Below are 72,089 nucleotides of genomic sequence, written 5' to 3' on the forward strand. Positions count from 1 at the left end.
TCTTTAAGTTAAATATTTTTAAGATAAAGATTTTTATTATTTTATTATGTTATTATTTTTTTTAAGATGGATGTGTTTTTATTTTATGTGGGTTATTAAAACAAATTAAGGATATGATTTTAAGACCTCACAATATATTTTTCTCCTAAAGCCCTCAAATTTTTATTTTTAAGAAATAGCCCAATTGATTTCCACCATTAGATTGATAGGTGAAGTAAATATCTTCTTACTTTTAATCAAAGTCTTCCATTCCTAAAACTTTCAATGTAAGATTTGACCAAAAAAATGACTTGAGTTTTTATTTTCTCCCTTCCCATTTCCGTCGGTCATAAGCCAAAGAAGAAACCCATTTCCTTCTCCTCCAAGCCTAGTCGACGTCTTCTCCTTCTTCCTCTCTTCTTCTTCTTTTCATCTTCAAGCTCAAGAAAAACCAAAGCATTCTCTCCACTTCTTCAAGCCATGCGACCCCAAAAAAATATAGAAATTGTTTTCTCTTGTTTTCTCCTTCCCCAAGTCGTGTCATACTCTCCTTCCATACCCATTTTCGGGTTTGTTCATAGCTTGGAATTCAAAGTTTGTTTCAATCTTTTAAGAGGTGAAAATTGAAGGTAAGATGCTTTTGATTCATTCCCTAGTATGGTTTATATGTGGATTTCGAATTTCATAGCTTATCTCACATCTATGTTTCGGTTTTGGGTTTCCAGCTAATGGTTAGTGTTTTCTCTAATCCACTAAGCCAAAATCACCTATCCTCTTTATCATTCTCGTGTTGTGGAAAGGATTCACCAAAAGTATAAACCCTAACTCAAACTCCAGTTGATTGGAATGTTGTTTTGAGGCTAACCAAATAATGTAGAAAGCTTGTGTTCCAGATTTTGTTCCGTATCTCTTCATGTTGTGATTTTCATATATATGCCCTGTTTTGGCTTAGCAGAATACGTATGGGAGTTGTTTTGTATTGTGTTTTTATATATTTAGAAATGAATGGGGTTTTTAACAAACAAAATTGTTTTAAATCTTAGATGACTCTTGAAATAATTCTTGGTATGGGTGTTGGGGCCGTGGGTTCTCTTTTGAGGTAGTTTTATGTTTTCTGTCTTAGGATGTTAGATGTGTTCAGATTTATTATGGTTGTATGCAATCCTATAAACTTGTTTTAAAATGAGTGTTAAATGATTAAATTATAAACTTTGATGCTAAGAGTTTTTAAGTTACTTAATGGGTTATTCTTGCTATTTTCTATGTTATGCTTAATTAAATAATATATGTTAACTAGGCTATTTATTATGCTTATGTTACTAGATTTCCAACCTAAGTTGCTATTAGAAGTGAATGGTTAATTGTGTAAAAGTGCTAGAGTATGTAAGCTGTCCAATAAGCAATTTTTTTTTATAAATGCCCTATGTTGATGCCTAGAGCCATCCTTGGCTTTACTCTTTCTCAATTTATTTCCTACCAACCCAGAAGCCCATTTATGTGCAATGTAGCCCTTCTAATAAGGTACACAATTAACTATTTTAAAAAGGGGCATGATTCTTAGAATTTATTTAGCCTATTTGAGATACCTATATTTATTTTAAAGCCTTGCTAATCATTTTCCAGATTTGAACCTTTACTTCCATTAATTCCAAAGTAAACCTAAATCAACTAAACCTTGTTAAGCCCATGAGTTTTCAACTACCTTTCCGTATAAAATACCCAAGTGGCCCTTTTATGGACATCTAGCATGCTTTACTATTAATTATGTTACTCTTGTAAGGGTTAGATGAGAGTTTAGTTACTTGAGGTAACGCTAAGGGTAGAAAGAGACGTTAGATTTATAATATTTTGATTTTCTCGTTTAAAGAGAGGGTTAAAGAATATTGTATGAGTACTAACACGCTCATATTATTTATTGGAATAGGACCTATATTGACATTGAAAGTATCGATGAGAATAGAGGTAAGTAGCTATGACCATGCTTCTTACACTGTTTTCTTATGAAAGAATGTCTCTCTCTCTTCAAAGGTTCTTCTAAAGAAATTATAAATGTACATTATGTACAAGCCTTTCTTGGTAGCTCTTATTAATCACCCTATCGATTATAATTGTTTGTATGTGTATAATGTAATACATACACGTAGATTCTAAGTCATGAGATTTTCATACATGCTCTCTCAAATAACTAATGTCTTACTTATGTGTAGCATGACATGAAACACTCTTTTTCAAAAATAGATGCACTAGACTAAGAAAAGATAACGAAAACATTTGATTGCAAAGAAATGAAAGGAATAAAAAGAAGGTTAAGGTATGAAAATAGTTAACGGCATGAAAGATGATATTTAAGCTCATTCTTTTAAACGACATTTTCCATGAGTGAACTGGTAAATGAAAAGGACTGAATGAAAGAAAGAAATGACTGAAAGGAAATGAATGTTTTAATATATGAAACTACTAATGTCCATGGCTGATAAATGAATGATGGTACCAAAGGATTGGACAGATTGCAATGCCAGGTAAGTAGTACTGGCGGTGCAACCAGTGCTGTCCCCTGACGGAAGGATTCCCAACCCGCAGCCATGGACGGAATCAAGTCCAAAAGACAACTAATCCCAACACACAAGGCGTAATAGTGAGTACCGACCAAAAGAAAATGAAACATGAAAGTAAATGTTATGCATGAAAGTATTGTTTAAATGTTATGCATGAAAGTATGATTTATTTCTTAAACTGTTTATGCATAAAATCGTCAAAATCAGCAAAGGTTTATGTATGCATGATTTCAAAAGAAAAAGATTAGATAATTAGTAAGTTAACAGCATGGTGTACTGCTTACTGAGTATTAGACTCACTTTGTGTTTATGTTTTAAAAGTTCAGGTAATGACGAAGAGGCTGGGGAGCAAGGCATTATTGCAAGCTAGAGGGAGAGGCGGACGCTTGGTGTCTTCCCTATTGGTTTGACCTTACATGAATGATGAGTTATATTTATGGATGTTATTTTTATGTTGGGATGGGTCCCTTGTCGGGACGTTTTGTCGAGCTTAAATTTAAACCATGTATCTTTTGGTATGGTGTAACCGTTATGGTGGGGTGATGGTAAACCATTATACATTGACTTAGTGCCTTCTTGTATGTATAGTAGAGATGGAGTCTCTTCCTAAACAGAACAATTATGTTTTTATGAACATATGATGAACTTGAGGAGTCTCTTTTGGATGAATGTTTGAATAGAATGTCTATCATGTGTTTCTTTTATTTAAATTAGAAATTTAGAGTACATGTGTGTCATTTTCATGCTGATCGCATATTAATATATAAAAATAAAATAAAAAAGAGAGAGAAAGAAAGAAAAGAAAGAGGGACATGTATGTATATAGTGATTCCACCCTTCCTAGGGCGGGGTTGTTACAGTAGTGTAGTTTGACAAATTCTCTCGATAAAGTCATTTGATCCTTTTCTTTATTTATTTTTTAATCTTTTTTATATTCTTAAATATTTTTAAAAAAATCACAATATCATTTAAAAATACTTACTTAATCATTAAGTAAAAAAAAAAAACCTATTTGGACTCACTGTCGAGACAATCCCTCGGTGGGTTTAGTGTTTTCCTAAAGAGAGTGGATGAGATTATTTATTACTAAAAAACTTTTGTAGTTAGCACCTTAATTTATAATGTCTACTCCATTTTAGATTGTATCAAATTAATGGATTACTAATCCCACTATCTCCACCTATTCATTAATTTTTTAGTTTTCATATTAATTGAGGAGATAGGTAACAATTGCTAATTAATATGTTTTTATAAGAAATATTACTAATTAATCTTCAATTAACATAATCATTGTTAAAGATTATGTATGGTCTAAGAAAGACATTGTAAATGATCCAATAGTCTAAAATGATAATTGCATTGAATCCAAAATGAAGTTGGTTTTCTTATGGAAAGTTGGACCTTTCTCCTTTTATTCTACTAAACCAATTAACTTTAACCATTTGAATTTTTCTCTTAATAATTCATTAGATACATCCTGTTAAAAAATGAATGGACAAGATTGAAAGATCGATGAAAAACTCAATTAATGTTTTCATTAAAGCAATCTTGTCCATTCATTTTTTTCACTTAAAGCAATCTTAGCCTATTTTTAAGAGAAAATCCATCAAAGACCAAAACTAAGATAGAGAGGAATCTGGGGGCAGAGGACAGAGTAAAAGATACATTTCCTAACTAGAAACTACCAAATAATGAATGTCCATAGGGATATTTGCAAACTCAAAGTCATAACGAAAAAACAATAAGGTCATGATATGCATTTGCTCGTATTCTCAAAACTATACAGCCAACATTCTCTGCTGTAATCTCTGTTTAGCTAACATATAAGACAAAGGCAATTGAAGTATTGCTATCACGTGGAATGTTTACAGATGGTATTTCCACAAGACCTCCTGCTACCTTCACTCTCTTTGGTTGTGCTGCGCTTCAATCTGCAGAACATCCTACTTAATCATTGTAATGCCTCCTTTCAAGATCTGGCTGCTTCTCTGGTCAGATGTTTTCCTTTCTGTGGTCAAGAGGTTGAATGTGACCGGTTGATTACATGACAACGTCACCCCTCTAACATCCGAAGCACCTAAAAAGGATAATGTAAAGAGAAATATGTGAACTAGAAAGTGTAAGGTACAGCAAATAATATCTTCTTATCATCATCAAAATATATGATGAGTAGAAAAAAGTATATGTATAAAAGAGTTCTCCAATGGAATTTTGAGTCTCCAACCTGAGACATGCGAGGCCTTGAATAAGGGTCCCGCTGGATGCACAAGGAGGCACATTGCAGCATGCGATGAACCTCGTGCCCTGAGTAGTAGCTTCTTAAGCAAGGGTCTACAAGCTCATGAACAACTTGTTTTTCCAGCACTAATCTTGCCTGTTCCGGATTTGAAACGAAAGCAATGGCAAAGGAAAAAACTTTAAATTTTCTCCTGTTTATAATTACCCGCAGGGATCTAATAACCTGGGAAGAAAATTTTGCATCTTAACTAATATCTTCTCAAATATTTAAATTGATACCCATTCAGTAAGTAACTGCTGGCCTTTGGGCCGGTTTATGTCCATAGCTTTCCTCCCTGTAACAAGTTCCAGTAGTACTACCCCAAAGGAATACACATCAGCTTTTTCAGTGATTTGGCCACTTTGAGCATATTCTGGAGCCAAGTACCTGCAGAATACCATGTTTTGTTTTTGTTTTTGTTTTTTTTTTTTTTGGATCATTTTTTGCAAATAGCATAACCAAGAAGAAAATAACTGTAGCCAGGCTTTACCAAAATGTTCCAATTACTCTTGTGTCCACCCCCATGTCTCCATCTGGCTGCCACCTAGCCAGTCCAAAATCTCCCACCTAAAGTGCAGAAATAGCAGTCAGTTTTGCATGTTCTGTTGATATGCAGAAGAACTTAAAAAACACATTTTTTGGATAGCTTATAATTTGATACAGAAGAAACAGTACACATTTATAGAAGGCATGGTAATGAAGGATGGTATATAGCATTTTTTTTATAAGTGAAATTTATTAATATCAATAGGCGTAACCAAATATACTGGATGTATACAAGAGAGAACACCTAGCCCATAATAGAGTACCCCTAATGACCAGTAAGTCCATTCAATATACACCAAATCCGAATGGGACAAAACGCTCCTCAAAGCAAAGCAAATCGCTGTAACTACCCCAACCCCTTGTTTCCAAAAAACTAAGACACAACCTGAAACTCCCTTAGAAGCTACATTCAACATGCTACACCCGAAACTAATACTACACCCCTACCAAGAATCCTGCCCTCCCTCTAGTCCTCCCTCGACTTGAACTACTACCCTTAACGTTTAGCTAATTGCCCAAGTAAGACGCTTTGACTCCTTGCTCTTCTTAAATCTTGATTTTGTTTCAAGTAAGTGATTCGCCTCAATAGTAGAGTAGTGTTGTGAATTGGTCGTCAAATCTTCCACTTGTAATCTGCACACACTGTTGTATTTCATTAACCTTTTGCAAAACCCAATCCGATGATGAACGAGCTAACGGAGGAAGAGATATCAAAGGGACAACATCTTCCCCAGACTCAGCTCCCAACTGTACACCAGCCCTAAACATTCCTCCTCACAAGGCACCAACAACAAGCCCACAATTTCCTCCACACCATTCCCTGCATTCAAATGCCATACCTCCTCCACAACACCCTTGTTTCACAAGATGCCTGGAGATACCGACAAATTCAATCTCTCTATCATGAGTGGTGAGGCCAATGATTCGAAAGCATTGGTTCAACAAAACCCTTGTTACAGTATATAGCATTTTAATTTTTAAAAGCATGACATACCAATGGTTCAAAATCATGGGTGAGCAGAATGTTGTTAGGCCGCATATCGCGGTGGACAATACAACCAACTCTACATTCTTCATGAAGGTATCTCAATCCACGAGCAGCACCAATTGCAATTTTTTGTCGTGCAGACCATTCTAGTGGATTTAGTTTTCTTCCTGCAGTATTTGAACATTTAACTGAATGTTGTCAGAGAAGTGATGGCATAAATAGTTTTAAAGAACAAAAAAAAAGCAAAGAGAACTAAAGCTTTGACAAACCGAGTGTTAGACCAATTATGATTTGGTCTTCCTAGTCAGCTGGAATGCGGACACTTATAGTTCAAGTAAAGAAATATCGAGAAACAAATTTTGAAATCTTAAGATAGAGGAAAATCTCCCTTAAGACAGAGATGCTTGCTAGTCACATCCATAATAATATTACCATTACTGGACGTTAAGTTACTGGGAAAATAGGGTTAGGGTAAATTACCATATAGATGAGAATCCAAAGACCCATTGCAAATGTATTCATATACCAGCAACCTTTTTCCATCCTCCACACAAAAACCAATAAGCATCACAACATTACGATGCTGTGCACAGCTTAAGACTTCAACTTCTGAGCAAAATTCTAGATCACCTTGGGAACTAGCCAATTTGTATTGCTTGACAGCAACAACACGACTATCTGGTAAAACACCTTGGTGTACAGAGCCAAATCCACCTTCTGCCAAGAAATTTTCCTGTGAAAATCCACCTGTAGCAAATTCCAACTCAGCAAATGTGAACCATCTTGGAGGGTTCCCAAATAAAGGTGCCTTGTGCTGACAAATGGAACACAATGGAGGAGGGCTGAGGGGTGGGTTTCTGGATAATGAAATTGCTTCTCTTACACTTCTGCTTAAGTCCAAATCAAGCCTATAATTCAGCATTCCAATACAAGGATCTTCATCTAATTTAGACAATTTCTCCAACAAGGCTCTGTATGTGGAAGTCAGAACCTTCTTGTTGTGTCTTTTTGAACCTTCCACCATATGGTTTGAATATTCACCACCAGAACTGAGAATGTTTGCCATCCACGGCTGGAAATATGAACTTGTTGAACAAGAACTCAGTCTGTGACTATCTGTGTCAGAGTCACATTCATCCAGGTTTTCATTTTCTCTAGCAGTAAATTGGAGCTCTTTCTCAAGTGTCCCAACAATTCCGGAAAGGACAAATGGTGATTTCCCTGGATCCGAGCTAGATATTGATGATGTTCCAACATCAGTTGTAGTCAATGGTGACTCATGGTCTGGACTACTTGCTGGAGTCACAGTTGGCCCTCTAGTCATACTCAGCTGTTCAAACTTGCTTTTCAGATGTTCTGGAGATGTTCCTAACCTAGATGATGATGATGTTAAACTCACCTTTTGTGAATTTACCAAATTTATACGAAGAATCTTTGGTTGAGATCGCTTCATAACCACAAGATTACATTGCAACTCTTCCATGCAATGTTTCTTTTCATTTTTCAACTGTCTGTCCAAAATGTAAAAATGAGCAAACCGAAGTAGAAAGAAGCCATATATGATGGGCAAAAGCCTCAAAACCACATAAAATATTGAATCATCCATAGATTGAATCAACATCTTATGTGAATTCAACAGCCTATGTGCATACATTTTTTAGACTATAAAATTAGTATATGTGCATACATAATCAGTCAAGGCTCAAAACGAGAAACAATAAAAACTTTCATGAAAAACATCAGGTTGATATGTTTTATACTTATCCAATATAACCCAGTTTGATCCAGCACTCTTGGCTTCAGCAGCCACTACTCCACCTGTCGAGCCACAAACAATCTTTATCCTTATCTTTATCTGTAAAGAAAAATCAGATGTGAAACACTAGAAACTAGGCATGAAGTACATCAGAATAACAAGTTCACAAGAAAATCAATGCAATGGACTAACAACCTTCTCCGTATCATAAACATCATGGAGCTCAAGCACCATTTGAGAGCAAGCATTTGCAATATCATCCTTCTGATCTGAACTGGTTCCTGCAAGAGACCACCTGTGACCATTGGTGCAATCACTGGTAAATCTTTGAAAGCCCCACATCCTTTTACCTGAAAATGTATAGATTTCTAGTCAATCATCAATAGTTACATGATTACGTCCCAAAGTCAATACATCAGGGCAGAGAAAAAACAAATAGTAATCACAATGAAAGTAAATAAACAAACACTATGTAGATGGAATAGATTGTTGCAGTATAGATAGCTTAGAACTATAACTGAGCTGGGCTGAGTCAAATTGAGTATTGAATGTTTAAACTCCTTCCTTTAATTCTTAAGTTCCTACTCAATTCAAAAACAAATTGAGTACAAACTTATCCCTAAGTTACCTGTTATGTTCAAGATCACATTTATTTTTCAAACAAGCTCGAGTATGTTCACGAGTTGCTTAATTAATTTTTTATATTCTTCGAAGAAATAAATTTCCTTACTAAATCTTATACACTTTAATCAGTTCATTTAATATTTAATTACTTAATTACATCAAAATTATCTCATTTGAGCTTGGTAGGTAAGCTATCTACGAACTCATAGAAGAAACATCGATAAATCTTGTATTTATAATAAACCATTTATGACTTCCTTTTTATCATAAAACAGATTCTCTGCTTTACATCTTATGAATTTGGTAATAAATTTCAACAAATCAATTTTGAGGTTATATATCTTTACATTGTTTATACATACATATATATATATATACACCATACAAAGACTATTCACAAGAATTTAAATAACATTTGGTACATTAGAAACATAATCCTTTTTTATCATTTACATCCTTAAGATGTTCTCGTTCTAATGTAAAACTTAAACTATACAAAATTACAAATATAAATTTATACGACTTTATACAAGACGAGACAAGAGTTTAGCTTGTTTAATGAACAAACTAAATTTTGGTTCAAGGTTGATTCATTTATTGAACGAACCAAACTTGAATTAAGTTTATACAAGTCTTGACCTATTCATCGACCACTCTGTTTGTTTACAATCCTAATATTGCTCTGCTCAATATCACTACTTCAATGTGAACAACTCACTTGACAATGGATCATTTGATTCTACTGGCCTAAACTCAAGGACATCTCAAGAACAACGTTGAGCTAGCTGTACTACATAGACGTTCATTGTACTTTATAGAAGAGCTGGACAACTCAACAATTCAATCAGTCCACATGGCCGTGAGAGTAAAGCACTGTCATTGTTTCAGCCCTTGGACATTTCAGTAAGCATCACGGCATCAATTCTGCATGCTCTTGAATTTAATGCAAATGAACTGGAAAAGAAAAAATGTCCTGCCACTTTCACGTGTCAGATAATAGAAATTTTATGGACAAAAGAAAGAGCCCAATACCCAGTTGATATATATTGGAACACATCACCTAGAACAAACATTCGATACTCAACAAATGAAAGTGGATGAAGATAAAGTCTGCTACCCAACCGGATGAAGATAAAGTTCAACAACAACCAGATGAGGATAAAGCAAATCACATCAACAAATGATAACTTCTTATCTTGTTTGATAAATCAGTGTGTATACCTTATCATGTAAATAACAACTCATGTACAATTTCAGTCTATAAATAAACGTCCATGTCCACCAAATTAGTGTGCGACAATTACACTGAAACCAGTGTGTAAAAATTCTTATAATATAACTAGTATTTTCACCAAAAGAACAAATACAGAAAGGACCTCATAATTACGCAAAAGACAATAGCGGATTAAAGGTATTTATGCCTGAAAGGAACATTCAATTCTACAAGATTAAATTTTGAAAATAGGAAAAATCCCCAAAAAGCGTGTCCATGAATGAAGTACAAAGCAGGAATATCCACCTACCGGCTACCAACAATAAAATATTTTTCCAAAAAAAAAAAAAAATCAAAAAAAGAACATAATTAAGCTCACAAAATCAAACAAAAAGGAAATTTATAAATACATTTGGATTAACTCAATCAAAGGTTGAAAGACAATGAAACTTACTTGAGGAGTTAGCAGGGATGACCACCAGCAACTTAATGCAATCGCCAGGTTGAACCACATGAGTCAAAGCCCACACCAAAGCAGTCTTTGGGATTTCCTTCGATGCTTTGACAGCAACCACTACCACCTTCCCACTCACATTTGAAGAGACCTTTTCCTTCCCACCCTTCACTTCCATATTCAACCAACCAACCAAATCCTAACTCTCACCTATCTTCACCACAACCACCCTCTGGCTCAAACCCACAACCAAAAAATATTGTTCTTTTTCCTCAGGTTTCCAAATACACGAGATTTTCTCGATCAGTTGCCACAAAGTCAGCGAAAAAAATACGAACTTTAAACAGAAGAAGTTGCATAATCACTGCAATGACTAGTAAATCAGAGAGAATTGTCGCATAAACCAAGAAGCTTTCGGAATACACACATGAAAGGTTGAACAACAAAAGGTATAGAAGAAGGCGCGCAGTTCAAGGTACGTGCTTCTACCAAAGAGATTGCTCTTTCCGTTGAAAGGAAACGTGAAACCAACAGTTTTGTGGGGTTCAGGTTAATAAAAGCCAGAACAGCAATTTCTTCAAGCACGAAGGTTTTGTGTAAAACTGAAACCTACCCATCTCAAGACGGATGCATGATCTTAGAAAAAAGAACTAACATGAGGCGGTGGCTGTGGCCTAGAGATTCGTATCCAGCTTGTGCAAAACTTCAAGAAATAACCGCCAAGAAGAAAAGCCAAAACAAACAGAACGAGATAACAAAACGGCCATTGTTTAGCAACAACTTGGACCTTGGTATTAATGAGAACAATTCCGATCAATGATTGGATCTCTCTCTCGTTATTAACCCATTAACTGCTTTAAATAAAAAGTCCTCCATTCGCAACCAAAGGATTGTGACTTTGTATATTTTATTTATAAAACAGAGGGTGGAGTGTTAGGAAAAAACTTCATGCTTTATTGAAACTGAATAATAATTCCTATATTTAAAGACGATGAGATTTAAGGGGTGTTTGGAGAATGAGATTGAGATAAGAAATTTGTAAATATTAATAAAATGATTTGTAAATAGTAATGAAATAATTTGAGTTATAACATTTTATTACATTTTGAGAGAGAAGAGAAAAAAAATTAAATAAAAAATATTATAAAGTTAAAATATTGTCATAATATAATTTTTTAATTTTATGTTTGTTTTGAGATTTGAAAAATGAAATTATTCTTTGTGTTTTGTCTGAAATTTTGAAAAAGTTGTAATAATTAAATAAAAAAATTGAATATTTAAAATTAAAAAATATTTATATTTGAATAATATTTGAAAAATGATATGAGATAATGAAATGAAACATGTTCCAAACAATCCCTTAAATTTATAATGACTTTCTACTTCATGGCAACCACCGCCACCTTCCCAGTCAGGACGGGTATGTAGATTTTGAGGTATATGATAAGAGTTTTGCTATATACAAGCACAGTCGTGCACTAATCTGTGTACCAATACTGATTTATTCATATTTAAAATTTAAATTAACACTGTTTTCAATAAAATTTACTTTTTGACCAATCACATCACATTGATGTACATATTAGTGCACAATTGTGCTTACAACTATATTTTTCCATATGATAATGAATTCAAAAAGAGTTTCATCAATTCACTGGTCCGCGCACACGAAATTGGCCTGTAAAGTTGCCCAATATAATCTAGAGTTTTGTTATATATAGTAAGTTTTACGTACTTTTACTATGAGAAAAATTGATACTTGTGGCTAATATTTTATAACTAAAATGATTATTTTTGACGAAAATGTATTGTATATGTGACTAATATTTTGCAAACAAAATAACTATTTCCGACAAAGTACGTTTTTGTCAAAAATAGTCTTTTTTATTGTAAAATATTAGTTACAAAAACTTATTTTTTTGTAGTGTTTTCATATATTCTACTGATATAATTAGTTAAATAAATTATTTTATATTAAATAAAGTGACATAATCAATTATATTAATGAAATATATAAAAAGTACATAAAAATAATTATACGTAAAAATGTTTGTATAATCTATTCAAGTGTGCCAAGAGAGAGATGTAGGTTTTGGACTTTTACAAGAATTATCTTTCTTGGAGTTTGTGTAAAATACAAAGATAGTACTGACTGTTTTATTTGAGGTAAGTTTAGCCATTGGAGTTAAAGTGGACGTTTCAAGGAGATAATCCAAGTTTGAGGATCACCTGCAAATGCCAAAGGGACTCAAGGCAAGTAAGATATTCATATTGCAAAGTGTTTGAAAGAAACTTATTTGTATTTATACTCGAATAGTGGAATCGGTTTGTTTTGGCTAGGCTGCATAGGGTGATTTTACCTTTAATGAGTTTTTAATGAGTTTCCCTTCATGATTGTCTCGTAGTTTGCTTATTTTGCTTTATCATTCACATTTATATTTCTATTCAATATTGTGATTTAAGGCATGTTTGTTGATTCGATATTTACTAAATATTGCTAATATTTTATATGGATTAAAATTAGGCAAAGAATTGTGACGTACAGCTATTCACTACCCTCTAATGCTTGGTTTGGATTGCAAAATCTTCTTCTCTCAATATCTAAACACCATAAATATAAATATTTTTTTAATTTTAAATTTTTTCATCTAATCATTACCTAATCATTATAGCTTTTCAAAACGTCTAAACAAAACATAAAAAACAATTCAATTTTTTCAAATTTTAAAATAAAAATAATATACAAAAATTATATTATAATAATATTTTAACTTTATAATATTCTTATTCAGTTTTTTTTTCTTATTTCCAAAAATCTTATAAAATATATTAACTCAAATTATTTTATTACTATTCATAAATTAGTTCAATATTATTTACAGATAATCTAATCTCATCTCACTATCTAAATTAGCGTGAATGTTATTTAGAATCAATATTTCAATCTCAAGATTCATGTATAAACTTACCACTAAAATACAAGGGCTTTGTCAAACCACGCAACTGTTGGACGGTGTGGCTGGTTATTTAAATGAGAGCTGATAGGAGTTGGAGTTCAAATATTCGTGGATTCTAATATTTGTAGGTTTACAATTTCAACTAAAAACCTATACTAATTACAAGAGCCATTTGCTCAAAAAAAAAAAAAAAACCTTAATTAGCTTCTTATCTAAACAAAATAAAATATACGATTGCTTATGTTCTTTTACGTCCAGTCCATGATATCAAAACTATATATATTTATATATTTGCATAGTGTTGACATAGTTTGCGTGTTGAGAAATGTTAAGATATGTTATGAATAAAAGTGAAAAAAATAGGTGAAAAATAGTAATAGAATATTGAATAGTAGTAAAAAGTAATGAATAGTAATAAAAAATATGTAAAAAGTAATAATAAAGTAATAAATAGCAATAGAGTATGTTGGGAAGTATTAAGGTATTCTCAACACTAAAAGGTGGGTATAGGTGTTGAGAAGAGTTGTGAATAATAATAAAAAAATAGATAAAAAATAATAATAAAACAATGCATAATGATGACTTGCAAAAATTTCGTATTATAGATTTTACAAGTTAGCTCGAGCGGAGGATTTTGGCCGCTCGAGCGAATTCAGGCAGATTCAAACGCTCGACTGCCGCTTGACAGGGAGCTCGAGCGGGTTGCTGAAAAACAAAGATCGCTCGAGCGGAGACATTGGCCGCTCGAGCGAACATCATATTTTGACAGATCCAGGGTTTTCCGCCGTCAGACGATATAAAAAGGGATTTTTCACCCTATAGCCGTACTTTTTGACTGGAGAACACTTTTTGGGACAGAAAAACATAGCTAGAGGGATTCAAATCATCTGTTTTGGAGAGGGAATTCCAATTATTGCACGTACGTTGGAATCATACACGAGCACGGACGGGAGAAAAGCGTTGAATCGTTCCCTTGAGCTTTTGAAGACGAGTTGCGGCTGCAAGGAGAATTTTTCAGTGTTTATTTTCTTCCAATCTTCTCAGAACAATTATGGTGAATTCGTTTATGTTGAATTCAATTTCTAGTATGAGCTAAATTTTCTTTATTCTAGGAAAATGATGTAACCTATTTCTGAACTATGCTTGATTGTCTACGCTAATTTAATGCAATTCTCTCTTTGTTTATCTGATTTATTCTGAGTTTATTGCTTCTAATTAACTGGTCATTGATTAGATGATTTTTAATCTTGTGATTTGCTATCGAAAGAGGGAATCATATGGTAGATCTTGAATATTTCAGCATAAGTAAGTATAGAGATCGAAAGACTTGTATGAACCTATGTAGTAATTAAATCATTGGTTTTATTGCTTTCTTGCTTTATTAAATTTGCATATTCTTGTGTGAATTGATAAACAAGAGTCATTTCCAATTGACTATCGAAAGAGGCTTTTGGATGATTTAGAGATTTGCTAATAGATAAAAGAGAATTAAATTAAGTTAGCTAGATGAGAAAAGCATAGTGAAGAATTAGGTGAAATCAATTTCCTAGAAGTTTTCTTCCCCATTAAGTTGATCTTCGAACGTCAGTTTTGTTTCTCTTGCATATTTCCCTTTGAGTTGATCTTAGGTTAATTTGCAACTACAGAAAAATATTAGTGATTGCTCTAGATAAAATCAAGTTTAGTATAATTTTGGTATTTGGTAAAAGTAAGATACCAATCCCTGAGGACGATACTCTTCTTATTACTTTACTATAAAACTACGATATTGTGCACTTGTAGTTTTGCACTGGTCAAGTTTTTGGCGCCGTTGCCAGGGATTGGTTTATTCTTATTCTTTTTGTCAATATCGATACAAAGTAATCTTGGTTTTAATTTAGAATTTTGTTTTAATTTGTTCTACAGGTGTGTTTTTTACGTTGGATGCACCGTGCTAGATCTCGTGATATTATTCCTGTTGATCCGGAGATTGAAAGAACTCTTAGATCACTAAGAAGAAATAAGATACTAGTCATGGCTGAAGAAGAACGTGAGGTACTACCACGCACCTTGAAGGACTATGTACGGCCAGTTGTGAATGGAAATTACTCGAGCATAATGCGCCAGCCAATTAATGCCAACAACTTTGAGCTCAAACCAGCTTTGATTAGCATGGTGCAGCAGGCTCAATTCAGCGGATCGTCACTGGATGATCCCAATATTCATTTGGCAATGTTCTTGGAAATTTGCGACACTGTGAAGATCAATGGTGTTACTGAAGACATCATTAGACTGAGATTGTTTCCTTTTTCTTTGAGGGACAAAGCTAGAGGTTGGCTACAATCTCTACAACCGGGAAGCATCATTAGTTGGCAGGACATGGCTGAGAGGTTTCTTGCTAAATTCTTTCCTCTTGCAAAAACAGCCCAACTCAGGAGTGAGATTGGCCAGTTCAAGAAAAATGATTTTGAGTCACTCTATGAAGCGCGGGAGAGGTATAAAGACTTGGTTCGACGTTTCCCACAACATGGATTGCCAGATTGGTTGCAAGTTCAGATGTTCTATAATGGGTTAAATGGGCAAACTCGAACTATAGTTGATGTTGTTTCTGGTGGAACTTTGATGTCGAAGACAGCTGAAGGTGCTACTGCACTTTTGGAAGAAATGACCTCAAACAACTATCAATAGCCAACTGAGAGGACTTTGGCTAAGAAGGTTGCTGGAATTCATGACTTAGAGCCGATAGCAGCCCTTTCAGCTCAAGTAGCTACTCTATCTCATCAGATTTCAGCCTTGACAACACAAAGGATACCACAAAGTACAGAATATGTTGCATCTACAAGTATGATAGTTCCAAGCAATGAGGCGAGTCAAGAACAAGTTCAATATGTCAACAATCGGAACTACAACTATCGTGGTAATCCTATGCCAAATTACTATCATCCAGGATTTAGAAATCATGAGAATTTGTCATATGAAAATACAAAAAACGTGTTGCAACCTCAACATCCTCCAGGATTTGATAGCCAACCAAGCGAGAAGAAGATGTCACTTGAGGATGCAAGCGCGGGAAAAACAAGTCAAAATTAGAGTGCTTCAACTACGGAAAGATTGGCCACTTCCCTCGTGACTGCACTGAGCCGAAGAAGGTACACTCTAACTTTTCTCGCATTGTTTTTGTAACTAGCTATGTGATGGTTGCTGACTCCTATCCTTTGTGGACTGTTGATTCAGGAGCGACCGAGCACATAGAGCGAGATAGAGTCAGATTTGTGGAGTATCGCCGGATTCCAACTGGGAGCTGTGATATCAAGGTAGGGAATGGAGCTAGCATGGAGGTACTGGGACTTGGTACCTACAAGCTGGACTTGCGGGGTGACCACACTCTTTTCCTCCACAATGTGCTATACGCTCCCGAAATCTGACGAAACTTACTTTCAGTTGTTACCCTATTAAAACTTGGTTTTCAGATTGTTTTTTAAAACAATTATGTTTCCTTTCATTTGAGCTATGTGTTTTATGACAATGCTTTTCTTCAAGACGGTTTTATGATATTGGATTTGGTTTATTTTAATATAAATGAATCTATTACTTTTCTTTCTTCATCTATTGATAATTTGGATTCATACACATAGCATGCTAGGATTGGCCATATAGGGCAAGATAGAATGACTCGATTAGTTAGAGAAGGCCTGATAGGCAATCTCGCTAAGGTCATCTTGCCCACGTATGAACATTGTCTAATGGGAAAAGCTAAGAGAAAACCATTTGGAAAAGCCACTAGGGCATCTTTTCCACTGCAATTAGTCCACTCAGACATCTGTGGTCCAATGAATGTGAGGGCAAGACACGGAGGTGTCTACTTCATCACTTTTATAAATGATTTTTCACGTTACAGTCATGTCTACTTAATCTCCCATAAGTCTGAAGCATTGAAATGTTTTAGGCGATATCTAAGAATGGTCGAGAATCAGTTATATAAGAGTTTAAAAACTCTAAGAACTGACCGAGGACTAGAATATCTCTCTGAGTAATTTAAAAGGCTCTGTGATGAAAAAGGAATCAAAAGACAGTTAACGATGCCGAGTACGCCACAGCAAAATGGTGTGGCAGAAAAGAGAAATTGAACACTGCTTGAGATGGTTAGGTCAATGATAGCACAAGCAAACCTACCAATTTCTTTTTGAGGGGATGCACTTTTGACTGCTGCCTACATTCTTAATCGAGTGCCCTCCAAATCAGTAACTTTCAACCCATATGAACTATAGACCGGCGAGAAACCCAATTTGAGTAACTTGCGGCCATGGGGTTCAACGGGTTTTGTTCATGATCTTTCTCATAAGTATGAGAAATTAGGCCCTAGAGGGAAGAAGTGTATCTTTATAAGGTATTCAAAACACTCTAAAGAGTATGTGTTAATAGGTGAACAAACTGATGGAAGTGTAACTGAGATTGAATCACGAGATGTGGACTTCATTGAAAATGAATTTCCAAGTAGAGGTGAGGTTGATAGGAGTTTAGAACTTCATGAGATTGTGGAACAAGAGGAAAGTGCTCCAAGGAATTTAGTTGCGAATGAGGAAGAAATTCTTCAAACTCTTACAAATGATAAAAGGGACTTAAATTCGAGTGGGAGCACACCGATTGTCAATCAATCACAACAATCTCAGCCACGTAGAAGCACACGTGAAAGTTTTCCCCGTCGTCGTTTTGAGATTGAAAGGGAAGCTTTTATGGTAGTTCCGCATGATGATGATGAGCCTAGGACAATTCATGAGGCTCTCTCATCTTCTACTAAAGATGAGTGTATGAAAGCACTTAATGATGAAATTGAGTCTATGAAGACAAACCAGGTCTGGGATCTGGTTGATCTACTGACAGGGCGTAAGACTATTGGGAACAAATGGGTTCTTAAATTCAAACGCAAGTCGAATGGATCGATAGATAAGTACAAAGCTCGCTTAGTGGTGAAAGGATATACCCAGCAGGAGGGTATAGACTATGAGGAAACATTTTCACCAGTGGTGAGGTTTGCTTCAATTCGCCTGATTCTAGCTATAGTAGCAAACATGGATTTGGAACTCTACCAAATGGATGTTAAGACAGTATTTCTCAATGGAGAACTAGATGAGGAGATCTATATGGATCAACCAACAGGTTTTGTGGTCAGAGGTCAAGAGCGCAAAGTGTGCAAGCTCAAACGATCAATATGTGGCCTAAAACAATCATCTAGGCAATGGTACCTTAGATTCCATCGAGCCGTTCTTTCGAATGGCTTTACGATGATCACAGAGGACCATTGTATCTATGTCAAAACGTCCAAGAAGAGTTTCATTATGTTGTCATTATATGTTCACGACATACTACTAGCTGGAAATGATAAAGGGTTGATAGTCGCCACAAAAAAGTGGTTATCCTTCAATTTTGAGATGAAGGATATGGGTAAAGCAGAATACATTCTAGGAGTTAAGATCTACAGAGATCGCTCAAAGAGACTTTTGTGTTTGTCCCAACAGACTTACATAAAGAAAGTCCTCGAGCGTTTCCTAATGAATGAATGTAAACTCATTGACACCCCTGTTGCAAAAAGCGAGAACTTATCTAAAGAGTTGTATCCTAAGACTCAAATAGAAAAGAAAAAGATGACCCGTGTCCCTTATGCTAATGTTGTGGGTAGTCTGATGTACGCAATGATGTGTACTCGGCCTGACATATGCTATGCAGTTGGCTTAGTGAGTAGATTCCAATCTAACCCTGGACTGGCTCACTAGAAAGCAGTCAAGAGGATTATGCGATATCTCTAGGGAACTGCAGACTATGTGTTGTGCTATCAAGGTTCAGATTTGCAGCTAAAAGGTTACGGCGATGCCGATTGGGGCAGTGACCTAGATGAGCGTAAATCAACCACTGGGTATGCCTTTTTGCTCAATAATGGTGCCATTATATGGAGCAGCAAGAAATAACCCTGTATAGCTTTATCCACCATGGAGGCATAATACATAACTTGTTCTGCAGCGGTTCAAGAAGCTGTTTGGTTATGGAGATTCCTCAAGCATTTAGACATTGGCACAGATTCTTCAGATCTGGTGACAATATTCTGCGATAGCACGGCTGCTCTTGCATATGCTAAGGACTCTAAGTACCATGGAAGAACCAAACACATAGATATTAGATATCACTACATCAGAGACATGGTAGCGCAAAAGGAAGTGGTTCTGAAACACCTCTCTACAAGTCGCATGGTTGCTGATCCCTTAACGAAGCCCATAGCAACAGATGTCTTTGAGGCTCATGTTAGGAATCTAGGACTGCATAGACTGTAAATGTATTTTGTGTTTCAAATGACATTAAGATGTAACCTTTCCTTTGGGATATTAATACAATATGATTCAGTTATTATCTTTATCGTATTGTCTTTCTAATTCATACACAAGATATGTCAACAGGCTTAGATCGGCTCACTCACACGAGCAATCGCCTCTAGCGCTTGAGAAGCGAGTAGAGATGAGACATCGTGTTCTTACATACTTGTCCAAATGGATAAGTTAGTTGACACAAAGATATGTCGTTTTAGTAAGAGCTAAGATCAGGTCCAATGAGAGGACTATGCATGGGTTACCCCACAACCTATGTAGCCTGTGGTTAGCCAGATGTGAGATCCTCTTTGACGCCGTAGAGGCGAGCAAATATAGGAACTCGGATTAGACGCTTAAGGAGCGGTTAGACTAAGATCTGTACGGTATTGATATAGACATATGCTCTTTAAAAAAGAAAAATCCACCGTAGCATGTGTTTCATACTACATGTGCTTATTCGACCAAATGAGTAAGTAAGTATATGGTTCCCCTCTTTCTCATTGTGTGAGTCTCATTTTTTTTAAGTGTCCTTTACTTTTGACTATGTCACAAGATGGAAGTTATAATGTCTGCTACTTTGGCATGTTGTCTATGGCCATGATTAATACGGTCTAAAGAGGCATTGCTGGGAAAGCGGTTTGACCAAAATTGAATGATATGAGTGCAAAGGGAAGATTCTTCGATATCGCATCTTCGATAGTGTTTGCTGATGTCAAACTATGACGCTATATACTGGTAGCGACTAAGGTTGTGAACATATTGAAATGATTTAGAGATAGTCAAGCATTGTTCTGAGTTTTCTGAAACTCAAGAGGGTTTCGAAAATGGTTGAACTGATGCAATCGAATGAGTCTAGGACATAACCAAATACTTTAGGGATGTTACTATGCTAGTCTTCTCTGGGAGAGATTTGGTGTATGTACTCCCACCTTTCTATAGATATGCTTGGTGGTAGCACGACCTATTTACTTGTATGAATAAGATTGAGAACATTAGAGAGATGCTGACCTGGGGTCATGCCCACTGTGTGCGAGTGGGAGATGTTAATTGGAGGGGCGTCTACATGGGGCAGACCCCTCCTTTACTCTGCCTAACAAGCCATGCGTTATTTGCTTGTAACGCATGGCTTAAAGCCATGCGTTTCTGCCAAATAAATGGCAGATTAAGGCTAGCCTTTAAGGCCAGCCGTGTAGGGGCTATATATAGCCCCCCACTTTTGATTCTTGGTAATTATCAGAAAAGCAAAAGGTTCTCTCTCTTTTGTTCTCTCTTAAGATAGTATTTAGCAATGTTTTGAAAATCGTTCCGTTCCGGCCGGAATGGCCGGAATTTTTCTTGCCGGAACAGTGACCGGAATGGGATAGGTATCTATTCCGTTCCGGGTCAAATTCCGGCAGTTCCGGTCAATTCCGGCCAGAATAGTAATTCCGGTCAGAAATTAAAAAAAAAAAAAAAACTCTCTTGTAAATAAGTTGAAAAATAATGAATAAAATCGTACTTTTAGAATTCAAATACCCATTTTCGTGTACTAGAAATATTGTTACTTTTAATAATCTGTCTATTCTTTAAATTTTTTCCTTTATTTTTGTGTCTTAACTCAAGTTTGTGATTTTTTTCAATATATATTCATTTTATAAATCTTTAATTCGTCTATATATACACATATACATATCACACACTTACATATATATGTATTTTTTTTATTAATTATTAGTTTATATATACATATAAATATTTATATATAATATATAATTAATCCCGAAACGGTACACCGAAACGTACCGGTACCGAAATATTCCGTTCCAGTGCCTCAACCGGAATGGTCTCCGGAACGGATTTCAAAACTTTGGTATTTAGGCTGTGGATTGTTAAAGCGTTACTCTAGTAGTACGCTTTACCACTAAGTGAAAACTTTTGTCGATCTAGAGAAACTTGTGGAGCAACTTTATAAACTGAACTTGAAGTACTTTCCACTGTGCATTCTTACAATATATCAGGAGCATCACAGTGGCAATAGCATGGGGGTAGTGCAAAATGGTAGAGAGACATAAGGGGCAGTTCAATGGATTGATGAACGAGTTGAGGGTTAGTAAGCAGTTGGAGGGCACGTAACTCATTAAATGTAGGAATTTACATATGTAGCCTTACTTACTTAGGGTAGTTACAGAATAACGATCTCCATTGTGTATAAATACTGAAGCTTTCTTTGTAAAAGGCATTGAGAAAATTTAATAAGATTCATTCTTGGAGGACTCTTATCCCATGAAGATCATAAGTTTTTGGTTATTGAGAACAACAATGAATTCTTGGATGAGTTGTGTCGAGCAACAATTTTGTCCAAGCTAGAACTTAGATCTGGATACCATCAAATTCGTGTAAGAGAAGCTGACATTGAGAAGATTGCATTCAGAACACGCTAAAGCCATTATGAGTTCTTGGTTATGTCTTTTGACTTAACAATGCTCCTGCCACTTTTCAGGTCTTGATGAATGAGGTATTTCAGCCCTTCTTAAGAAAATTTGTTGTAGTTTTCTTTAATGACATATTGATGTATAGCAAGAGCAAGGAGGAAAATTTATAGCACTTATCATTCGGTTTGGAAGTTATAGCAAAAAACAAATTGTTTGCTAAAAGAAGTAAGTGTAAGTTTGGATGAGAGGAGATTGACTATCTTGGGCACTTAGTCTTTGCTGGAAGGGTAAGAGTAAATCCATCCAAGATTGAGGCTACGATTGAATGACCTTTACCAAGGTCCATTAAGTGATCTCTAAATGGATTCTTTGGACTAAGTGGATGTTATAGAAAAATTGTTAGAATTTATAGGTTGATTGCTGCCTCACTCACTAAATTTTGAAGAAGGATGCATTTGTTTGGGGGCCTGAAACTTCCCAAGCTTTTGCGGTATTAAAACACACAGTTACTAACCCACATGTTTTAGTCTTGCCTAATTTCTCTAGGCCCTTTTTGATCAAGTGTGATGCATCAAGAAGGGTGAATAGGGTTGTGTTAACACAAAATGGAAGGACTTAGGCATACCTTAGTCAAGCATTGAAAGGCAAGGCATTGGACTTGTCTACATACGAGAATGAATTGTTGGCATTGGTGTTGGGTGTTAAGAAGTGAAGGCCTTACATTTTAGGGACTACTTTTGTTATTAAAACTAATCAAAGAAGTTTAAAACTTTTGTTGAAGAAGAAGATAGGGACCCTATCACAACATAAATGGATATGCAAGTTACTTGGATATTGAGTTTACCATTGAGTACAAGAAAGGTAAAGAGAATGTTGCTGTAGATGCTCTTTCAAAAAGTAACGAGGTTATAGAGGAAGAAGCATGTTTGTCTACTATCATAGTTTTGGATCCAATGCGGTTAGAACAATTGAAAACTTCTTATTTGCATGATGAAGAACTTTCTAAGATTTGCACGAAGTTACAAGAAGGGTTTGCTACCAATCAAACTTTTCAATAAAAATGGGCTACTGTTTAAGAAAGGAAGATTACTTACGTCAACTTTATCTCCTTTGAAGGAACAAGTGTTGTAGTTCATACATAGCAGTGCTTTTGGGGGGCACTCGGGATATCAAAAATCTTTGCATAGAGCCAAGGATAATTTCATTTGGATTGGTATGAGAGGGGATATTAAGAAACATATTTAAAGAACGTGCAGTTTATCATAAGTGCAAGGTGAAGAATTTACAACTAGCTAACTTGTTACAACTATTGCCAATTCCCACTAGATCATGGAGTGATATCTCCACGGATTTTATTGATGTCCTTCCTATTTTGAAAGGATTTTCTATCATTTTGTTGTAGTTGATAGATTTACAAGATTTGCTCATTTTCTATCATTATCTCATCCTTATAGTGTAGCTTCAATGGCTCAGCTTTTCATTTCTTAGATCTTCAAGCATGGTATGCCAGCAACTATTTTAACAGATAGAGATGTGACTTTCACAAGTAATTTTTGGAGGGAGCTGTTTAGATTACATGGCACTAAGTTGCATTTCAACTTTGCCTATCATCCTCAATCAAATTGGAAGGCTAAAATATTTAACGAATGTGTGTAGCAATATCTTAGATGCTTTGTTTGTGAGAGACCCAAGCAGTGGATTCAAGCTTCCTTGGGCAAAATGGTGGTATAACACATCAATCCACTCATCAACTAGAATTACATCATTTGAGGTTTTGTAGGTGTTCCACCTCCTACACTGTTGCAATATGTAGCAAGCACAACACAAAATGAGGTCATGGATTCTTAGTTGAAGTCAAGGAAAGAAATTTTAGTGCTACTGAAGAAGGACCTCCTAGCTGCTCAATCTAACATAAAACACCAATATGATAGACACCACACGCAAAGGCAATTTCAAATTGGAGATGTGGTGTATTTGAAGTTATAGAAGTACAAACATCAAAGTTTGGGTTAAGTTGCTAATCCTAAGTTAGCAGCAAGTTATTGTTGCCATTTTAAAGTGCTGGAACGCATTAGGGAATTGGCCTATAAACTAGAATTGCCACAGAATTTATATGTACATCTAGTTTTCCATGTCTCCAGATTGAAGGAACATATTGGACCAACATATAATATTTCATTCACATTACCATTACTTGATTCTCATAGGGGGTTGAGGACTAAGCCAAAGACTATATTGCAAAGAAAAATGTCTACTCTTAACAACAAGCCATTGATTGAGTTGTTAGTTAAATGGCATGGGGCTCCTAAGGAATACTCATCTTGGGTTCTTGTGGACCAATTGAGAGTTCATTACCCTAACCTTGTGGGAAAGGTCTTTTGATGAGGAAAAATTGTTAGGAGCATCACATTGGTAGTGGCATGGGGGCAATGCAGTAGAAGAATGATAGAGAGACGTAAATGGGAGTTCAATAGATTGATGGAGTTCAGGGTTGGTAAGCAGCAAGAGGGCACGTGACTATTTAAATGTAGGAAGTATGTTTGGATGTTGAGATACTCTCAACACTTCTCAATTCCATTACTATTTATTATTTTATTATTACTTTTTACATATTTTTTATTACTATTCAATATTTTATTATTACTTTTTACTTATTTTTTCACTGCTATTCACAATATATCTCAACACTTCTCAACAAAAATACTCTTTCTGTATGTAACTAGAATAACGATCTCCATTGTGTATAAATACTGGAGCTTTCTTTGTAAAAGGCATCGAGAAAAGTGAATAAGATTCATTGTTGGAGGAATCTAATCACTCGAATATTAGAAGTTGTGCACTATTCTTGGAAGGGGAGGCGTGCCGTGTGTGGGATGAGAAATGAAAGCGATGAGAAACAAACATGAAAGCGATGAGAAATGACCCAAAAGCTGTGGTCGTAGATACATACCATCATAAAATAATTGACTTCCTTGCTGCAACATGACAGGAAAGAACCTATTCAAATATTGTTGAGCTCAGGTGGGACCTTCCTCAAAGGAGCTTTCATTTTACTTCTTTGTTTAACAGTGTCCGGGGACCTAAAATGTGACATGCCATAGAGGCGTCTTGACCAATACTTCCTTTTTTTTTTTTTCTTTTTTCTTTTGTCTTTGGTACATACGTCTTTACAAAGATAATAAAAAGTAGGGTTATATATGGAGCATGCTTGCCTACAACTTGGAGTTTTCTTCATGTCGTTCATGCAGACTCAGTACTTCGGTGTATATATTTCTCCAACCCATTTTACTGGATTCCATCTAATTCTGCCTGTATTTTCACTGCCAACGGTCAAGACCCAAGGCAATATACTGATCAGAAAAGGTCGGATTCAGAGAAAGAGGCTGAGTAACAACTTTATTTCCAAATTGTTACTCACATTTCCAAGACTCAGGTCTGGAAGCTAGCATTCACATTTTTATTTCCAAAAGGTAACAACTTGGAGGGAAACCAAGACGAGCATATGATAAATTAATTTACATATTACATATCATGTATGAGTAATGCTAGATTATTTAAAAAAAAAAAAAAAAGAAGAAAAAAAAAAGAAAGAAAGAAACCCTATTATGAAAAAATAATTTCTTTTTCAAGAGTACTCTGTACAAACGGAACTTGCACATTCTAGATGTGTACAAATCATTTTTCATCATTGTATATGTATGTATGTCGTATATATAATTAATATGATGAGTCCCCTTCCATTTCTATTAATTTTACCTTGTTCTATTTTCAAAAAGGGTAAGTTAATGAGACATGGCAAAAAGTAAAGGCCAAAAAGAAACAAATTAAATCGATCGAGTATTTCCAAAGTAAATGTTGAAAACTTTCGTAGTGAAAACCTTATAAATAGTGAAAATATTTAAAAAATAAATTAAAGAGGCAGTAGCCACCCATGCATATCGTGGCTGAGGCTGTTCGATCAGCCTGACCACAAGATCTAGACCACCTCGTGGTGACTAAAGTTCTAGCCCTTCCGTGGTGGCAGCTGCGACTGTGCATGGTTGCTGTGTTCTTAAAAAAAAGAGTGTTATTATTAGGCACAAGTTTTTTGATTTTTTGAATGTTCTTTAAAAAAAAAAAGGCCTCCGATATCAAAAGCCCCTCTATTTTTTAAGTGGATTTGACAGTACCCAAACGTCAAAAACTTTCAGCCTTGTGAAGCACGAAGCAGAAGATGATGACATGCTGCATGAAATATCACAATTAATTACACTGTAATTGACATGGGTTGTCAATTTGTCTGTCTGTTTATCTCTAACGAAAGTTACGAATTAAGATGCTCTTTCCCCCTTCTTCTTTCTCAATAAAAAATATTCTGAATTGGCAGGGAGTAGGTCTAGTTCACACCAATGGAGTTCAAAGCATCCATTATTATTGACTATGAAAAAAGAAATAGAGATGATCAAAGCCAAAATAAATAAATCAATAAAACATTAACCCACTTGCACTTTAGAGGTTTGCATCAACGGCTTACCATTTCAAGTAATATTAGATATAGTCGTAGAGTGTGCAAGCATCGTATAGTCATTTTAAAAAAGAGTAGAGTCTATTATTAAAAAATTAATTTCTTTTCCTGTGAATTCTGTATTTGTTTTTTTTTTTTCAAAGTGATTATATATATACTTATGATTGCAACTATCATTTCTCTCTGGATGAAAAGAGATGGGTAGATCAGACAATGAACTTGTTTAAAAGGTAACTCTCCCTCGAAGCGGCAAAGTTGGTTTTTAGTGTATGTATCTGCTGCTCCCACAAAGTAATCATTGAAGCCTCTCTTTGATTTTTATCTAATTGTGAGCTACTATTCTCTTTAAAATCACGTACTGATCAGAATCTTTTATGGCATTCGAGGTCTTACGCTCCATATCTATTTTTCTAGTGCTATCCCAAAATCTTCAGATAATTTATTTTTCAAAGCCTTATGTTGGATTCATTTCTCCCAGTACCATAAAAAATTACTGTGATATGTATGAGTTTTATTTCCTAGATCTCAAATAATCAAGAGAATTTTCTCATGCTGCAGGTGCCTGAGCACATGCTCCATTTTGTTGCTACAGATGCCTGCATACAGAGTATTTAACGCTTTAACAGGATCATCACAGTCAAATGCAGGTTACTTCTCTTTTCTCTCTTTTTATTTTTTGGTGTAAATTGCACAGGCCCATTTAAGATTCTCATAATTTAGTTTGCTCTCTTGTCTTCGTCCGAGTGTTTTCAGAATACAACGAATTTGTATACCATTTTCTATATAATAATTTATAAAGACCGGCTTCACTAATAACCAATGTGGGACTGGGATTTAGCTTTCGTGACTACTTTTATAACTTATTTAATGTGAGTTTTCCTTTCCCCAATGTGAGACTGCGGTGTTACAAACTCCCCCTCTTAAATTCAGAGTTCTCGCCAGGAGTCAGGACCATGTCATTCGGTGCTCTAGTATCACATGGCTGGCCTTACTAGGTGGCTCTGATACTAGGGACCCAAGGAGCACTAACACATCTGGACTATAACCACAGAAGTCTAGTTAATTTCAAGCTTCCCTATGATCATTTACAAAGTCAAGTTTCACCTAGTAAGTAGTCAATTCGGCACAATCATGACGAACTTCATAACTTGGCCACACTAAGTGAGTTATTTGTTTTCCCAATCTAGGACTGGGGTGTTAGTGTTACAACCAACCCCTAAAGTCCTATTCCTTCGTGCAAACTGCATCACATCACAATATTCATGCAAGCTGCCATGGCCCATGACATTAGTTCCCAACACCCCAGTGTCTTCTTCCTTTTCCATGCAAACATAGCAGTAGTCACATTTCTTTAAACATGTATTCTTCTGTGATTGCATTATCAACATATAGAAATTATGCAGGCTAAACAGGCTCATCACAAATACGAGAAAAGCTAATTCATTTTTTTGGAAGTTGTCAGCTTGTCTGAAATGGTCTTTCTCTGCTATTGACAATATTCAGAAAACCATTATATATGGAAGTACGCAGACATTCTGAGATGATGCCTCCAGGGTCGGGATTGGCACTTGCAATGGGATAAGTTAGACTGACTGGTGTTTGCCGATGTTATCCTGAATGGTAATTGTATCAATAAGGTATAGTAGGATCCTCTTCAGCTCCTCTCCAGTGCTCCACTCGTGGACTTTTGCCTTGACTAGCAGTGGTTCGCAAGAAATGCGTTTCCACAGAGGATAATTCTTCCTCGGCATCACATAATCACTTCCACCAAGCTTCAGAGTTGGGCAATAATCCCCATGTCCATCTCCAAGGTAGATGAAGTTTTTGGTGCTGTTTCCAGAAACAGAAGCTTGGATTTCGTCAATCACCTGACCCTAAAAACCGGAAGATAAAATAAACCCTTTGCTACCAACACCAAAAGAAAAGGAAACAAGAGTCTCAGTAGCAACAATGAGTCCATACGTTACATCATCAACCATAAATCTTTGCTGTGAACAGTAAACTACATAAGTTAATTAGTAGATGTCAATCAGAGATTATATGAATGACAGAAAGCTACATCATTCCATAAGCGCTGCAGCTCAGAGACAATACTTTTAGCATGGGGGAGGGGATGCTGGGCTCGATACAGATAGATGGTAGTCAGCCAGAACCAAATAGATGGTATTCATCCAACACACGAGTTGGTGCTTTCAAATGCCACTGTAAACAATATCTAACAGCCTCCAATTCCACTGTAAACAATATAGCACATGCTCCAGTACCTCTCGCTCCTCCTTCATCCCTTATTTAGGGATAAAGAAAATGCCATTTGATCCAAGGCTAATGGATCCAAAGAAAAATAAATACCAGATAAAAAGAAAAACGAACAGTCTCGGCCTTTTTTCTTTTTCTTTCTGTCAAAAATTGTGAATGGAATATCTAATATTGTGGAACAGGATATAAAAAGGGGGTGCGTTCCAGAGAGGAGAAAGTGAGCATGATTCAAACATTCACCATGTTGAAAGTATTTGTCAAGTGACTCACCTATATGGAAATGTTACAAGCTATGAGAGACCCTTTTTTCTAGTCTCTCCGCCATAAGTAAAGCAGACGCTAAATTCTTCTCTTGTTAAAGGCATAGTTCATTTATGATTTAACACAACCAAACAACCTTCAAACGGCTAAGGAACTTGGAATGTTACAAAACAACGCAATACAACTATACCTTTAACAAATGCAAAACTAATTACTCAATAATATGATGATGATTCTTCCTTCAGTAAAAACTTATTTCCTTTCTGGCCAGAAAGACATTGTTTATGGTACCTTGCACATAGTTGCATGGCATAATTTGCATCCATGAGGAGACGAATTCAAATCGTGAAAAGGAAAGATCCTAAGCCGTCCGTCTTCATCCACGAATGATGGGTTCGTGTATATCCGAGAAAAGCAACCCAACAGACCATGATGCTTCAAGATTGTTTCAATGAAAAACTGATTCGCATCGCTAATCACCCTCAAATCGCATCTAAAGCAAACAACATCAGTCGCAACATCAACCTTTTGTCATCAATCAGCACCTAGGAACAACTACCAACTCACTCTATATTAGAAAGAGGAGGTCAAGAAAATATACCCCAGAGCATGTGCTGCTTTAATAGCCGCGACAATACACGGATCCATTGGAGTCCGTTTCAGGCACTCTGTAATGTCTTCGGCAGTTTGACCTCGTGAGTGGAGCTCCTTCATCATACCATCCTACAATAGGCAACTGATCTAGATAAATAAAAAATAAAATAAAATAAAAAATGACGAAAATTTAACAAAATCCAAATGGGTATTCGTCATCTAAGAGATTGAACAACATTAGATACCATGAGAGAGTTCCAAGGCAAGGTAGAGCGGAGCTTATTGAAGAGGGAGGTGAGCCCCATCTCCGTGACCACCCAACGGTCACTATCATCATCAATGATCGTGCGGTCAAAGTCAAACAGCAGCACCACCGGTGTTCCAGCCATTTCGGGCACCGGAGCTGGGACTCTCCGGCGACCAGGGAAAAGGAAGGGAAATGGAAAAAGCGATAAATGTTTACTTTGCTAGAGGTAGAGGGGTATTCGCTGAATCGGTTTCGGCTTCATATCAGCGAGTCATACGAGCCGTTTGATTTTGATTGATCGGAGGAAAGTGTGAAAAATCCAAAACAATTTTAATGGCAAGAAAATATTATAAATTAAGGTCTGGTTTGATTACAATCTCTTATAATTATTATAATTTTTTCAGACTATCACACAAAATATAATAAAATTTTATTATTTAAATTTTTAAAATAAAATTATATTAAAAAATTATATTATAATAATATTGTATTCAATTTTTAACTTTTATCTCATCTCGTTTTATCTATGTAATTAAATCAAGTTTATGGTTAGTTTAGTTAGATGAGATGAGATAAAAAATTTATAAATAGTAATCAAATAGTTTGAATAGTAGTAAAAGGATCTAACTTAAATATTTTATAGAGTTCTAAAAAATAAGTGAAAAAAAGTTAAATAAAAATATTTTAAAATTAAATTATTGTTAAAATATTATTTTTATTTTCTAATTTAAAAAAATAAATTATTTTTTATGTTTTGCTTAAAAGTTTGAAAAAATTATAATGATGACTAGATGAAAAAGTTGAAAATTTAAAATAAAAAGTATTTGTATTTTAAAGGTGTTTTGATATTAAGATAAAATGAGATGAAATGAGATACATTGAGATCATCTGTAAAATTCTGAAAAGAATGATTTTTATATCTCAATAAATATTACAAAAAGTCTAAGGCCTCATTTTGATAGTAAAAGTATTTTATCTCATCTCATATCATCTCACTATTACAATTTTTTTAAATTAATTTTCATATAAAATATAATACACAATTCAATTTTTTTTAAATATCAAAACAATAATAATATTAAAAAATAATATTTTATTTAACTTTTAATTTTTATCTCAACTCACAATTACAACTAAAGTAAAATAGAAAAGAGACGATGAAGCTAAAGTGTTAATTAAGGAAGAGTCAATAAGACGAAAAATCAATAACCGCTATACAACGAAAATATTTCTCCATCCCTATTGAATTAGAACTCATTCATGTTAATAAACCTTTCGTCTTCAAACATTTCTTTTTTAAATCTTGATGTCAAACAATCGAGTGAGTCGATTATAGTAAGGAAAAATTTAATTACAATTATAATTACGTATTAATATATATATCAATTTAATATGATTGATCAAAAAATAAATTTTATTAAAAATAATGTTAATTTAAATTTTAAATATAAAAAAATAAATTTTAATACGCAAATTAGTATATAATTTTACTTTTAAACAACAAAACTCTTGTAGTAATAAAGACAATATAATAATAAAAGGTGTTTTTAGTATGCAATGGTCGACATAAGTCAATAAAATAAAATAAAATAAAACGGTGAGTGGCTTAATAGAGTAAAGAAGATGTTTCTGAAATTATACAAGAAATAGATAGATTCCAACTTTTTATGGTTTAAATTATATACAATATATTAAATTATTTACATATTTCACTTAAATATTTATTATCGAATAGTTGGTAAATATTACTAGGCTAGAATAAGATGATTATCTGTAAAAAATTTCGAGAGATAAATTAAGAAGAGAATTAAATACTCTTTTAATATATTCAATATCAAAATCGAAAATACTTAATATAGCTTGCTATCTCATAAATATTTATTTAGATGCTAGATTTTTCACATCTTAATCAAAGCTTATTTGGTGTATTTAAAAATCAATTCATAGTAAAAACTTTTTATTTAATATATCATCTTGAAATTTAGAAATACGCAATACAATAGTTAAAATTTCTTCTTTTAATGGTGTTGTAATTATTTTGGGCAAGATATTAGCATCCTAAAAGAAATCCCATGATTTGGTCATGGATAGAAGAAGATGATTTTTGTTTTAAAATTCTTCCGTACCCAAAGTCAGAGGTACCAGTTTCAACAATTTTAAAAATATAAAAAGATTGAAATAAACAGGGAGATATATTTGACATGAGACTTAATTTATTTTAATTTTAATTTATTTTATGATAATAGTATATTTTTCGGTACGTAGAGTTCTTTCTTAATCTTTTAAATAAAGAGTCTGATTACTAGCCTTAAAAGATATACATTGTTACTATAATATGGTACATCAAGTTCTAGTATACAAATTTCTTTATAAATTAATTGGAATCAATTATTTTAAAATTTCTTTAGGATTAATTGTATGTATAGATGACTTGTATATATAGAATTGGGGTTTAATGGAAGGTAATTTAAATAAGATTTACGACTAATATATAAATGATTGGAAGCCCTAATTTGTTTTTTATTATTATTATTACATATATGACTCTACCTAATAGTATGGAGCTTGCTCATTCATTCTTTTTTTTTTTTTTTTTTTTTTTTTTTTTTTTTTTTTTTTTAATGTCAGAGAACCTCTCTAAGGCAAAGCTTTTTGGATCAACTCCTGTAGAGTAAACTTTGGTCCCGTGCACCGCACCTTTGAAAGTTTTCCTACACGAAACTGGTTAAATCGCTGACTTTTTATCAGGAGATGTAGCTTCAAATAATTGTTTTCACCTATGAGATGTTAAACTGTGTAGGTTAAATGGAATGATATCTCAAAACCAAAACCTTCACTACTTGGACCAACCTCTTGGGGTTTGCTCATTCTTATTGAATATTAAACAAGCATCTTAAAATATGGCAAGGAACCCCAATCTATCAATGTGAAATGGACCGTGTCTATTTTGTAGGGTTTCAATATCTAAGATGACTTTGTGATCGATAAACACAAAACATTAAATTTAAGGCTGAGCTTAACAGGATCGAAATCAATTTGATATGAATCCAAATTGACTCAGTTAATAATCATGTTCTTTTTAGCATAACTCACAAGTTGACACAACCTATATTCTCATAATATACCATTCACAACTCCCTTCTACTTGTTCTTGTTTTCTTTTATTTATTTATTTAGTTTTATTTTCATATTCTTCCTCGTTGTTGTAACCTTCTATTTCACACAATGAGTAAGTCGTCAGCGTCGCTCTCTAGTTGTTGCACTCAAAGATTCACGGTTGCATGGTTGGTTGAAAATCAGTTCAATTTTCGTTGGTTAGTTGGGAGTGGAGGAGCGGCTAAATATGGGGACGGACAACTTCTCTCTGAGGTGGGGGTTGGGGCATATGGCCCCCTGTCCAAGCTGGCCGGGGGTCAAAGGGCTACGCTCCACCCATATAGGATGGGTAGCAGCTCTACCAAGAACGATGAGATGTATTTGATTGTTGAAATCAACTCAACTTATCTCAATTAATTATTAATGAGATTCACTAATTTTTCAAATTTTTATAAAAATTGCTAAACCCATCTTAACCTACTTCATACATTAAAACACATATATCAATTTATTTATATTCAAGCACATCTCAATGCGACTTATTCAACAATGCTATTTACCGATCAACTCAGATCACCTAATATCATCTAGCATCTAAACTCAGCCAAATTGACAAGTAAAATTGCTGAAGCATCTCAGATTTTATGCTAAATTATTAGTATCCAAGTCAAGTGAAATAGAGAGTATCTCGATACTCTTCCCTGCACTACCATGCCGCGAATATTAATTAGTGCTCATTGGTAGTTAAAACACTGAAGTAGAGAGAGAGAGAGAGAGAGAGAGAGAGAGAGAGAGAGAGAGAGAGAGAGAGAGAGAGAGAGAGAGAGAGAGTCCATAGATATAGGAAGCACATCTCAACCAATTGAGTTCCTCTCTGTTATTAGTTGCTCGTCATCGTGAATAAATCTCAGTTCATAATAGAATTTACAGATACAGCTCAAAGGAGTCCTTCGACTATAAATGAATGAATGCAGGTCTTTCCTCCCTATACAGAAAAATATTCTGTGATATCCTTTCCCTCTGTCTACAACACCTCCAACCTAATACTCCTTTTAATTGAATTTGACAAAAAAAAAACTGAACATCTTATGAATCAAGCTAGTCAATATAATTCCAATTCGACCTCTTAGGCTTTAAACATGAAGTGAAACACGGGTCTTTATCGGTTTTAGCTTCAAGCCCATGCTTTCAGGAGAGAGGAGTTCCGGGGAGATGTAAGAGGGACTGAGGGGGCCCCTTGGGCTGTCACTGACGTGGTATGGCTTATACAATCCGTACCCCATGAAGAAGAACTCCATGGGTATCAACATGGCATGGGGCTGCTCCTCCGTCACCATTGATCCACAAGCCTGAACCTGCACAAATAACACAACCTTCAATACAAATTGCCGTTTGCACAATCCATGTGCATGTATTCAATTTCACATATTTCCTGAATTGCACCAGAAGCAACCTGTGATATGAGCATTATATCATAGACAATGACTTGGAAGCCTGGATTTATTATGTCCACGACAAATGCAGAATAACACAGTTTCTTGGGAAGGATACCACAGAGAGTTTCATAGATTAATCAATCGGGAAAAAATTCCAACAATTGTTGCAGGCATTGAACCCTTGCTAAGACCAGAACTGGTCCACCTATAAATTATACGAACGTATATTGCACCACATACCTCGACTAAGGCACTAAATCTACGGTCCAGTTTGGAGTTCATGTGAAGTGCCTCCGAATGGAAAGGAGAGCTATCCCCAACAAAGATCAGTGAACGACATGTTAGTCTCTTCAACCCTTTGGTAATGTCTGGTCTCCTGCAAATTGGCAAAACCAAATTGCAGTGCATAAACATATACAGTTAAATCTTTGTGAAGAGTACATTGATGCAAGCAAACAAGTACACTGACAAAGCAGCCATTGCACAGTTTTTACCTGTTGATTGCTTGAAGAAAACGAAAAACATTTATGCTCTGTCTCTCATCAAGCAACTGCGGAAACAAATGTCATGGGAATCAAACAAGCATCACCTTTTGGAAATCCACCATATAAGGAGGGAGAAAAGAAAGAGAATCAAATTCCAGAGAAGGTACAATTTTTGCACAAGTGAATTTAAATAATAGCTTTAAACACTGACTCTTCGACATGCTTGAACTATATCTGACTCTGGAACCCCTGCACTACCCCGAAGTTCCTGTTAAAAATTTATAGCAACCTCATCACTCAATCAACCCAGTAAAACCATGTAGTATATAAGCAAAGGGAAACAAACATCACCACAGTTGAGGAACTAGAATACCTTACTGAAGTAGCGTTGAAGCAAGCACTCCTTCACCAAGCCACACACGCCATAGAAATAAAGGAAGTTTGACATCACCTACAGAAAATACACATCATTGGATATGGTATAAAAATTGATGCATGTTTACCAGTAAGAATAATGGCAAGGTATAAACAAGGAACCTTATTATATATCCATTCGGTCCAGGAAGGTGCTTTGCATAAAGGGGACACAAGTATCAAACCAAGAACGCGTTCCCTATTCTTCAACTGTGACAGAAACCTTGCTCAGTTGATCCAATAATAGAAGTTTTTTTAAAACATACTGATCACACTACTCCAGAAGGGTTACATACTGCAAATAGGGTAAGGATGTAGGCACCCGCTGTCACCCCCATGCACATAACTTCCCCAAGCCTGAAGAAGGATATAATTATCTAATCAGAATACGAAGTCAAAAGACAGGTTTTCATCTGAGAAAAGACCCAAGGAGACACTCCATAAATAAATCCCCTTCTACTCCGTCTTTTTAAGAAGCACAGTAAGGATTTCATGTAGCATGCTACTTAAGAACTGAAACTAAGAGTTTTTTGGGCATAAAAAATTAACATAAAAATCCAATAAAATATAGAATAGTCATTACCCGAAAAAGTTAAGAATCTCAATTATCTGATCAGCTAAATCATCAACAGAGGGCACGGGATCATCGGGAAAAATTGCAGCTGCTCCTAACTGGAAGAACTCTTATGATAGTTCCAGAAGAGAAACTATGTGAAAAATACCATTTAGTTGTATATGCATGCGATACATGTTTCAGATAGAAAAATAGCCAAATTATAAAGATGCAGTCAAATCAACCAATTACAGACCTCGTGCCCAGGTGGACTGATATGATAGATGCAGAAGTTGTGGAGCAACAAAGAAGCTGCTTCGGGACAGAAGAGCAATCCTTGGAAACAAGAGACATCTGCACAAAATATTAATAATTAAAATAATATTTGTGATAAAATTTCAAAAAAAAAGTGCAAAATCAAACATAACCCATAATCGGTAAATTATTACTGCATTTTGAAGGGTCGAGAACCAGATCTTAAAAAGAGAACAGGAAGATAAAAGGGCTAAAATTGCACAGTTATTTTTTCAATTGTGTGGCAGGCATTTGTGAAAGGAGATGGCATCAGACTCCATCACACTTACGATTTAATGCTAAATCAGGATAAGTAAGTAGTGCTGGTTTGTCTTGGTCTCCATAAACTATAACAGACACAGGACCACAGCCAGTACGAATAAGATGTTCCTGCATATGACAGATTATAATGTAAGTGCTATGAACAAAGAAATCAAGCCAGAACCACTATGCATGCGAAATAACCATGTAGATCTTAACATTCCAAGAAAGAAACGAACAGGTGCACTTTTAAAACTGTTTCACCACCATTACATCTTTAGCTTGTGTAGTAGGCATTTGTGAAAGGAGATAGCCTTCAGTATGTAACAGGAATCAAGTGTTTTGAATATGTACCCCTCAAGTAAATGAATGACGCCCAAATCATCCAGAGAATTTAATTCCCTAGAAGAGCTCCCCCATGTGCATCTACCCCTTTTCAGGCAGCCCAAAACTATCTTGCCACATCATATTGAATTAACTTTCCAAAAAGACGAAACAACTAATTAATTTCTGGTCTCAATAATTGTATTCTTTTCCTTCGAAAGAAGAAAACAAAAAAGGATGACAGTTAAAAAGAAAGGCACGGAATCTCATAGACTTAAAGAAGGCATTGACTTTAGACCGATTAAATGATCGGAAAAAATAAGGAAAGAGATTGAAAAATAAGGAAACAGCTAGACTTGTCCATGTGATAAAAAGGAATAAGATAAATAAAGGTATAGCACAGGTTTCTACATTGAATAGAAATATGATTTGATCCGGGCAAGGAATTCATTAAAAGAAAGAGATTTCTCCTACGCTAAAATGCATAATACAGGAAAAGGAATCTGATCCCTCTCAAAAGTAACAACAATATACAAACAAATCCCTTTAACCCAATTCAAAGGGAATACCAAATAAAATAAAGGAATTTTAATGATTATTTCCAAAACAATCTGCTTGTACCCAAGCATTAAGTATGCACAAAAAGTAAACAAAATTAAATGGGACCATTTGTGGAAATAAAATGTATTTTACTTTCAGAAAACTGTGTCTAGAGCTTAGCCCGGAGAATGGATTTGTGAGATCCAAAAAACTTATTAAATAAATGTAAATGGAAAGATCACTTGCTCCCATCCCAAAAAAAAAAAGATCACTTCCAATAACGGTTAGAAAAAACAAATATTTCATCAATCTAAGGGAAGAAAAAAACCAACCCATCCTTTATTGCGTTAAAAGGGAAGAAAAATCAATGATGTTGGTGTTCTCCAAGCAACGATATGAAAACACCCACAAATATGAGTTTCCATTTCTTCTTCAACTTGTTCTCAACCAAACAAGAAATCAAACACCATCAATTCATTCAACTGCAGCAAAGCAAATAACTAAAAACCAAAGTTCAAAAAATAAAAAAATAAAAAAAAGGAACCTCGCAACCGTAAAAAGCAGTCATTGGGGAAAAAAAGGAATTCGCAACTGTTGAATGTAGTCATTGGAATTTGGAACCATACGATAGAGCTGTTCGAAATTAATCCACACAAGCCAAAGAAACAGACAAACCTTTCCACCCAGATGGATCTTCTCCATATCGACGGGAACAGAGTTGTTAGAATCTGCCATGGCTGTAGTTCTTTGTATCCCAAAGTCCCACAGCCTCGCTCTGTGTCTCTCTTTGCATATAAGCCTCTAGCTTCATTGGCTTATATACGAAGCGATTGACTGTCAACTTATGACTCTCTGTCTCTCTCTACCGTCTCTCTGACTGGAAAACATAGCCTTCGGTTAACCAACACTGACGGTCTTTACCCAGTGGCACTGGTCAAACCTTGTGCTGACTTTGATTTTCAAGGAAAATATAAACGACTAGTTTTTTAAATAAAGGAATATAAACTACTTAACAATTATAATATTTATAAAAATTAATTTACATTCAATATGAGCCGTCACGTCTACTTTACGGCAGTCATATTTATTTTAAAATAAATTAATTAATTTGATAATTTAACTTATTACAAATTGAAACTAATGAAAGAAAAATATAATTACAAGTATAATTGTGTATTAATATGTGTATTAATATGATGTGATTGGTCAAAAAATAGATTTTATTAAAAATAGTGTTAATTTAAATTTTAACTATGAATGAATCAGTCTTGGTACACAGATTAGTACGCGACTGTGTTTGTATATATCAAAACTCAATCAAGAAAGCCACCAAACCGAATTTATAATTATTTTAAAATATATTTATACACCCTTTAAATATTTAAAAAAATTATAAATCTATAAAAAAAACACTTGGTTAAATAAAAATAAATAAATCGTGGACATCCTCAATACAACTAGTGTTTTCCTACATTAAATTAAGTTAGTTTATAAGTTTAATATATTGTCTTTATAAATCAAACATTTTTCTTAATTAAACTAATAGTTAGCGGAAGTTTTTTTTTATCGGTGCTATTTTGTAATTATATATGATTTATTTACTTTTAAAATGAACTTAAATAACTCGCGAATTATTTTTGTTAAGTAGTGCTACAAATTGTACTTTTTTTATTTTTTTTAAATATGTTTTAAACATCTTTAAACATTTTAAAAAAATAAAAAATACATAAATATATTAATAATTACTTCCTTAATTATTAAATAAAAAATAAATAAAATATATGAACAGTTAAATTGAAGGGACAAACTTAGACTGCACGATATCATTTTCCTTTTTTGTTATAAACAATTTGTTTCTCTCCTTTCTTATTTTTCGTTACACAACAATCTGCCCAATGGACTTGAGAAACTTTCATGATCATTTTTCTTTTAATATTACAATTTATTTACATAGTTTACAAATATATAAATACATTCATAAGAAGTGAAAATACATGTGTCATATTAGAAAATTGATTTCCTCATATCTTATAAAATATTTAAGATGTTTTCACTATAAAAAAATTAATAAAAAAAAAAGTATTCGACTTTATACAAATTGAGATAAACTAAATTTTATTCGAGTCATATTGTTTAATAATTGGTCCTAATTTTATTTTCAAAATACAAGATTAGATAACTTAATAAATGCACTTAGTAGGATTCATATCAAATTGACTTGTTTATTCACGGTCTTAGATTACATTTGGATAATGAGATGATCTCAGATACTTTGTGAATAGTAATAAAAAAGTAATGAATAGTAATATAAAATAATAAAAATAAAAATAAAATAATAAATAATAATGAAGTATAATTCACCACCCAAACCAACCCTTAATGTTTTATATTAAGGTTGATCTTTTATTTTGTTTCCATGCTGTGTGTGTATGATGTGCGCGCACACAGACACGCGTCATTGAAATGCTTCTTTGTATGGGGCCCATTTTCTTCATTTTGCGACTTAGAAGTTACAAATTGTGGGTTGCTTGCCTTTCATTTGACTCAATGATTAATCATATAAATGTGTGTATCATGTTGATGTATAATGCTCATCTCATTTTGGCAACTTAGTGGAGTAGGTTATGGTTCCTTTCTCCCTTGTGTTGTCCCCCACTTCTTTCACAACCACCAACGTGCCATTTTAGTTAAAAAAAAATGGTAGAATTCATTCATTCTTTTATGGGGGTAATGATTAATTAGATTGCATAAAAATTGCTTATAAAAGAGATTGTAAAACTACTGATTTTGTACCAAATTTCACTCATAAAATCAATAACATTTTTGACAGATGTAATTACTCCATGAAAGCAAGGTGGTAAAAGTGGGGAGGAAGATGATAACTAACTCCGGTAAACATCGATAGCATGGGCAAATGGGTGATATCATAAATATTTTAGCAAAACTGACTAGATGCTATGGAAGCTTATCACCTACTCGTTTGTATCTCCAGCAACCTGAAGCATTAGAGTGTTTCATCTGCCAAGCCAAAATATAAATGGTGATTGCACAGATTTTTATCATGAAGTTGGTTAACATCCTAACAGAGCACAACAAAAGAGTGAAGTTGCTATAAATAGCATGGTTAAGGTCTTTACCCAACGGAGAACCTTAAAACTCCTTTGTTTCTGTATCCTCATCCGAGATTGGATTCTCAACTTCACTCTCACTATCAGAACCATCGTTACGGACAAAAGTGGACCTTGCTCTGACTGAGTCTGAGTTTTGGCAAAGGTCATACTTGACAAATTTTATCTTCTGATTTTCAGCACTTCTCCCTTCTTGCCGTTTTCTTCCTCCATTTTCTGCCAGCTTCATCGTGTGGGCAGCAGCCACAAATGCAGCACTCATGGATTGTTCCATCTTATCCTCATCTGTATCTTCGTCTGCTCCATTATTATCAATGGTAAAGAGAGTATCATCATCCACTTTTTGGTCCTCCAACTTAGATGCAGGTTGCTCCAAGTCAGCTTTAAAGACATCAAGAACTAATTTGGTACGGTATTTTGAAATGCTATCATCAAATACTTTTATTCCCCGATCCTCAAGGTTTAGTAGCCACTCTGGAAAATCACATCATTGACAATAAAAATTAGATAAACAAGTCGGCCATCAACTATAGAGTGCAGTTGTTTGAGCTACTTACTGATTAGAGCTTTTGGTGAGGATCCACTTGATATATTCAGTTTTTCCTCCAAAACAATCTGGCTGCTGCCCCATTTAATAATTTGGGATGGCAGAAGTGAATTGGAAAAGGCGTCTATGTAAGAAATAGCTCTCTTCTGATCCCCACCTCCCCTGCAGCAAGCACAATAATGTATTAGACTTTGCGCTGAAGAATTCATTAGAATATCAACAATATAACTCTTCTGTAGTACCTGAAAAGTTCTATGGCCTCGTATGTAATAATCAATCTCGCCATGGCAAGACATTTCATGTGCTCAGCAGGTATGCTGATTGCCCTCTCAGGACTGAGAAAAGAATACTCAACCAATATTACAGCATCATAGAGGACATTTCTTAACAAAACTTCATCTTCAGAACTCTGCATATACATATTTCCACGGGAAGCTCTTTAGAATCGGGACCATCTTCAAAATACATAAATTGACTACTGTACACACTCGCACACACTGATAAAACCCCAAGGAAGCAAGAAACTGTACAGATAATTGGGGATACGCATTAACAAATTAAACGTTCCGAGAAAGACATACTAACCAATAGGGAAGTCACAGCCAAAACCCTCTCCAGCAGTATCCGCACAAGGGTCTCTGGATTACGAAACAATCATGATGTAAGCGTACCAAAGTTGAAATCAGAGAAACACTACTGTAATTGGAGATGTTAAAGTATTTGTATAATTTTTTTTTTTTTTATAAGTTAAAGTATTTGTATAATAAAACAGCATTTCACACAATTCCTATGATTGACGAGACAAGAACTAGATTATAATAAAATGAGTTTAAAATTTTAATTTTCTCAACAGGACAGCCGCAAAAATGCCCTGACAAGTAATTACCGAAAAAGAAGAAGCTCCGAAAGCCAGAAATTGAACCAACAGCCCAACTCCTCAGCTCCTCCCTCGCAATCCCAGCACGGAATTTTAAGCAAAGTTCCAACAGAAACACCTCGGCAATAACAACTCCAGCCAACTGTCCGACACAAAATTTTCCGTCACTGAGCCATTTAATAGTTTCACCACTTAGAAGCGGCAAGAAAGCCTCTATGCCATTATTAGAACCGATCCAAATGCGAACTAATTCTGCGAAAGACGTTGTCGAATTCGAACCAAGCGAACCCCATTCGTCAATAGAATCCTTACCACAACACACAATAATATACCCAAGAATGCCTTCCACCAATGACATAATCTCCCTCATTGCTTTCCTCTCTCTCTTCAAAGCCAAGTCCTTTCCAAACAACTTAACGACCAGCTTGTACACCTCGAACACCACCGGAGTAAGCAATGCTATGCACTTCGAAGAACCGCAAGAAACAGAACAAGAAGATAACAACTGAAACAAGTCCTTCGAGGCAGCCATCCGATCCAAAAGGTCATCTTTCAGTGGGTTTCGGCTACGAAAGGTTAATCCGGCATACACCCAGATCGATTCAAGAGGTGGGTCAAGCTTTGCTTGCATTAATTCGTAGAAAACATGAATGAAATGAGATAAGTCGAGGGTTTCTTCGTGGATTTCGGCAAAAAGATTTTGCATTGACTGGTTTAGCTTGAGCTCGTAGTTCTTGCCTACTAGGAGGTCGATACGGTTTTGTGGAGCGGAAGTTGCAGGTTCGATTGCAGCTACAGACATGGTGCTTCTTTGTGGGAATCTAATGGGGAGAGCAATGATGAATCAGAGACAGCTAATGCTAAACCCCAGAAACCCTATAAATGGGAAAGTTGAGGGAGAATGGCGATTACATTGTTTAGGGTTAAAACTTTGAAGGGCCATTTGAACGTTCCATTTATTTTTGCCACGTTAAGCATGGAATTAATTATATACCGGAATTAACCTTGGATGGTTCTGGCCTCAAGTTGCTTGCCAAGATTTGTGACTTACTAGCGTACCCGCGCATTCCGCGCTGAGGCTGGGTTTGAGAGGTGAGATACTGAGATATCATGTAAATATAAGTAATAAAAAAATTAATAATAAAATATTAAATAATAGTACAATATAATAAAAAATAAATAAATAATAATAATAAAATAATAAATAATAGTAAAGTATTTTCACAACATTTCACTACTCAAATTAGTCCTTAATTATGTAAATGACACAAGGGTCAAGGATAGATAATTTGGTAACACGTAAAAATTGTTTGTACACACTATCAACAAGTTGTATTGTTTTTTAGAAGTTGTGACACAACTATGGGTATGTTATATTTATAAAGATTGATAATTGTTTTGAGCCGTTTGGACTCGAGAGGGTTTAAGGATGTTGAACTTGATGTGACCAAATGAGTTGGGGCATAACGAGACCCTTTTTGGGATGGTGCTATACTGATCTTGTAATAGCTCGTTAAAAATTCAATGGTAGAATTTCTATTGGCTTTAGGAATCTCGTGAAAATCCCATAAATTTTCACAAATTTATTAATCGTATAGGTTTTAGTCTAACTATATAATTAGTGTTATTACTCAATATGGTATCAGAAGAGTGTTATTGATTATTGGATATAGTTAGAAAAGTTTTAATTGGACACATGGAAAGATCTTAGCCACCTCACTCTTCCAAGTCTACTCTCCACCTTTGGAAAATAGCTTGAGTTGATTTTGTGGATATTATTGGATAAAAAAAGAAATATCTTGAGCTAATTTTCATGGATATTATTGAGTAAAAATATCTTGAGTTGATTTTATGGATATTATTAAATAAAAATATCTTGAGCTGATTTTTGTAGATATCATTGGATAGAAATATCTTAAGCTGACTTTTATAGATATTATTGGGTAGGAGAGACCTACACTCAACTCTCACTCAAGTCTCATCCTCTTCCATATTTCGTCCATAAGTATCTCCAGCCACTCCCCATGAAATTATCTTCATTTACACTTTCTATTGAAAGAATACCAAACATTCTCTCTCGGACAACTTTTAGGTATTCTTTTGCACACCCATTTCGAAGCTTTTGTAAGTGTTTTATCATAAATTCTCATTCATATAAGTTGTTCATCTTTTAGTCTAGTTACGTGGATGGCTTATTTGTTCTCTTTGAAGATCATTTGGTCGATCAAATATTGTTTAAACTCTAGAAAGGTCATTCTGGGAGATAAACTGGAGAATATGTTATATTTTGGAGTTTTTGACCAAGTTAATGGATAGATCTTGGTCCGAAATTTTTATGGAGTATTGTTAACATGTGTATATGATTATTGGTTGAGGATTTGTTGCATGATTAAAGGTTGTGATGAAATATTTTCTTAGATCTAGAAACTTAGAAACTGGAAGAGGAAAAACAGTTTCTATTTTGAGAAAGTATAACTCTTTGATGGTCTAAACTTATTCCAATGGCTTTGATAATTTTATTGGAGGATCCTAAGCCTCTTATATACATGTTATAAGATTATTTTGAAAATATTTGATGTTAGTTTCAAATATATGAAATTTTATGCAAAGAGATATTCGGATAGGCCAAAGTGTGGATGTTATTGGCTCAATTTATGTTTTGGTTAATGTTTAACCATGTGATCTTGAATTAGAAGCTTATATATGTTTTAGGACATCTTTTTAAACTATTTGATGGTTTGGTTTGAAGATCACATTTTTATAAGTCATAGATCAAAAGGTTAATCAAAACAAGTTATAAACAAAAATCAATGGAAATAGTATATGAGAATTTCGGCCTTCTGGAGTTTTAATACTTGTGATTAGTTTTAAATTTTTATAAATTGATATTTGAGTTGAGGATAAAATTTACATGAGGCATGTAAATTTTGGTGACTTTTGGAGTTAGTATGCAAAATCCTTAAGTTATGGGTAAAACAGTCATTTTCCTACATGTAGAGGGTAAAATAGAAATTTTACTCTTTAAGTTAGTATTTTCCATATTTCAAATTATTAGTGATTCAGTGCTAACTTTTAGAATCACTAATTACAGTTCCTCGTGATCGCGCTTGAGGTTTTATAAGAAATGCGGAGATCGAGGTATGTTAGCTTTTAACTTACTAGCAGTCTACTGTGTATATGTGTTAAGTAAAGGAACTACAGTATATGTATGTGTGTTATCATATATGTCATGCCATGCCAAATTATCACGTAATTGTCTGTTATACAGAATTTATTCTGTCATCAGTTTTTATCTGTTACATAATATTTTGTAATGTATTGCTGTATATTACAAGTACGTTATGCTAAGTATGTCATCTATTACATGTATGTCAAGTCATGTAATATTCACTGTTGCAAGTATGTCATGTTAAATATGTTGTCTATTGTATGTTATGCCATGTTACGAAATGTTTCTATCTCAAGTTGGTCATGTCTTTCAAGTTATGTTCAAGTCACGTTATGTTACGTCAGGGTTTCAGTCTTTTCATATTCCAGTCACGTTTCATCTTGAGTTACATTCAGTTCCGTGAGGTCCACAATAATTGTGGCACACGAAGTATAGGGTCACAGCAATTGTGATGCATACACTATATGAGACACGGCAATTGTGACACGTAGAATACATGGGGCCACAACAACTGTGGAGTATGTATGTAATTGCATTGTGACGCGTAGAATTCATAGAGCCACAACAACTGTGGAGTATGTATTTAACTGCATTGTGACGTGTAAAATACATGGGGCCACAACAACTGTGAAGTATGTATTTTTCATGTTAAGTCAAGTTTCAGAACAATTTTATGTTAAGTCAAGTTTCAGATCAAGTTCATGTCAAGTCAAGTTCAATTCACGTTTCAACTTACGTTATGTCAATTATGCTATGTTATACGTCAAGCTATGCTTTAATTACTTATGAATTTGATTATACATTCATGCTTTTACTGTCATCCATGCATCATTAACCTATGTAGAAGTTTTTTGTTAACTTACTGAGATTTGTAATCAAATCTCACTGTGGTAGTCCTAACTACCATTCCTCCCGAATGGTAGATCTTGTTACAGAACCTGAAAGAGAATCAGGAGCTGACCAACTAGATACAGCTGACTGAGCGACGGTACGACGTCAATGTTAATATAGTAGTTAACGTGAATTACTACTTGTACGATGGAGTTGCATCTCCAGTACTTTTTGGATCATAACCATTTTGAACCAGTGTTGTGATCTTAGTTATTCAATGGGTCTTTATATATGAAGTATGTTTTAAGCATTTGGGATATTTCAATTTGGTGCATAGTATTGCTAAAGAAAAAAAAATTTATCCACTGCGAATATTATATAATGTTAGATGCATATTAGGAACATTGTATCTTATATGTCATGAACGGGGACAGGTAATCTTGTGTTGCATGTCTCGACGCTTCAAATATCCGTCCGATCCCAAATGGAATTTGGGGGCGTCATAGGTCTTCTCTAAGAATGATTTGGTATAGTGTTCCCCTTTTCTTTCTTTTCTTTTACAAGTGTGATCAGTAGTCGCACAATTTATTTGTCAGTATAAACAAGATTAAGAACATATTAAGATATAAAAATCTAGAATTTTGCACTATATATAAGTAAGAGATGTAATAAAGGGAGGTTCATAATAAGCACACCTTGCTCTTAGTATGCCCAACCATTAGGCTTGGCGTATGAAGTGGCTTAATGGTTGGGCATTTAACCATAGCCGGGGGTTATAATTGGAGGGCTATATATATAGCGCCCCCCCTCAAAGAGTGAGTAGTTCATGAAAGTATTGAGAATCACTTTCAAATATTATGTGTTTGTATTTAGGTAGTGGAATTTGAAAGTGTTGCTCTAGTATTAACCACGTGGCACACTCCACCATTGAAGAAGATAATTTTAGGTCAAAGATATTCATAAAATAACTGCATCTAATCCATGATTTATTGCTCAAGGTAAATGCTTCTGCTATACTCTAATCTAGAATTTCTAACAATTCTGATCAACAATGTTGACAAGGGGTTCAATCAAGGCTTATTTCTTGATGCAGCTCATGTCAAAGACATACATTACTCTAAACTGGAGAACAAAATTGGCAAGAGAAAAAATCAAGTACAAATCAACGGCATTGGATAATCCATCGGAAAAGGCAAAGCACTTGAAATTTCTAAAATAGGAATAAATGAGAGATCACAAACTTCAATGCTATTCGATTTATATATGAAAATTGTCTATGGTCTCACATTCAATTTTGTTGTCTTTGTATTCTGAATCCTTTAATGGCTGTCACGTATAGGAACGTTTTCTCAAATAGCACAGCTCCATCCTCAACCCAGATTGATGATTTTATAAAAATGTCATTTTATTTAAAATGAATTTGTAAAATAGTTGCATTCGTACCAATTAGGTTGGGTGGCGAGGCTTGGCGACTTGGCATGCTCGTCCAATCTACTCGTCTCGCTAGGGTGCCCATCAACCCGCCTCCCCCCCTTCTTCTTCTCTCCCCCCAAAAGTTTAATTTTGTTGTCTTTGTATTCTGAATCCTTTAATGGTTGTCAAGTATAGGAACGTTTTGTCAGGTAGCACAACTCCATCCTCAACCCAAATTGATGATTTTATAAAAATGTCATTTTATTTAAAATGAATTTGTAAAATAGTTGCGTTTGTACCAATTAGGTTGGGTGGCGAGGCTTAGTGACTTGACATGCTCGTCCAATCTACTCGTCTCGCTAGGGTGCCCATCAACCAGCCTCCCCCCCCACCCTTCCCTTTTTACCCTTCTTTCCCCCCAAAAGTGTTGGTGTGGGTGGGTTGCTAACAAATATATTAACATGTGGGTGATGGTACCAACCCACTCAAATTTGTACCCACCCACCCATATAATATATATATATATATAAACTTAAAAATTGTAATTTGTTTCTCTCTACTCTCACTTTCTAGCCCGATGCCCACCCTCTTCACTTCCTCTCATGTTGGCGCCCTCTCATCTTCTTCTATTCCTCTCAACCTTCTTCTTCATTGGAATCTCCACACACATGACCAAGTCGTAGTTGTGGTCACAGGTCATCGCCACATCTGTTCTACAACAATAAGAGTCATACAACCATAACTTGGCTATGGATCTCTGCAACCCAAGACCATGGCCATAGCCGCACTGCCATGGATGAGATTTCTTTATTCAATCCATAAACTTGAATACAAATATGAGATTTTTTTGTTGTTTCGTGTGCTTGGTATTGATTTGGAGCTATTATGATTGGTTTTGTCTGATTTTTTGATATATTTGCATTTATGTTGTGATTTGTGCAACTTTTTTGGTTAATTTACAGGTGGACAGGGTGGTTGGAGTTGTTGGACAGTAGTGGTGTCAATCTGCGCCCACCTATTAAGCAGGAGTTCATCTAGGCACAGACGAGTAGTGAACGAAGCCGTGTACCAATTCGATGTGGACTACTGTTGTCGGAGTCATTTTTATTTTATTTAAAAAAAAAAAGACGAGAAGAGAAGACCATCGCTTCCCAAATTCCCTCCATCCGTCTCCCCTCCCCTAAATCTCATCTTTCCACCCTAACATTTGCCGTTTGTGGGTGATACTTGTTGCCCCTTGCTACATCCCAAAACTCCTCTCTCTCTCTCTCTCTCTCTCTCTCTCTCTCTCTCTCTCTCTCTCTCTCTCTCTCTCTCTCTCTCACATATTGTGAATACAACTGTTTTTTTATTAATCTTCAACATCTACAGTTTAGAATTAGATAAAATAATGATTTTTGTGAGAGAGCAAACCAGATCCACACAAAACTAATCAGCTGCAATAGTTGAATGGAATATCCGTCTGGAAACAGAAAAATGTGAGATCTCAGACCCATTACTTCAATCATCAAGAGTAGAAGAATCCAAATAAGAAAACAAAAAAGGAAAAATGGAAAATTGGAGGTGGAGCAGTGTGAATGATATTCAGAAGCTAAAGATTTCCTTGATTCTTTTTCAATTTAAATCATTACATTGAGCCTGGAAACGGTGAAAGCAACAAAGCCCAAAAATTCTAAACCGAAAAACAAAATTAAAAAGGGGAAAATATCTATACAAATCTATGACTTTCCTCTTCCTCTTTTAGTCCTCCTCAGATGCCAAGAAAATGCTAAACTAGGATTTTTTACCCATACCCTAGAACGATCTCGTAGAATTAAAGACGATGTAAAACCTTGTCCTCTACTCCTTCACAAGCTTAGCACATTTTCTGGTTAAAGCACACCTTCTCTGTTATGGGAAAGTCTTCATGAAAGGAGCAGTCGAGGAGTGGTGGCTTTTAGATTACCCTTTTTGTCCGCATACTCGGTCAATCCTATCTTAAAATAAAACAAACCGTTTTATTTAACGTCCGGGTGGAAGGTTGGTGCCCCGTTGGTCCCCAAACTGCTTGTATTAAGAGTTTTCCGTTAAGCATATGTGTACAATCAGATATGTGGTCGGGGACGAGATACATAGGTCAATTTAGCCACCCCGCCCAGGTGAGGGCAGGGGTGAGACTGGTGGTTACCTGTATAAGAGTTTTATCAAAACTCTATGTCCCACACACCTATATCCTATTGGGTTTAGATTAGTTCAAATATTATCACTTAATTAATGAGTCATAGTGGAACCCAAATATTTATAAATTTCATGATAGCCAGGAGTCTATAAATAGCACTAAAGGGTCAAGGGTTTTCATCTACAATATTATTGTGCCTCTAACCATCGGGAGATATTTGGATGTGAAGTTACTAAGATGATCCTTCTCTCATATTCAGGTCAAATTCTTCATCAAACCATAGTGGAGAAATGTATGTATTTTAACTGTTATTTGTTACCCAAATGACTAACACAAGAGCGAGGTGAATTGAGTTATATTTTAAAAAATAACAATTATAAATCAAATATACAATATAAAATATAAACAAAATACGAAACAACAATAAATATAAAGAGTAAGGGTAAGAGAGAAGCAAACTCAGTATGTTAACGAGATTCGGCCCTATTGCCTACGTCCTCGCCTCAAACTACCCCTTGAGGATCCCCAAGTTCACTATTTAACCTCCTTCAGGTGAAGATAGAAACCTATTACACCTTTGAACAATACCGCTACAAAGGATCCATGTAGAACACCCTCTACACTTGCAATCACCTTATACGTGGTGGATCAACTATTCCATGTGTAGAACACTTTCTACACGCACAAGAGTTATACACACCTTTTTACTGATACAAGAGCTGATAGTGGATAGGTTATCAGAAAACACTCCTCAAAGAGTTAAATAAGGACAATACAGCGCAAACTATATATCTCTTAAAATGAACAAGGATTAAGACTCAATGCTTAGAGAATAGAGAATGAAAGATTTGAATGAATGTTGTATGCTTTTGATGTTGTAAATATAAAACTCTCAAATGATCTATTTATAGGCATATGAGACTTCATATTCAAATTTAAAAAGATTCATATATCAAAGATAACATCATTCACTTTTTCAAAAAATTCAAATAAAATGTTTTTCTTTTTCAATTGTCAAAAACAACATCATTCATTTTTCAAAAACTTCAAACCTAATTTTTTAATTTTGGCATATGACAAAAGGAGCACACTTTATTTTTCAAAAAATTCAAACCTGATCTTTTTACTTTTTGCATATGACAAAAGGAGTACACTTTACTTTTCAAAAAAATCAAACCTAATCTTTTTGCATTTTACATATGACAAAAGGAGCACATTTTACTTTTCAAATTTTTCAAACAAAAATATCTACCTTTTGCAGAAGTCAAAAAAAACATCAATCACTTTTGAAAATATTCAAATAAAACATGCGCATGTGAAAGATGACAATCAATCATCTTTAATACTTCAAAGTTCAAACCTTTAATCATGTTATGCACATGTGAAAGATGACAATCAATCATCTTTCAAAATTTTCAAAATATTCATGTACATGTGAAAAATGTATCTTAATGCTTTATGATAAAATATTAATTTTGAACCCTAATCCTAATTTCAAATTTTTAAAAGATTTACAACATTACTCTATGACTTTAATGTGAACTTGTTCCCTTCTTGTTCATGCTTGTTTCCTTGATGTACTTGACTCCATTATGTAGACAACTTGAGCTTGAGACTCCTTTATTCTTTGAATTCATTTGTTATCATTAAAATCCATGTGTAGATATATAATTACATAAACCTTGAAACCTTGGGTTCAACATTATTATTTTATTATCATGGATCATAAAAAATCAAAGATCTAAATATTAATGTTCATGTTAAAATATTTAACATAGGGGTGGGCAAAATTTCCGAGCTCCGAACTCCGGCCGAATTCCAACAAGGCTCCAACTCCGACGGAGTCGGAATTTTCGGAAGTCAGAGTCGGAATCGGAGTTACTCCGACTCCCTTAGTCGGAGTTGGAGTCGGAGTCCGGAGTCCATATTGGCTCCGAGCTCCGACTCTGAATTCCGACACTTAGACTTAAAATATTTAATGTTGTAACATAAATAACAAGTAGTTGAGTAGCCTAATGGTGCGATGCAGTGTTTTGCCAACTAACTGACCCGTGTTCGAGCCTCCCCATGTACAAGATGGTGTATTTTGCCAAGTTTTTTTTTTTAAAAACCCTCAAAAAGTTCAAAACAACGTCGTTTCAGCCTTCTATATATTTATCTCTTCAGCCTTCAGGAATCAGGTCGAAACCCTACGCCGTTTCTCACCTCTTCCATCATTTTCTCAGAACCAAAAGCCTCTCTTTTCTCTCTTGCCATTGTTTCTCACTTCCTCATTCATTTTCTCACAAATTCCTCCTTTGTTTTCTCACAAGTTCCCTTAGTCAACTAAAATCTTCACTTTAGTTTTGAATATGCCTAAGTTCCACTACACGTGGGTTAGGGTTTCATCCCTAACCTCTTCCCGCCGCTTCTCACCATCAGTAGCCTCCTCTTCTCCACCGCATTAAGGAGCTTCCAGGGTGGACTTGTTACACTACGCTTGTCTTCCTCTGTAGTCTGTTGCAATCCAAAACCCTAAGATGCGAAAATCTTCCATGAATCTGTGTCTATTATTTTTTATAAATTATGTTATTTTTTATAATTTCTGTTATTTGTTATTTGTTAGGATGCGAAAATCTATTCTTTGTGAAATGTTCTTTGTTCGGAGATTTTGATATTGGGTTGCAAAAGAGAAAACAAGTTGTGAATTGGGGAATGTTCTTTGTTGGGATTTTCCTTTGTTCTAATTTTTTTTTTTTTTTTGTTCTTTCATTCAACTCCAATTAGAGCTCCAACCCTCTACTTTGACTCCGACAACTCCGATCGAAGTCGGAATCTACTCTGATTCGGAGTCGGAGTCGGAGCCCAACTTGATCTCCGACTTTGGTCGAAGTCGGAGTTGGGCTTTCTGACTCCGACGGAATCGAAGCCCAACCCCAATTTAACATGTGGTATAAGAGCTTTATGTTACATACATTCTCTAGTCTCGATAAAATATATATCACCGTGTACTTCTCTCAATCATCGTGTAACTCTTCCACTTTTATGTTGATATACTTTTATAGAAGAGAAACTCGTGTGATTGTTCATGCAATTGTGCATTGATATTCATGTATATATATGGAATTATTTCGGTTTTAAACTTTGCTTGGGTTGTTTTTTTCCTCATTGTTTGTACTGTATTATGATGGAGAAAGGTGAGGAGTTGCAATATGGGTTGATAGTGCACGGTGAAAGGGGGCAGGAGTCCCCTTGCCAGTGACTCAGGACGTGTGGCGGCCTAAAGGGGCTGAGAAGCCCCGATTGGTTGATAAATATTTTTTTGTGGATTTCTATTGATTCAAAAAATAAAATTAGAGGGAAGGGTATTTGGCACCACGAGGATGCTAAGAACCTCCTTATCAGCACCTCTGTGATGGCAGTATAGAGAGCTATAAAGCCCAATGGCCACGGTAGCGTTATTTATAAAAAAAAATAAATAAATAAAAAATAAAAAAGGGAGAGAAGTAAGAAAGGGGCTGGATGTCAGCGGCGGGAGAAGGCCGGGAATGCTTTGCCAGCTTCTAGCCTGTTAAGAAACAAATGAATGAGATTATGGTGCGACAGCTTAAGGATGAAGAACAAAAGAAGAGGCGGGTATGATTTCTTCAACCTGTTAAAGGGCTTTGGACCAAATGTGGGCCATGAGTTTAGGCCCAATATGAGGTTCACAATAGGAAAAGAATGGGTATGGGCTGATATATTGGGCCAAAATTCTGAGCCTCTGACCAAAAATGAAAAAGGAAAAATGGGTCAACGGAGTCAGTCCTATACAATAGGCCCAACTAAACTGGTGTCTGGCCAGTACACTAAACTGGGTTTTGGCCCAGGTTCTTCTTTCTATCCAGTTTAGATTTGGACTAGTCAAATTATAATAATATTATATTATTATTTTAATATTATTTATTTAAAGAAATTAATTAATTAATTTTAAAAAATCTAAAATTTTATTTTCTCTTATAAACATATTCTTTCTATTCAATAAATGCATTAATTATTTAATGTTTATTTTTTATTTTTGCTCTTGTTTAAATTATTGTTATGCCATATATAATTGTATATCCAATATGGGGCAAATGATTTGCACCAAAATTAAGGAAAACATTGGTTGTCCAAAAGTACAAGATTTTTCTTAATTTTGGATGAAAAGTCAATAAACTCCATAGTAAGATGGATGATGGAGTACTAAACAATTCGTTTATCAAGATCTACCCCCAAAGGAGGATCTTGATGACACTACTAGTTTTTCCATTAAAGTAAGGTTGGAGTGAACAATTGGTGTGTCAAGACCTACTCCCAAATAAGAATTTTAATAACACTACTAGTTCATCAATTAAAATAGAGTTGAAGTGAACAATTCATGTGTCAAGACCTATTCCCAAAGAATAGTCTTGATGACACTACTAGTTCATCTATCAAAATAAGTTTCGAAAGAATAAATTATATGTCAAAGTTTATCCCTAAAGGAGAATTCTAGTGATACAGATAGTTCATCCACATAATTCAATACTGATGAGAACACTTTGTGTGTTAAAATTGACTCCCAAAGGAGAAATCTTAATGACACTACTAGCTCATCCATAATTATTTAAATTCTGATTATTGTTTATAAGTGTCAAACTCAAAGCATTATGTGACCAAAATTTTATTTCTTGTAGTAAGTATACCAACATCATTGCATTCACATACTTCATTTGTTCCTATTTTGAATGGCTCTAATTTTTATGAGTGAGCTAAGCAATCCGGTTCACATTAGGAGTTCTTGACCTGGACTCATCCCTTTTGAGTCCAAAACCCCCACCCATCACTAAGAGTAGTAATAGGGATTAGAGAGAATCATTTAAACAGTGTGAGAGATCAAACAGGTTGAGTCTGATGTTCATAAGAATGACAATATCTGAAAATATACAAAATTCACTCCCTAGTACTAAGGATGCCCATATATTTTTGAAAATGCTGAGCGAAGGTTTCAGCATGCAGATAAATATTTAGCAGTAATACTGATGGCTAGACTTACCATCATGAAATATAATGGAGCTAAAAGAATGCAAAAGCATATCCTTGAAATAATAAATATTGCTGCCATATTACAAACCCTAGGAATGAAAGTAAAGGAGTCTTTTATTATATAGTTTATTTTGAACTCATTGCCACCTCAGTATGGTCCATTCCAAATGTACTATAATTTTATTAAAGATAAATAGAATGTGAATGGGTTGGCAAATATGGTAGTTTAGGTAGAAGTAAAACTGAAATAACAAGGGCATTTCTCTACCAATTTTTTGACTAAAGAAGTTAAAAAGAAAAAGCATCTTCATGGAAAAATAAAATGAACTGGACTACCAAAAGGAAAAGAGCTTGAAAAATTCAATCAAGTTCAACATAGCAGTAGCAAATGCTACTTTAATGGGAAAGTTGGACACATGAAAGCTGGGTATCAGAAAAGTAAGACTTGGTTTGAAAAGAAGGGTAAGTTTTTTACCTTTGTATGTTTTGAATCAAATCTTGTAAATGTTCCTACTAACTCTTGGTGGCTAGATTCAGGTGTTAAAGTTTATATTTCCTTTACTATGTAGGGATACCATACAAGCCGCACACCAAAACCCAGATTTATTTTTATAGAAAACAAGAATAAGGCTAAACCCGGTTTGAATATAAAGTGTTTCGTCTCATCATTCCAACTTTTGCAAAGTTTCACACAAAATATAATAAACAATTTTACATTTTCAAATTTTAAAACAATAATAATATTAAAAAATAATATTCTAATAATATTTTATTCAATTTTTAACTTTTATCTCAACTTATCTCATCTCAAACTCACTATCCAAACGGCACCTAAAGTTTTAACCATAGGAACCTTTCGATTAGTTTTGAGTATCGTTCATTGTTCAGACCTTCATGACGCAGTTTTTGTACATTCTATGAGGCTTAATTAAATTTCCCTATCCAAACTTGACACTGATTCTTATTCTTTTACATTCCATAATAGTAGTTTCAATTTGTTCAGAAACAGTTTATCTATTGGCTATGGGTTTCTTTCTTATAGTCTTTATTGATTTTGCCTTGATAATACATTTGTTAAAAACATCTATGCCTAGAACCATGAAACATGTATTGGAACTAAAAGAAACAACATGGATGAGCACTCTTTTGACTTGTGGTATCAAAGATTGTGGCAAATTTCTAAAGAAAGGTTGCAGAGATTAGCATAATAAAGGATAATTTCACATTTAGATTTTACTAATCTTCAAGTGTGTGTGGATTGTATTAAAGGAAAACCGACCAAACATACTAAGAAAGATGTTGCAAGAAGTAAGGAGCTTCTTGAAATAATACACAAAGATATCTGTAGACCATTCTCCACTGAATGTTTTGGTAGAGAGAAGTATTTTATCACCTTTATAAATGATTTCTCAGTTTGGATATATCTATCTGCTATATAAGAAATCTCAAGTTATTTTGGTACTTAAGATATTTCTTATAGAGGTGGAAGACAGTTAGATAGAAAGATGAAAATCATTAGATCGGATTGAGCTGGAGATAATGTGGAAAGTATGACAAATCAGGTCATAACCCTAGCCCATTCGCCAAACTTCTTGAACAGCATCACATTATTTCACAGTACACGATGCTAGGAATGCCATAGCAGAATGGCAATGCTGAAAGGCATAATCGGACCTTATTGTATATGTTTAGAAGTGTAGTAAGCAATTCTACCTTACCCAGATCATTGTAGGTGAAGCTATTAAGGCAGCAATGTATATCTTAAATCGAGTTCCTAGTAAGTTAGTTTCAAAAACTCCATTCGAGCTATGTACTGGTCGGACACCAAGTTTAAGGCACATGCATGTTTGGAGTTGTCCAGCTGAAGTGAGACTTTACAATCCACATGAAATGAAATTGGATCCTAGAATAGGGATTGGGTATTTTATTGGCTATCTAGACTCCAAAGAAATCCAAAGTGTATAGGTTCTATTGTCCTAATCACAATCCAAGAACAGTACAAATAGAAAATGCCAAATTTATTGAACTTGACGAGATTAGTGGGAGCATGGAGTATAGAGATGTGCCCATTGAGGAAGTACGGGTACATGTCCCTATACCTACATCCTCATAAAAGATAGTGGTTCCTCTAATTGATCATCACTAGGACACATTGGAATAAGTAAATGACCACTCATCTCAAAATGATAATACCACTGATGAACTAAGTACAAAGACACCAAAACAAGCAGTCTTACATAGATCTCAGAGAGAACAAACACTTTCTATTTTGATAGACTACGTGGTGTATCTCCATGAATTTGAATTTGACATCGAGACAAGTGAAGATCCACTAATGTTATCACAAGCTATAGAAAGGAGTGATTCTAGTAAATGGATTGATGTCATGAAAGAAGAGTTGAAATCCTTAGATCGAAATCAAGTCTGGGATCTCATTGAATTGCCTTAAGGGCATAAAAGAATAAGATGTAAATGGGTCTTTAAGATAAAATATGACTCAAAAGGCAACGTTGAAAGATATAAGGTCAGACTTGTTGCCAAGAGTTTCACTCAGAATGAAGGCATTGATTACAAAGAGGTCTACATGGAGCAGAGAGAAAGCTACTCAAAACAGGGTAGAGGTCACCTAGTATGTTGGCTCAAGAAATCGATCTATGGGCTTAAACAAGCCTCCCAATAATGGTACTTAAAGTTTAATGATATCATTGCTGCTTTCGAATTTAAGGAAAACATTATTGATCATATATATATATGAAGGTCAGTGGGAGTAAGTTTATATTTTTGATCCTATATGTTGATGATAACTTGTTGGCTAGTAGTATTTTGGTCTACCTTATGAAACCAAGGGTTTTCTCTTCAAAAACTTTGAAATGAAATATATAGGTGAGGCATCCTTCATGATTGGATTCAAAATTTTTTGGGATAAAAAACAAGAACTATTGGGATTTGGCATAGAAAGATTATTCATCACTGGATACTCCAATATCCAAAGGTGATAAATTTAGTCTATCACAATGTCCTAAAATCAAGTGGGAGCGTAAAGAGATGGCAAAAATCCCCTTTACTTTGGTTGTGGGAAGCTTGATATATACACAAATTTGCACGAAGCCAGACATTTGTTTTGTAATCAGCATGCCTAGGCACTACCAAGGTAATCTAAGGATGTTTAATTGGAAAGCAGCGAAGAGGGTATTACGATATCTACAACGAACTAAGGATTACCGGCTTACATTTAGAAGAACTAATAGTTTGGAGGTAATCGGATACTCAAACTCTGATTTTGCTAGTTGCTCTGATAATAGGAAATCTACTTTAGGTTATGTTTTCCTGTTGACTGGTGGAGCAATCTCATGGAGAAGTTTGAAGCAAACAATCACTACTTTATCTACAATGGAGGTTCAGTTTATAGCATGCTCTGAGGCCACAATACATGGTTTATGGCTGAGGAACTTTATCTCAAGACTTAGAGTTGTAGAGTATTTCGAGGCCCCTGTGAATTTATTGTGACAATTCATTTGCAGTATTTTTCTCTAAAAATGATAGGTATTCTAATGTTGTCAAGCACATGGAACTCAAATACCTAAGCGTCAAGTACAGAAACAAATAGTGTCCATAGAACATATTAGTACTATGTTTATGATAGCAGACCCTTTGACAAAAGGCCTAGTAGCGAAGCAGTTTGAAGAACATGTTGATAGAATGCGCCTTATGTCTCTATCCATGATATGGACATGTTAATGAGCTTGTTGATGTATTAGATTTTTTTTTTTTGAATACTTAACGATATCTATTATGATTGTTTTGTTTATGTTTTCTTATCTTTCCACTTTGTATGTACATTAAATAATGTGTATGAATGATGACAAGATAATGTCTGCAATAGACATGAAATGGAACCCAAGGCATTACAATATTCGTCTTAATTGTCTCAATTAAAGATTGTGTTAAATTAAGTTACTAGTATCGTAGTACATGGAAGGAAATTTGTTGGTTATATAACATATGACCGCCATGACTCACATTGGTAATTGATTTGATATTAATATTGCAGAACTCATACAATGTATTTTGAGCTATGAACATTTTTTGGAAATGAATGTGCGTAGTATGGTTAATTTCTTGTAATAAACTCATAAACAGAAAATGTTATTTTATGGATGTATAGGCCAAGTGCAAGAATGTAAGAGTCTTATTAAAACTATGTCCCACACACCCATGTCCTAATAGGTTTAGACTAGTTCAAATATTATCACTTAATTAATGAGTTATAGTGAAACAAAAATACCTCGATATTTCATGATGGCTAAGAGTCTATAGATAGCACTGAGAGGTTAAGGGTTGTCTCCTATAACATTATTGTACCTCTAGTCACCGAGAGACACTTGGAAGTAAAGTTGTTAGGGTGATTTCTCTCAAATTCAATTCAAACTCTTCATCAAAACATGATGGAGAAATGTACATCTTTTAACAGTTATTGTAACAGCCTGCTAGAAATTCAATTGTGAAATTTCTATTAACTTAGGAGCCTCGTGAAAACCCCATAAGTTTTCATGAATCCATTAATCGTATAGGTTTTTGTCTAACTACATAGTTAGTGTTATTATTTACTATGGTATCAGAAGTGTGCTTTTGATTATTGGAGATAGTTAGAAGTGTCAAAATGTATTATGGTTTGTGCCATTAGACTCGGAGGGTTATTTAAAGTCTTATGGCGCAATAACATTTTTTCATATTTTCGGACAAAACGTCTGTTCAAAACTGTAGATATTATTGGATACAAAGAAATATCTTGAGGTAATTTTCATGAATATTATTGGGTAAAAATATTTTGAGTTGATTTTATAGATATTATTAGATAAAAATATCTTAAGTTGATTTTTTGTAGATACTATTGGATAGAATATTATGAGATAATCTTTTATAGATATTTTGGGTAGGAGAAAACTACACTCAACTCTCAACTCCAGCCACATCTCTTCCATATCTCATCCATAAGTATCTCCAGCCACCTCTTCCTACGAAATTATCTTCATTTACACTTTCCATTGAAAGAATATCAAACACTCTCTCTCGGACAGCTTTTAGGAGGTCTTTTGTACACCCATTTCGAAGCTTTTGTAAGTGTTTTATCATAAAGTCTCCTTCATATAAGTTGTTCATTTTTTAGTCTAGTTTACATGGATATCTTATTTGCCCCATTTGAAGATCATTGGTCAGTAAAATATTGTGTAAACTATAGAAAGGTCATTCTGGGAGATAAATTGGAGAATATGTTATAGTTTGAAGTTTTTGACCAAGTTAATGGATAGATATTGGTCCAAAATTTTTATGGAGTATTGTTAACATCTATATGTGACTATTGGTTGAGGATTTTTGCATGATTAAAGGTTTTGATGAAATATTTTCTTAGATTTAGAAACTTAGAAACTGGAAGAAGAAAAATAGTTTCTGTTTTGAAAAAGTTTAACTCTTTGGTGGTCTAAAACTATTCTAATGACTTTAATAATTTTATTGGAGGATCCTAAGTATCTTATATACATGTTATATTATTATTTTGAAGATATTTGATGTTATTTTCAAAGATATGAAATTTTATGCAAAGAGATATTCAAATAAACCAAAGTGTGGATATTCTTGGCTAAATTTATGTTTTGGTTAATTTCTAATCATGTGATCTTGAATTAGAAGTTTATATATGTTTTAGGACATCTTTTTAAACCATGTGATGGTTTGGTTTGAAGATCATATATTTATAAGTCATAGATAAAGAGATTTATCAAAACTAGTTGAGGAAAAAGTTTCTGTTTTTGGACTAAGTGTAAAACCAAAAACTCCAAATGTTATTTTGTGATTTTGGTGACTTTAGTTTGATGATTTAAAGAATGGTTGATGTTAGGATGATATTATGAATATGTTAGAAGTAAGATTTGATTTTTGAAATTCTTGGAGATGTTTTGATTTAAGGTCAAAACTTGTGATTCAAGTGCTTTGATCTTTTTACAAAAAAGTTTGGTGTTAATTATTAGCTTTTTCTAAATGTATGTTTTAAGTATGGTTTTGAACTTAGGATTGGAAGATGTTTGTTGCAAAATTTTGGTTTAAGCATGAGTTTTGAAGTTGGAAGGAATTGCAACAAAAATCAAGGGAAATGGCCTATGGATGTTTCGGTCATAGTGTGTCATTCATAGTTATGTTTTGTTTTAAATTTTTCTGAGTTGATATTTAAGTTTAGGACAAAATTTACATGAGGAATGTAAATTTTGGAAACTTTTGGAGTTAGTATGCAAAATCCTTAAGTTATGGGTAAAACGATCATTTTTCCACATATAGAGAGTAAAATGAAAATTTTACTCTTTAAGTTAGTATTTTTCATATTTCAAATTATTAGTGATTTAGTTCTAACTTTTAGAATCACTAATTACAGTTCCTCGTGGTTGCACTTGAAGTTTTATAAGAAATGCGGAGATCGAGGTAAGTTAGCTTTTAACTTACTAGCAGTCTACTGTGTATTTGTGCTAAGTAAAGGAACTATAGTGTATGTATGTGTGTTATCATATATGTCATGCCATGCCAAGTTATCACGTAATTGTCTATTATACAGAATTTATTCTGTCATCAATTTTTATCTATTATATAATATATTCTGTCATGTATTACTGTACCTTACAAGTACGTCATGCTAAGTATGCCATCTATTACATGTATGTCAAGTCATGTAATATTCACTGTTGCAAGTATGTTATGTTAAATATGTTGTCTATTATATGTTATGCCATGTTACGAAATGTTTCTATCTCAAGTTGGTCATGTATTTCAAGTTATGTTCAAGTCACGTTATGTTACGTCAGAGCTTCAGTCATTTCGTATTCCAGTCACGTTTCATCTTGATTACTTATGTATGGGGTCACAGCAATTGTGGCGCATACACTACGTGAGACACAGCAATTGTGACACGTAGAATACATGGGGCCACAACAACTGTGGAATATGTATTTAAGCAGTTAAAGAATAAGTTTCCGTAGAATACATGGGGCCACAACAATTGTGGAGTATGTATTTACACGTAGAATACATGGGGCCACAACAACTGTGGAGTATGTATTTTTCATGTTAAGTCAAGTTTGTGTAGAATACATGGGGCCATAACAACTGTGAAGTATGTATTTACACGTAGAATATATGGGGCCACAACAACTGTGGAATATGTATTTTTCATGTTAATTCAAGTTTCAAAGCAAGTTCATGCTAAGTCAAGTTTCAGATCAAGTTCATATCAAGTCAAGTTCAGTTCATGTTTCAATTTAAGTTATGTCAATTATGCTATGTTGTACTCCAAGTTATGCTTTAATTACTTATGAATTTGATTATGCATTTATGCTTTCACTGTCATCCATGCATCATTAGCTTGTGTGGAAGTTTTTTTGTTAACTTACTGAGATTTGTAATCAAATCTCACTTTAGTAGTCTCAACTACCATTTCCCCCGAATGGTAGATCTTGTTACAGGACCTGAAGGAGAATCAGGAGCTGGTCAACTAGACACAGTTGACTAAGTGACGGTGCGACATAAATATTGATATAGTAATTAACGTAAATTACTACTTGTACGATTGAGTTGCATCTCTACTACTTTTTGGATCATAATCATTTTGGACTAGTGTTGTGATCTTAGTTGTTCAATGGATTTTTATGTATGAAGTATGTTTTAAGCATTTGGGATATTTTCAATTTGGTGCATAGTATTGCTAAAGAAAAAATTTATCCGCTGCGAATATTGCATATTGTTAGATGCATGTTAGGAATATTGCATCTTATATGTCATGAATGGAGGCAAGTAACCTTGTGTTGCATGTCTCGACGCTTCAAATGTTCGTCCGATCCCAAACGGAATTTGGGGGCGTCACAGTTATTATTTTATTATCATGGATCATAAAAAATCAAATATCCAAATATTAATCTTCATGTTAAACTACTTAACAATCTGCCCACCCTTACATACCAGTATGCTTTTGTCGTAAAGGGATGGAGTTCTTGAAGTGCATTTTCGAGTGTTTTATCAAGTTAAAGAGAGATAAAGGGATGGAGTTCTTGATGTTTAGCGTATTAATAAATCAAAAAAGCTATACAAAGTTAGATTATGCAAGCGCGGGGCAAACAACGCTGATGTGGAAAACTCAAAACGGCATCGTTTCAGTTTTTAGATGTTTCCCCTAATTTTTCTGAGTCAGATGACTCTCCCTCCTTCACTCTGTGTTCCAAAGACCCTCTCTGTGTCAATCTCCCTTGAAGCCCCCTCCTTCCTTCCTTCCTTTCAGTTTGTAACAACCTTAAGCTGGAGAACTTTTGGAAACTTGAGAAAAATTTTGAGGGCAAATACAAAAGAAAGAAATTGTGGAAATAGATTTGAGAGAAACCTGTTAAACATGTAATCGTCCTTTTCCTCTTCCTCTTTTTTTTTTTTTCCTTACATAATCTATGCTTTGACGAGAAAGTGGAATTTGAGGAAAAGAAAGCGAAGAGAAGATACGAAGTGTGATCCGTGGCCAGTGTTCTTCAAGAGAGAATGGAATCAGAACTAGTCTTTCCTACTGGGTTTCGCCATTACTTGAATCACCATCACCAAGTTCTCTCTTGGTCTCACTGAGGAACGACTCTTGCCAATTGGTCTATGGCCTCTCCTTCATCCATCAGATGAACTTTGCACCCTGGGATCCGTAAAAGGACCTATTGTCTGGGATTTTTGGGTTGTTGAGCACTTTCAGAGAAGGAAGTTTGCATGGGAGTAGGGGTTTTGGAGCTGCAGAAATCAAAACATCCCATCTCTGCTGTTGTGATTGCTTTCTTTGGCTTGAAGGTAATTGTATTTGTCACATTACTGCATTTATTTCTGTTTTTCTTAACAGTTGATGTGGCATGCCGACTGCACGGCAATTGTACAGCGCGACTATATATTAATATATAAGAATTGTTAAAATAAATAGGCTTGTAAAGAACGAATATTGCCCTGTAGCATAAGATCATCGACTTTTAGCTGATAAAAAGGGTATGATATATGTACCCTCTAAGCAGTTGGATAGGACTGCTTTATAATTACATATCTTTAAAAGCTAGTATTTTTATGAAGTACGAGATGGAGACGTACAGAAGGGATAAAATACTATAGAATTTTTAACAATCAGTTTCATATATCTTGTACTGCAATTTCTTTACCCTGTCCGAATTATAGCTATATGCTACTTAACTCTTTGCATTTGAATATTTGATATCATATCTTTATGTTTGCCCAAAGAACAGTCCAATTGCAGACTTTACGAGCTTCAGCTATCGATGTGCCAATTCGCGAGCACTGTTTATGGAGAACATAGTTCAGTGCCTAACTCAATAGATTTCTCAATTCTGGCTCATAATTAGTAACACAATGCCGTAAACTTTGGCAGGCAAACAAAATGCCTTCAGCAATGACTACATACATTATTCTGTGCTGAACTTCTATGTTTCATATTTTACCAGTACCAAATTGACAACAGCACAATTCAGCCAGTTGTAGAGCGCATTGCCAAGGACTGTAACCATTTCTAAATAGATGGAGGTCTCTTCTCGAGAGGCCATGGTGCCCCAGCCATCACAGCTTCGATGTCCACGATTTCCCGGGGACACTTTGTCATGTTCTTGCAACCGTTGGCAGTGACGTGCTGCAAAATTAAAAAAGGGCAAAAAAAAATAAAGAATAGCATAACGAAAATAAAAAATAAAAGTCAAATGCACAAAAGCGATCAATTGCTACCATACAAAGAGAAGCCAGCAGCAGCATACTTTTGGAAAGGAAAAATTAAGCTAATCTGAGCTGCATATGGGCCCAAACAAAAACTTATTTGAAGAAATGGGAAAAAATGGTCACAATATGGTGTTGCCTAAAATGGTTTATTTGGTAAGTTATAAGATTTGGGTTAAGAAAATGTGCTACCACTGCATTTCGTATCTATAGAAAATTGAAATGGGTTTATTACATGTGCTTTGTGTGGCGAGTTGCAAATGTAATCTTATCATGCACAGATAAAAACCTCAAAGAGAACGAATCATTTAATCAAGTTTTAGATGTAAAAGAAAGAAAGGTTTGGGAAAATAGAGTACCACGTCACTTTCAATTCTAACACCCCCAAAATCTTTAAATCTTCCAATTACTTCCTGATTGAAGAATCCTGATGTGCTTTGACTTTCCATGGCAGGAAGCAATAAAGCATCAATGAAGTAGCATCCAGGCTCTACAGTTATCACCTACATAAAATGACAGCACGAAAATAGAATGAAGAGTATTCTAATTTACTTTCTGTAGCATTTATGCCAGAGATCCGTCAAACTATACAGCATATGACAGAAAAAGGCCCAACTACAGAAATCAACCAGTTAATCAACCGGTGGCAGATAACCAAAACGTCATTTTTTATTTAATTAATTTCAATGCAATTCTTCAGGAGCCAAAAAAGATGTAATTAATAAATCAATGAAAGACTTCAATCAATCAGCAAAAATTAAAACAACCAGGAATTCCTTCCAAGAAACATGCCAGACAAGGCCAAATCTTTCAGTTCATTTCCACCCCCATAGAATGAAAAGTTCACAAGCGTGAACGGAAGCATGTACCTTTATGGTAAAGCATAAAAAAATGGCATTCAACATATAATTTTACCACATTTCCAAAGATGTATCCCTGACAAAGATGCTTGGCACATGTATATGTAAAACAATCCACTTTCCTTTGGAAAAATTATCACCAAATAGATAATAACAATAACTAAAATTCCAAGGCAGATATTCCAACAAATTCTGATCTGAGAAAAATCAGATAAGTATAAATGAAAACATGATACTAAAAATCTGAAGAAAATCATTCAACCTCATGGTTATCTATCGCAACAAGCATGCTTTTTAACTAGGGTCATAGATTTCAACAAATAGAACCTCCAATATATGATTTGATTCTTTTACATCAAGGATTAGAAAAAAGGCAATTCCATTTGCGCAGAAAAACCATTACTAACCATTCCCTCCAGGAGCTCTCGGGTTGTACGTAAAGATCTCAATCCAGGTTCTTTTCGTCTTTCCGCTCCCTGCAAAAGAAAAAAAAAAAAAAAAGTTTCCCAAAAATATTAACATTGTATAATTTGCAGAGTTCGCAATAAACATTTTTTTTTTTTTATTGGCACCAAGTGTCCAAGAACAACATCCCAACTAATCCTAGGAGTGCACATGCCCTCGGCAAGGAATTTCCCGCAAATGCACATCGAGTAATTCAAAGAGAAAATCCTCCAGTCTAATAGCCTCTAGAGATTGTTGCACCCAAGGATATTTGAACCTTAAACCTGGGGGAGCATACCCCCAAGCCCAAGGTCTTTACCACTTGAGCCACAACCCCTAGGAGTTAGTTCGCAATAAACATATTTACTAGAAATAGAAACTGCATGAGAAATATTATGCACAAAGACCTTTAAGTAGCCCCCAGGATCATGCGTGTCAATACCAAGGAAATGCCCTAGACCATGAGGCATGAAAACAGCACCCAATCGTTTAGCCATCATATCATCCACGTTGCTAGAGCCAGCAACCACAACTAAACATCAAATTTTTATTCTAACAAGAGCAACAAGCTGCAAATAACTGAGAATGCATTATTTGAGCAAATAGATGTTACCCAACAATGATGCCTCCTCTCTTCAACAATTCAAGGATAACTTTCTCTGCTAACCTGCAGCATTTTAAGGGGAAAAAGGAAACAGAAAGAGAATGAAGACCCAGACTCGCAGTCCTAGAAGATCTAGAAAACCTAGACCAGGATTGATGGACTAGAAACTATAACTGCATTTCTATTTAATTAGAAACTATAATGCATATCTATCGACACTTCTAGGATATGATGTCCAGTTTCCAGAACACCACATCAGAGCATGATGAGAGATATTAGATTCAAATATCGACAGATATTAGATTGGAAAGTTTATAATACTCAATGAGTAAAAGCTACTTTGACATTTCTTGGCTACCATACTTTGTTTAGACTTTGATTCACATTGATTTTTTTTCTTTTTACAATTTCTGCAATTCTGTAAAAGATTTTTGGGAAAATAACTGTACAGGTCCCTGAAGTTTGACCTTTTTTCAATCACGTCCCTAAGGTTGAAAAAGTTTCAAGAGATCCCTGAGGTATACCCATAAATCAAAATGATCCCGCTGTCCGGATTCCATTAAATTGCTGACATGGCACCTATGTGTCACGCCATGACCAATCACGGACTAACACATCACATATGCCATGTCAACATGCCATTTATTTGCTACGGCATGTTGATTCTGTATATGAGTTACATGTCTGTGCATGATTGGTCATAGCTAGGGCTGAGCGAAAATCTGAAATCCGACTCCGCTCCAACTTTGAAAAAACGGAATCGGAGTCAAACGTGTCGCTAGACTGACTCCGACTCCGATTCGATCCGACTCCGACTCTATGCTCTGCTCCGATATTGTACATATGTTATAAAAATATGTATTTATCTATATATTTATCATATATACTAGTATAGTAATATAGTTATACAACTAGAACTTATATAGTTAAATTCAACAATATACTAGTATGAGCTAATTATTATAAAATAATATACTTATACTTAATATAAATACACTAATTTTAGCATATGTAAACATCATAGTATTACTACCATACATAATTAAGTATACAAATAAGTTAGACACTAGTATTTAAATATGTCTAGTATAATAAGTTAATAACACATATAATAATTTACTAGAGTATAATAATATGCAATTAGACACTAGAAAGTCTACCATATAATTAAGTTAGATATAAGTTAGACATTAGTATAATAACATGTAATTAACACTATATTATAAGTCTTGTATAGAAATAAATTAGACACTAGTATAGAAATAACTAATAAGTCTAGTATAATAAGTTAATAACACAATACTAATTTACTAAAGTATAATAACATATAATTAGACACTAGAAATAAGTCTAGTGCAGAAATAAGTATAAATATAAACTAGGATAATATAATAACATGTAATTAGACACTAAAAATAATGTGTAATACTATAGTATGATAACATGTAATTAGATACTATAGTATAAGTCTAGCATAAAAATAAGTAGATATTAGTATGGAAGTAAACTAGTAGTGAATGATTTAGTTTTTAGTTTTAAATTTTTTGGAAAAATTGAAATTTGAAAGTCCATAAAAAAGTTTAATTTTTTAAAATAGGCAAAATATGAAGCTAAAAAAAAAGCCCAAATCTAACTCCACTCCGACAAGTCAAAGTAGGATCAGAGCCCACACAAGTTGGAACCAGAGTCGAAGTTCGGATTTGAACTCCGACTAAGTCAGTGCTCACCCATAGTCATAGCATGGCATATAAGTGCCACGTCAACAATTTTTATTAATGAATAGCAGAATCTAGATGGAGAAACCATTTTGAGATACGGGTGTTGCCTCAGGGATCTTCTTGAGATGTTTTCAACCATAGAGACCATTTGAAAAAAGGTCAAATTTTAGAAAACTCCCTTTCATTGCTTCATTTTAAACTATAGTTTTTCCTTGTGTTTCCTGAAGAGGACGTCCCATACCTACTGTATTTTCCTTTGTTTCCCCATAACACATACAGAAAAACACAATGTAAATTTTTTAACAAAAAGTATCAGCATGAAGTCCTACATGTGCATATCAGCCCAGTTTACTCCAGGTTTCATTGTATAAATGACAGCATTGTGTGCTTCAAGGACAGCCTGCAAAAACTGATAATTAGAAACAGAGACTGAAGAATGGAAATGCCATAAAGAAGTGAACCCAAACAGTTTTTTTTTTTTTTTTTCCTCTGTAAAACAAATTTTATCTGATCATGAGAATAGGCAAGAGCTCAAGTATGCAGCACATATACAAGAGCATCGCCTATGTGTGCTAATTTAGTGTGCTCATTTCATTTGGGATGCATTTGATGCAGCAGTGAAATACAGTGGTAAGTAAATTATATATATGCACATTATAATCTACAGAGTCACTACAAATGTGCTTTCAAATCTTAGAACCATGATTTAAGAGCAGTTGTATGACTTATGAATCCTATCACCTAGGTTAAGCCCACTTACGAGGAGAAGAGGAGCGAGGGGAGAGGAGGGGGGCGAGGATTAAGATTTCTTTTCTTTTCCTTTTTTTGGTGGGGGGTAAGTTGGGGGTTGATACTTCTCTAAAAGTAAATCACTTACATTATAAATGAGTGACTGATCACTGGTAAACTTCCCATTAACCTGCACAGAAATTTTAAAGCAATATAAATTTTCCTCACATAAGGGGAAGATAAAACAAATAGATCACGTTCCTATCCGTTACTGCTCACTATTTTTTAACACAGTTTGCAGCACTACATTTCTTGACCAGAAACCCCCATTGACTAGTACTCCCATTTAAAACTCTAAACTAAGATTTAAGTAATGATAGGGACACAACTTTTACATACCTATTACACATCCCATCTGTGAGGCACTGCCATATACTAATAAATTACTTCTAATACATATTAAAAAATTATTCTTTTATTATTATGCAGTGCCTCATAACCAGGTTATGTACTCGTTGTCTAGAAATTGCATTACTATCATTTCTCCCAAGATCTTAGTGGAGTTGCTAATGAAAGGATCATTATGGTTACTTATAAATCAGAAGTCAAACAATAGAAATATTTATGTTGAGGTTGTGATGATGATGATCTAATAAATCCAAGAATGTCTTCAAAGCTGGCCCTACATGGAGAGAGAGAGAGAGAGAGAGAGAGAGAGAGAGGACACATAAAATTGGGTAAGACATTAGTAAGGACCCATGCAAAGCTCATTAACTGCCTAACTCATAAAGTCAATGCCCATAGGTGAAAACTCATATCCAACTTTAACCTGCGAGAGAAAAAGGCAAACTCACAGGAAATGAACAAGTTATGTCCGACCCATAAAAATGATATTCAGCTCCCATATCAAACAATGCCATATCTCCATCTTCCAAGGTCTGCACAAAGGAGATTGCGAGGATTTGAAACCTACACAAAATACTATTGCTAGCTAAGGAGATTTAGGCCATGTTTAGGAATTGAGATGAGTTGAGAGTTGAGAATCTCATCTCAATACTTTTCATAATTTCCTTCCCAAACATCACTCAAATGCAAAACACTTTTCAACTTCAAGTCTTCAATTTTTTCATCTAATCATTACCTAATTATTACAACTTTACAAACTCCGAAACAAAACACAAAAAACAATACAACTTTTTCAAATTCCAAAACAAAAATAATATTCAAACAGTTTAACTTTAAATTATTTTTATTCAAATTTTTCTTTCTTTTTTCCCAAAACCCAATAAAACATCTATTCACAGAACTCTCATTTCATCTCATCTCATTACCCAAACATGCCCTTTACCAGAGAATTTGGATTCTGAAACTCCAAAGGATAAAGACCTCTTTCAAAAAGCACCAAAGCAAACGTTCTCCAATGTGCTGCATAAAAAAAACATTGAATCTATCATACCTTGTCATTTGGAGCCGCTGCATGCCCATAATGGAGCACGGCACTGTTATAATACAATATTTCAGTTAGTAAACAAATCTTTTTTCTTTTTTTTTTTATAGGTAAACAAATCTAAGATGGCTATAAAATACAATATCAATACATCCATACTCATAATTTACTTCCCATGTACCACTTACAACAGTTGGAATCTTCATGAAATATGGTGGCTAAATAAGTTGCCTGCAAGTCTTCAAAAGTCCATATTAACACTAAAACCTCCAGTTCAATCTGGACTTGAGCAAAACCACTTTTGGAGTCGTGGAAAATTATAGGGTAGGCCTATATTTCAAGATTATCAGATCTCATACACAAAATTCTTATTTTGAAAAAAAAAAAAAAAAAATACATGTTCTATCATTTTCTCTACAAAAATTAGAAGTTTAATCCTTAACGAATATGCATCAAGGTTCGCGTAATGTGTAGAAGAGCACTTAGCACCACACATAGAGAAAAATTAATATTTGAGCACCATGAAAACTCTCACCTATTTTCACCAGTAGCACAAATACATGTGTATGAGCAGTGCCTACAACCACCATACATGTAAGTGTGGTGAAGAAACACGCTTTCTAATTGATACTCTTTCATTCCCACTCTAGTTTTTTTCATAACCTGGTCAAAATGTAAGATAGCAGCAAACACATTAACGTTATCTCTACAAGCATGCCCAATACAACTCTTGAGTAAAAATGAACAACAATCATGAGCAAATTCCACTCATCTATTGAAAAGGAACAGATTTAAAAGAAAACAAACAAATTAAAGTTCAATTAATATTTGAAATGCCCCAAATGCCCACAATTTTTATTTCTCTTTGCTGTTTCTGTCATTGAAGTTATGGTTGTGACAACTGCCAATGCCTTTCATAACAACAGCAGCAATTGATAGCACTTACACAATGAGGTTGTCAAGACATATTAAAGTGTTATTCGTCAAACTGTCACAATATTGAATAAAATTCAGAAAAGCTTGTAGCAGCAACAAAACATTAGCCTTTAAATGATACTTTCATGTTCATAATGGTGCTTCGAACCCTTTGAATAAACTAGGGGCAAATACACTTTTCACCATCCAACTACAGTTTTTTTACACTTTGCATCCCAAATATCAAAATTGAAACATTACACCCTCTAACTACAACTTACAGTCAAATAGCACTCTCTTTTTCGTCATCCTAACGGTTAGACTTGAGAAAAGGGTGCCATCTAAAAGCAAGTGGTAGTTGACGTGTGCAATGTGTAATTTTTTTGTAGTTCATCACGCAAAATGTAAAGCGCCTGCTAGGTAAAGAGTGGAAAGTGTATTTTTCCATATTAAACTACTTAAAAGAGATGTGGTACAGGTACACTTCAGATTGCATTAGGACTAACAATTTTTTACACGATCAACAAATCCAACATGAACACAACAAAAGGCTTAGGGTTTAGTGTAATAGGATCAGACCAAAACGGATTACCCTGAATAGAAGCAAGCCAATTTCGTGTCAACCCACTTAACCCTTGTAACACACCAATTCAATTACATTTTGGCCATTAAGAACCAAAATCCTAAGATCATGTTTTAACTTTTAATAAATAAAGTTATTTTTATTAGTTATGGTTGGTAATATTGATTATCAAATTAATTTTTTTATGAATCTAATTGTGAATATGTTTTTTTTATAAGTATAAATATATTAATATCAATAGGCATAACCAAGTACACTGAGTGTATACAAGAGAGAACACCTAGCCCATAATAGAGAGCCCCTAATGAACATCACCCAAAGAGGGAGAAATTAGAAACCTATCCAATATACACCAAGCCCTATTGGGACAAAACACGCCTTCCCAAAGCAAAGCAAGTCACTGTAACTACCCCAACCCTTTGTTTCCCACACAATTAATCCTCCACCCGAATGATACTACGAGGACCGAGGAAGGTATAAAAGCCTTCCCTCTAGTCCTCCCTCGACTT

The 72,089-nt window shown here is 34.6% G+C and overlaps 5 protein-coding genes and 1 non-coding gene across 8 annotated transcripts in view; all 6 read right to left on the reverse strand.

Annotated features, from left to right (window-relative positions):
- Nucleotides 1-4,186: 4,186 nt before the first annotated feature.
- LOC122308306 (inactive protein kinase SELMODRAFT_444075-like) lies at nt 4,187-11,288 on the reverse strand. Its single transcript, XM_043121556.1, has 9 exons — nt 10,394-11,288; nt 8,298-8,452; nt 8,107-8,201; nt 6,827-7,857; nt 6,353-6,513; nt 5,303-5,379; nt 5,052-5,199; nt 4,759-4,908; nt 4,187-4,611 (listed from the first exon to the last, which is right to left on the reverse strand). Exons 1-9 carry the CDS (start codon nt 10,569-10,571, stop codon nt 4,588-4,590), a joined length of 2,019 nt encoding a protein of 672 aa, XP_042977490.1. The 5' UTR covers nt 10,572-11,288; the 3' UTR covers nt 4,187-4,587.
- A 4,468-nt stretch (nt 11,289-15,756) lies between these two features.
- Nucleotides 15,757-15,863, reverse strand: LOC122308639. The gene has a single exon (XR_006242158.1). It is a non-coding gene; the product is annotated as a small nucleolar RNA R71 (small nucleolar RNA).
- Nucleotides 15,864-28,024: 12,161 nt separating this feature from the next.
- Nucleotides 28,025-30,227, reverse strand: LOC122308499 (thiamine phosphate phosphatase-like protein). The gene is made up of 4 exons (XM_043121857.1): nt 29,957-30,227; nt 29,719-29,840; nt 29,409-29,610; nt 28,025-28,474 (listed from the first exon to the last, which is right to left on the reverse strand). Exons 1-4 carry the CDS (start codon nt 30,098-30,100, stop codon nt 28,184-28,186), a joined length of 759 nt encoding a protein of 252 aa, XP_042977791.1. The 5' UTR covers nt 30,101-30,227; the 3' UTR covers nt 28,025-28,183.
- A 3,668-nt stretch (nt 30,228-33,895) lies between these two features.
- LOC122306645 (protein NDL1-like) lies at nt 33,896-38,266 on the reverse strand. Of its 2 annotated transcripts, none has more exons than XM_043119086.1 (11): nt 38,037-38,266; nt 36,527-36,626; nt 36,199-36,296; nt 35,973-36,061; nt 35,686-35,746; nt 35,513-35,599; nt 35,349-35,426; nt 35,187-35,243; nt 34,985-35,040; nt 34,731-34,866; nt 33,896-34,409 (listed from the first exon to the last, which is right to left on the reverse strand). In XM_043119086.1, the coding sequence occupies exons 1-11, from the start codon at nt 38,094-38,096 to the stop codon at nt 34,188-34,190; spliced, it is 1,044 nt and encodes a 347-aa protein (XP_042975020.1). In that variant the 5' UTR covers nt 38,097-38,266; the 3' UTR covers nt 33,896-34,187. The 2 variants fall into 2 exon arrangements, with proteins under 2 accessions (XP_042975020.1, XP_042975021.1); XM_043119087.1 differs by lacking the exon at nt 38,037-38,266 and adding an exon at nt 36,771-36,824.
- Nucleotides 38,267-40,131: 1,865 nt separating this feature from the next.
- On the reverse strand, nt 40,132-42,874 carry LOC122308077. 2 transcript variants are annotated; one of them, XM_043121239.1, is made up of 6 exons: nt 41,923-42,874; nt 41,622-41,674; nt 41,279-41,445; nt 41,047-41,198; nt 40,499-40,963; nt 40,132-40,379 (listed from the first exon to the last, which is right to left on the reverse strand). In XM_043121239.1, the coding sequence occupies exons 1-5, from the start codon at nt 42,713-42,715 to the stop codon at nt 40,512-40,514; spliced, it is 1,617 nt and encodes a 538-aa protein (XP_042977173.1). In that variant the 5' UTR covers nt 42,716-42,874; the 3' UTR covers nt 40,132-40,379; nt 40,499-40,511. The 2 variants fall into 2 exon arrangements, with proteins under 2 accessions (XP_042977173.1, XP_042977172.1); XM_043121238.1 differs by having other exon boundaries at nt 40,266-40,963.
- A 20,878-nt stretch (nt 42,875-63,752) lies between these two features.
- Nucleotides 63,753-72,089, reverse strand: part of LOC122308078 (xaa-Pro dipeptidase) — an 11,272-nt gene continuing 2,935 nt past the window's right edge. The window contains exons 7-16 of the mRNA XM_043121240.1: nt 70,618-70,745; nt 70,092-70,134; nt 69,490-69,573; nt 68,784-68,825; nt 68,236-68,306; nt 66,198-66,251; nt 65,992-66,097; nt 65,548-65,616; nt 64,640-64,783; nt 63,753-64,200 (exon numbers count right to left, since the gene is read on the reverse strand). Of these exons, the coding sequence (XP_042977174.1) occupies nt 64,084-64,200; nt 64,640-64,783; nt 65,548-65,616; nt 65,992-66,097; nt 66,198-66,251; nt 68,236-68,306; nt 68,784-68,825; nt 69,490-69,573; nt 70,092-70,134; nt 70,618-70,745 (858 nt within the window). The 3' untranslated portion in view covers nt 63,753-64,083. The remainder of the gene's footprint in view (nt 64,201-64,639; nt 64,784-65,547; nt 65,617-65,991; nt 66,098-66,197; nt 66,252-68,235; nt 68,307-68,783; nt 68,826-69,489; nt 69,574-70,091; nt 70,135-70,617; nt 70,746-72,089) is intronic.

This window comes from Carya illinoinensis, chromosome 4 (genome assembly GCF_018687715.1).
Source record: "Carya illinoinensis cultivar Pawnee chromosome 4, C.illinoinensisPawnee_v1, whole genome shotgun sequence".
NCBI classification, from domain to species: Eukaryota; Viridiplantae; Streptophyta; class Magnoliopsida; order Fagales; family Juglandaceae; genus Carya; species Carya illinoinensis.

Bases quoted from the DNA above. Each gene is read 5' to 3' on its own strand.
- LOC122308499 (XM_043121857.1), bottom strand. From the start codon at position 30,100: ATGGCTGGAACACCGGTGGTGCTGCTGTTTGACTTTGACCGCACGATC. The intron at 29,841-29,956 runs GTATCTAATGTT...TGCCTATTGTAG, and splicing joins TGCCTTGGAACTCTCTCATG to GATGGTATGATGAAGGAGCT. The intron at 28,475-29,408 runs GTACCATAAACA...TCCGGTTTTTAG, and splicing joins GCCATGCAACTATGTGCAAG to GGTCAGGTGATTGACGAAAT.
- LOC122308077 (XM_043121239.1), bottom strand. From the start codon at position 42,715: ATGTCTGTAGCTGCAATCGAACCTGCAACTTCCGCTCCACAAAACCGT. The intron at 41,446-41,621 runs GTTAGTATGTCT...ATGTATATGCAG, and splicing joins TGGCTGTGACTTCCCTATTG to AGTTCTGAAGATGAAGTTTT. The intron at 40,964-41,046 runs GTAAGTAGCTCA...GTGATTTTCCAG, and splicing joins CTCACCAAAAGCTCTAATCA to AGTGGCTACTAAACCTTGAG.
- LOC122306645 (XM_043119086.1), bottom strand. From the start codon at position 38,096: ATGGCAGATTCTAACAACTCTGTTCCCGTCGATATGGAGAAGATCCAT. The intron at 36,297-36,526 runs GTAAGTGTGATG...TATTTTGTGCAG, and splicing joins TCCTGATTTAGCATTAAATC to ATGTCTCTTGTTTCCAAGGA. The intron at 35,244-35,348 runs GTATTCTAGTTC...AATTTTTAACAG, and splicing joins TTCAACGCTACTTCAGTAAG to GAACTTCGGGGTAGTGCAGG.
- LOC122308306 (XM_043121556.1), bottom strand. From the start codon at position 10,571: ATGGAAGTGAAGGGTGGGAAGGAAAAGGTCTCTTCAAATGTGAGTGGG. The intron at 5,200-5,302 runs GTAAAGCCTGGC...GGTATTCTGCAG, and splicing joins AGAGTAATTGGAACATTTTG to GTACTTGGCTCCAGAATATG. The intron at 4,909-5,051 runs GTATCAATTTAA...AATCCGGAACAG, and splicing joins AGCAGTTACTTACTGAATGG to GCAAGATTAGTGCTGGAAAA.